Genomic DNA, 65,243 nt, shown 5'->3' with positions numbered 1-65,243 from the left:
TTTTGGCATAGGAAACAACCAGGGTAAAATTCAAAGTTCAGGATCCGTTCAGTGATATTGCATGATTATTGATTAGACATGCAGAAGAGCTTGGAAACCTTATTACATCATCCTGGGAATTTTTTCCCCTCACTCTTCAGTTGATCATGTGATTTTTTTTTTTTGGCCTGAATTGATGATGTGATTAGGTGTCATTTTCAGCACAGCTTCTAGTACATGTTTAATCATTATGTATACTACTAGAGTTTTGACATTTAAAAGATTGAAAGACTTGCATGTCAATCCAATTGAAAAATAGTATGTTAGAGAGGCTACCTCTTAAAGCACGAGAAATAAGCCTATCTACACTTTCTTTGGACTCTTTATGCACAAGATCATGAGCCAATGACTTTCCCACAGCTTCCTCAACTAAGAGTCCAGTCAATTCCGCAACCTTAGCATTCCACCCTCTTATTCGTCCATCAACATCTACGGAAAATATGGGAGCAATAGCAGTTTCTATCAATCTATCGATTTCCTTTGCTGTCCAAATTAGAACATCCACACCTGTCAACTCATGATGCCGAGGCTGGGAATCTACAACAGACTTAGAGTTGCTATGCTCAACAACATTCATTGATTCTTGTAGGATAAGCTGCACAGAGCGAATTTCATTCAATTCCAAATCCTTTGAACCATCCGGTTTGATCTCTCTTGCCACACGGGATCTGAACCAGAATAGAAAATCTTCTGCTGTGATATAAGCAACAGTCATTCCACAAACTGAATCACCAAGAGGCAGCTCCAGGATAACCTGCATCAGCCAGACTATCAGCACTTAAGCCTGTTGAATCTCCATGGAAGGTCAGCAACCACCCTATAATGTCCTTTACCTGAGACTCATTTGGGGTGACACCTAAGGGGTAGTAGTTTCCATGGTAGTACAGAGCTGCTCCATCACACTTCATAAGGTCCATAATACTTGGGGATTGAGTAACAATACCAGCCGCAGAGTCCCTAAGCAGCATGCCATACAACACAGCCTGGGTCCTTAGAACTTGTTTCTCCAGTAATACTGATTCCAATTGAAGCTCTACATTCAGTTGGTGCTCAAAGGCCTGTATTAGGAATTCACATGTGCAGCGCAAAGGGAAAGGAATGAATAGAGCAGAATGATGGAAACAACTAGGCCCCATGGCCTCATTATTGAGGTAAAATTAGTAACAATTTCTTCATCATGCCCATTTATTACAATTGCAATAGCCAATGAAGCGGTTGATCTCATATTGGCCATGTACTTGGCATGACAGTTATGTGGGGCAAGAAGGGTTGATCCAATCAAGCACAAAGGCTGCATAAGACCCTCATCCTGAATCACATGAACAGGAGTTTCATGGCGATCCACAATCATGCTAATTCGATTCTGCTTGAACATCAACTTTAAATCCTGAGGAATATCAAAAGCAGATGATGCAAACCAATACAAGGCTCCAAGTCTGGCCTCTTACTCTCAGCAACAACCTCACTATGCTCCTGCTCATGAAATTTATAAACCATTACGCTATCATAACCGGTAAGTTCTCTGACACTTTCAGCTAGAATATCACAACAATGCTTAATACCGCCACCAGGAAATGATTTGAACCGCGAAATTGCACGCCCCGCTAGCTTCTGAGATTGCATCCACCTCGAAATGGACAGCTCAGGATCCTCTGTTCTGGCAGGCTCGAAATCAATCACAACCCCGACATCAATCCTATGCAGAATCGCATAGAAAGGCTTCTCCGAATTCCCAGAACGAACCCAAATGGGGTTCAACTGTGACAGTTCTACAGCCTCAAATGCCTTTCCAAGCTGAAGCACGCTAAATGGGGTGAAGAAATTCCGAAGGTCGGACCCAATCTCGAGGGCTTCACACTCTTCCAGACTCGGAACTGATTGTGGGGTCAAGGCTCAGAAAATCCCGCGCGTTTTCACTGTACCCTATAACCCGAAAAGATGGCTCGTCGACAATAATCACGAAACCAAAGGGTTGAATATAGCCATTCCTTTGGATTTTTGATGGATAGATTGTAATCTCTTGGTCGAGAAGAGAATTGGCGGAGGCTTTTGTGGAATGCGAGTAACAAACAAAAGGTTTACTGATTGAGGTGTACCATGATGGGTTCTGCGATTGCTTGCGCCTGAAGTATGAAGTTCGGGAATGGTTTTGATGCTCTGCTCTCTGAAGCCATTAAAGAGTCTTCTCCAAGCCACTGCTTCTTCTATATATAAGGAGCTTCATAGCAGAGTAAGAACTGAAGTGTGACGCTGGTTGCTGGCATATCCATGACGACGCCTTCAGTGATATATATATAGACACCACACAGATATATATATATATGTACGTATCTCATCCCGAGTCTCATGAAATGGATTGTCTTGGTTGGTTGGTTAGTTAGTTCCCCCCCCCCCCTCCTCTTTTTCCGGTAAAAGATAATCTCGGGAAGTGTTTGGTAAGCGTAATCTTATTAAAAATTTCATCATTTAAAAAAATTATAAATAAAAATTTGAATCTATATTATCCGAATCAAATTTGTTCTCCCAAATCCTATGACGCTCGTGGTTATCACGAAAATGAACTCAAAGTCAAGAAATGAGCAATTATAAATAAAATGATATGCTAGAAATTTTATGTCAAAATTTTTTTTTTCCAATCAAAAAAAATATATGATGCCTCGTCCAATCAAACCTAACATGATTCTCTCTTCTTTTCTGTCCCTCTTTTTTTTTCTTTTTTTACTCTGAATTCTATCTTTTTATATTAAAGGAACAACACTAACAACACGATATTGCACATAGAATCAAAACCCACGAACTCACAAGCGTATGTTCCTAAGATCATAGGCTTTATTTTGAGGTCCTGTTTGGTAGAGCGGTGGAAATCTTCTATAAGCACGTTTCACGTAAGTCAATACAAAACTCTTCTCACATACTCATCCCGTATCCCGTAAATCACTATTAAAAGCAGTTTATAAGCTATTTATAAACTGTTCTAAATAGGCCTTGAATTGTATAATTCTGGACGTGAAGTTAGTTCCTTTTGTCGTTTTTGCGAACAAAGTGGAAGGAATCAAATGGTTCTCAAATGAGACTCATACTCACAAACAAGCGAACTAGCTTCTATTTATGGGAAAAGGTTTGTATTCTCCACTGCTTCAATCCTTCACATGCGACCTAGTTAGAGTTCAGCGTCACATGATTTGTGAAAAGACAAGTAAGTATTTGTATTTTACGATGTTGCCAAAGAGGAATATGATAAAGTGCAAATGAACGAACAACTTTCACAAGGGACAATGGCCTTTTAGCTACATGGGACCAGGCCATCTATTAAAGAAGCTGGCTTTTCTTGTTGCACGGTTCAATCAGTTTCAATTGTTTCCACATATGACTAGGCTCCCTCATGAGCTAATGTAAAGAGTGTTTTGTTTTTTTGCATTGAAAAGTGAATACTACTTAACATCATGTTTGGCTGCAGCAACTTAACGCTTCTTCCACCAAAACGTGGTGGTTTTAACCAATTTTGATGTTAGGGTCTACCTTGCTTTGTCTATTTATGATCGCCCTCTATGCAATCCTTTTCTTAGAAAGTTGATCCCTCTCTGGGACAGCAAAGGAATGAATTTGAAAACTTGGTTTTATTGAAAAAAATAGGATGCACTTTTCCAACGTTGGGGAGATTATATGGGGATTCATGAACGTTTTTGTTTAAGTAGGAACCATGTTTACCACAAAATTTAATATCTTTGGAAACTTTACATCTCAAACAACAATCTGATACCGAATTATCCCTCAACAACTCTTCTAATGCACTATTAGATTATTATATTCAGCCTCATGTTAAGAGAAGCTAACTGCTGTGCTGATTTTTTGACCCACCAGGGTCATGGACCCAATTTAGATGACCATCCAAAATTTAAAATTTGTAATTAAAAAACGATAATTAAAAGATTATCTTCATCTTAGATTTTATATCCATTACAATAATTATTTAAAAAATAAAAATAAAAACGAGATTTGAATAGTCTAGAATTGATAAGCTTAAGATGCTCATCGCTGTGATAAGCACCCATGCTCATTCTATCATCAAATAGCTGTTGAAAATGTCATCATTGATATTCCTCCTGCAAAATATAGAGATTTCTTCGATTCTAGACTTATAATACTACCTCCGGTCCTTAATATAAGACATTGTTTGACTTTTATTTTGATCCTAAATATAAGACCTCAATCCACTTTATCTCTAACATTTATGTATTTTTTTCTAAGATAGTCCTTCTAACAACCGTAGTTCTAGTCAATACACTAGATTAACAAGGATATTTTAGGAAAGATAACATCTATTTATGACAAAAAACTAACTTAACTTCTTTCCTTAATCTTCCCAAATTAGTCAATTAGCTCTTATAATTAAAACCGGAGGTAGTAGCTAACTAGTTTCTGCGCATTTTATGTTGCTTTTTATTCCCAAAAACAAAAGTTGATCCTTGAATTTTCAACTCTCAACTAATGTTCGGTGATGACTCCCATAGTGGGCAGAATATCGCACAACATATTAGGAATTGAGTTGTATAAAATACAACTTGTTATAAGTTTTGATATCCTATATTAATTATAATTATAAAATACAATATTAGGGAAAATTATAACTTCTCAGATCTCTATCTATCCAAACTCCCAATTCTTTTAATTTTTCAACCAAGAATAGCTTGCACACTTAACCCCACAACTGCCACTGCCACCAAACGAGCATGGATTTCTTCAATAGTGATGGTGGAACGAACACGAGTACTAATGTACTATGATTTGTTTCTTCATTTTTCAAAGGACTACCTAACAAACACAAGTATGCCAGCTCAAATCATTTGTTTGATTATTTCCAACTTCGGGAATAAATAAATGATGCTTTCACCTGCATAAATTTAAAGTGTGGAGAACCCAGAATCATTCAAAAATTGTAATGTTCACTTAAGCGCACATATTATACAAGCTTTATGAAGAGCCGAACCTGGCACAATTTAACTGAGAGATACCCCAACTCATCATTCCCTTTGAACCCACCAGACACAGTTCAGAATCTTCACCCCGAAAGGAGGGAAAAAAGAATATCTTTAAAAATGACTAGGAGTTATTTCTTTTTCCAGTATTTTATAAAACTCACAAAAGATGGTTTCATGGAGAGATCATACAACACTATTCTTCTAACAGTTACAAAAATTATTTGATCATTACTGGATATTGCATATGCAGGAATTCCCAGCAGATTGCTATTTTGTTGTAGCATGAACAAATAAATTTCTCATGGCCACAGAAGCCTCTCACTTTGTGTAGAGAACATCCTCCCATGGGTGGCGGTAGAGTGGTTGTTTCAGTCTCTTTTGGTCAAAGGTATGCCTGAAATTTCAATCAAGAACAATGAATGAGGGACAAAGCCTTAATCACTGTGTGATAGTAAACTCTCAGTTTCACGTAAATAGGCAGGAGATAAATTGAAATTCAGTATTCAGTTGATTCAAACAAGCCGTGCATTAGCGTTCACGTGAACATAACTAACAAAGTTTTCAGCCTAACAGCGTCTAGCCATCTCTTGTATTGCTGGTTGTCACCAAAAAGCACAAATAGCGTAACTTACCCAACAAAAGGAAGTGGGGTTGTTTAACAGATTTGAGTACATAAAGGACATAAAAGTCCAAATCTTGAAATGACGGGTTACTAGTCTCCATACCTTTAGAGCGTGGTCAAATATAACGTCATATACATCTTTGATTTTTACATCAATGATTTCACATTCATATTGGCCATTAATTTATAATCAAACTGTAATTACTTATTCCACTCCCACGCCCAAACAGCTTATTATTATTATTATTCCCAAAACCAACATGCACACACATGAAAAAATGGTCAGATTAAAACAATGAAGATTGAAGTTTAACTTACCCAATAAGACCAATGGAGCGAGCCAGCACAAAGAGTCCATTCAGATAGCCAATTTCCACAATTTCGTCAATCTCCTGCTTGGTGAACATCCCACTACCAGCAAGGAGATCCAAAAAGAGAGATCCGATTGCACCATCCACGTTAAGAACTAGGTTATTTGCCTTAGAGAGGGTGTAGGTTTCAACTTGAACAGCATATTCCATGTATTTCACAGAGGGAAAATGTGTGCGAGCAAATCGCTGCAGAAGCTCTACTCTCTTATCTTTGTTGTCCCTATTCTTGATCCTTTTTCACAAAGCAGAACCAAGTTTCAGCCATTTAAGCTTTTTCCAATAATAATGACAGAAACTGAATGCAAGTTAGGCAAGGAACAAAAAATGATGCATTACCTATGCCCAATTCCTGGCACACGAATGCCCTTCTTCTTCATGCCTTCCACAAACTCATAAGGTGTAAGACCCTGACATCACATAGTACAGAACATCATGTTAGAGTTTTAGGAGATCATGTTGGATAATCAAACTCGAAATGTGCCAGCTTCACTGGCCAAGACTATGAATTGTACCCTGTCATAAGCATCCTTGAAGTAACGGGCAGCATCATCAATGGCACCACCAAATCGGGGACCAATAGTAAGCAAACCTGTTTGAGAAGTTCATTACCCGTTGTGTGGAAATATTACAAAACAAATCCTGCTTGATGCATCGGATTTGTCCAAAAAAAAAAGAAGAAATATCAGATACATGTACTATACCTGATACAAGACTGGAAACAAGGTCTTTTCCAGCTCTTGCTGTCACTATTGTATTGTGAGCACCAGAGACGCATGGACCATGGTCAGCACACAACATGATGCAGATCTGACCAAAGTAATACATCAGCAGAGAAGCAAGAAGATGAAGTCCTTAATTTACTTTGAAAAGCAGTAACTAATTGCAAAACTCACAAGGAAGTATCATTACAATTTGTGCACATATCAGTATCTATACAGAAAGGAGAATGGAGATTGACTTTAAAAAGTTCCAAGGAAAACGTAGTTTTGTTTAACCTACCTCAATAAATTTTGTACAGTAACGAGGAAGGCTGCGTTTGAACCACAAAAGAGAGATAACATCACCAACACCATAACCCTTTTCGACAATGGAAGACATGGGCACACCAGCATAGCATGGCTCCTCACCTTTGGAAAATATTGGATACGAAATTTAGTTAAACCTTTGAGTCTGAGTAACAAACAACTCATTTCAAAGTTAAAGCATTAAGGAATCCCAACACACCCCGGTCATCAGAGATGGTGGAAATAATGTGAGTTGGGGCACGGACTTTTCCACTCTTAATTGCAGAGTTAAGGTCCTCAGGGATCTGTGGAGGAGTAAACTCCTTCACTGGCGTAATCTTTCCTTCTCCAACCTAGCATTTGTTAAGCCCACTGTAAGATCAAAGCCAGGCAAGGAAACTACAGATTTTTTTGAAGCATAACTCCCTACTCCCATGCGGATAAATAATTGCCCAAGAAAACATGTAACTAACCAATTTCTCAAATGTTTCCTTTATTACGCCTTCAAAAGCTTCATAAGAAGTGGGAACAACAGCTCCTGCGTCCTTTAGTGCTTGATTCTTTGCTTGAGCAGACTCCATCTCACCACCACTTTTAGCTCCCTGATTTGTACACGTTCCATTTAGTATTAGAAATGCTCTTTGATGGACACACAGTCAAAAGTAATGGAATAGTGACATACAGCGTGACCAAATTGTACTTCCGATTTGAAGAGTCGTGCACAGGTTCCACTGACCCAGGCACAAACTGGTTTAGTCACTTTCCCCTGTTTCAGGGCTTCAACTAGGGAATATTCATCACGCCCCCCAAGTTCTCCAAGTACAACAATCATTTTAACCTGAGGTTCCAAACAAATCCACTCCGGTCATTGATGACAAATAGTAATTCTCTTTTACTCTAATCATAGGTTGTGGTTACAATATGTCCTAAGAAATCCCCAAGACAAAAGAAGCAGTTTACCTGTCGAATGCTATTAAATCTTAACACATGATCAGAAAGTGTGGAACCAGGGAAAACATCCCCTCCAATGGCAATTCCTAAAACAAAACAGATACACTCACCATCAGCATAAAAAAAATGCAAAAGGATAAAACCCAAAAAAAAAAAAGAAAAAGATCCTAATCAGTACCTTCATAAATTCCATCAGTGACACGGCCAATTGTGCTGTATAATTCATTGGACATCCCACCCTACAGTTCAGAAAGTTTGTCTTCTCTAAGAATCTTTGTATAGATTACACAATGCAAATATATGAAGCTGAGCTCCAAATAACCAAATCAAGAAACTTCAGAAAATTTTCTATGGCATAACAGACCATTTAGCATTCTGATATTTAATGAAAAGAATTGAGTGTGTGAAATGCAAATCATATCAATAGGTACAGTAGCTATGATCACTATTATTAATTTTTTGCTTTTTTTTAAAAGGAAAAAAAGGAGAAAAACAGTTAGGAATGGTACAGAGTTCTATTATCCAAGTAAACTACTACTTTGTGTTATTATTATGATGCACTGCACTCCTCTGGTGATAAATAGATAATCTACTCTTCCATTTAATTATCATGTTACTATCATTTCCATTCTGAAATCCTCAATGAGATTGAGATCAATATTCATCATATATATCTGCAGGAATTTTATCTCCACTCTGCAAATATAACTAAGTAGGATGGAAAAGTAAATAAAACTTTAGGATACAAGCTTAACAAGTAACAGAGTAACTGACAAAAATATCTTCTATCCTTTTAATGTCCTGTTGTATGTTCATCTAGGTGATTTTAATGTCTAAAATACAGTAAGCATCCAAGAAGCAAGGTAAACAATGAATAAATCGAGTGAATGTCAAGAAACATAAAGAGATTTTTAATATTAATATTGCAGTAGCGGAATCTTTTAACCTCCAGGTTCAGCACAGATATGGATAAACTAAGTATCACATCTAAAAGTAAAAGGTGCACATTTGTTGAGATATCCAAGAAATCTTACATTTCCTAAATGCAAAGCAGGTGAGACTTATGGGAATTCCACAGGAATATTATCTTTGATAAAGAAAAAACCACAAACAAAAATAAGAACATACAGATTTAGAAACAAAGCCAACAGATCCAGGCCTGTACAGCTTGCATTGAATGATATTGTCAATTGTTCCAGCTGTATCACCTATCTTAAAAGCACCAGCTTGAATGCCTCCACAGTGGCAGGGCCAATAACAACCTACAATATCATTAGGACTAACATTAATTTTGCCGGCAATAAAAACAAAACACTTTTCGAGATTAGTATCTTTAACAATTTATTTGAATTGATCTTTTTTCTCCTCTCACCTTATTGTTTGACCGCGCAAAAGCAATCAATTGCTTAGTGTCCGCCTCAGGAACACCTTCGGCAATAATGGCACAACTCTAATAGTTGGCTGTTTCAAAGCAGCCATGGATGATGCAGCAGCGCTGCAAGCAGATCATGCTTTTTCAGTGTACTTTGTAATTAAATTAGACCAACAAAAATAAATTAATTAATGAATTAATGATCGCAGACCTTCTAAATGATGCAAAATTGATGAAGACATCAGCAGTAGGATGTGCAGAACAAGCTGCTTCAATGCTGCAAAACAAGCAAGGATAATATTAGTAATGACCAATGGTTGGTATCTACTGTCAAGTTGCAAAGACTTAGGGGATCACTAAAATGAAGAAAAATGAAGGGGAAAAATGCTTCAAAACAATATAATCACCAAATCCGAACTCAAGCAGAGGAAGGAAGAATGTGGACGGAATTGAACATAAACACCAACCTTGCATGCACTGGGATGGCAATTTCCTCCTGACCGAAAAAGAGCTTCTGGAATCCTTCTGAACCAGGATTAATTATTCCAGCAACTGATGGTGTTTCCCTTCCTATAAAAACAAACCGAAGCTTTTATTTCATTTCTATTGAAAGCAAACAACAGGTGGTTCTCCTATTTTCTATTATTCATTCAGAAGAATATTTCATATAGAAACAGAACGAACAGAAAGGATTTGATACAAACCGCAAAGAAAATCAAAATCAAGCATCCGCTGGATCGGAAGCTGCTTGTAGTTGTAAAACAAAGCTTGAGTTGTACGAGAGAACAGTTGCCCTTGCCATGGTGACAAAACCGATGGATCTGATAGCAAATTGGCATGTTAATTTCTAGATTGCAGCAGAAACGATGAAAGAGAATAATGGGCCACCAAAGACATAAAAACACATAACACAGTTCATGCCGCATGTTAGATCAACATGCACATGAAACTAAAAAACATAAAATCTTAAATTGGAAATGCTTCTTCTGTTGGTAGTCACCAACAGAGTTTAGCATCTTTGTCCAATCAAACATCAATAAGCTATTTCAAGCAACATATTACTTCAAGGGAATGAATTCCCCGAAGAAAATAAATGTATTACAAGGATAAGAGGGCTAGTGATGTGATGAAATCAAATAGACCAATTAGATTCAAATGTAGGCAAACCCATCTAGTAATGCTACTCAAATTCATGGCAGAAGAAACGAGAAGAGCAAATTTATCAACAAGGGAAGACGACAGCACTCATAAAGGAGATTCGACTTCACAATGACATTAACGAAGGAAAACATGACTCATTAGCGGGACCTTTCTCACTTTCGCAATTAACTCACAAAGGAACACCAAAAGTGCACTATACGAACAGACCACAAATATCAACCAGCAAACAAACAGATCGACCACCCTGACAAGTCCAAAGCTGGCAAACAATGCTAAACTATAATGACATTTGCCAAACTTAATTGCAAGAAAGCGCAGCCTGCTGGATCTCTATCACTACTGAAACGGCAGAACCAAATCGATCCAATGCACAGGATGGAAGCCATATGAGATTAGCATAAACCTCAAAACTTCAAATTGTCAAATGAAAACTGAAATTCCGACTGATCTCACACCCACCAATAGCATACCCTTAAAATCCCAGATATCATTAATTCAACCAACAAAGCTACAAAAATAAGCCATCCCCATTTCACTGCGAATCGAAAACGCCAAAATTGCAAGTAGGAAAACGATAATTCACATTAAAGAAACGACCGAGTAAATCACAAAACCGAGATCTACTATAAGAAACTGACGAATTGCAGCAGTTCAGAAGTCAGTCAACAATAACAGATAAATGGGTATATCAGAAACATACCCGAATCAATCGGTTGGTGAAATCGGCCAGAAAAAAGAGGGGGAAACGAGAATATGAGAACAACAAGAGAGGGGTATATATAGAAAGAGGCGGGCGATGGGGAAAGAGAGAGAGGAGATGGTGAGAAGATCACGTGGCTAAGGGTAGTTAGATCAGCAGCATTGCTGGCGTTGTAGTTAGTTGCCTTCTTGGTAAACCATCGTCCACATTGTGGCTAGCTGTACAATATTTACTTGCTTGGAATTTGTTAGATCAGATGGAAAGGAGATGGTGGGCTGGGTGGGGGTTAGGTGGGTGGATGTGGGTTGGGTGCCACAAATACGTTTGAAAATCTCCATTATTACTAGATTTCCCGGAGTTAATGAAGAAGATGACAAAATAATATTAACAAAATAAATAAATCACTGTTCTTGAGCTCATAAAATATAATAAAATTTTTGTGTTATATTATAGATTTATTGGAATAAAAAAAATTAGTAATAGCATTACATCAAGCATATAATTCAACTTTTACATGTTTATTATTTTTGATTATTGATGTTTATATATTGATGAAGTAGTCCATTTCTTCTTTAAGAAAATTTGACTTGAAAGGTCGATAGATAGTTACAGTTCTCTCTGAGAGTTTGAGGAGACCAACAACAGTTATATTTATTTAATTTAATATAAAAATATGTAAGAAAGCTTTTTTTTTTTTCATAAAAAGCATTTAAACTTCACCTTTAACCAAAGTTGTAACAGCTGTATTGATCAATCAAAAGGATGTTGAATGAAAATCAAATCATAATTTTAAAAGTCTTTTTAAAATATACGACATAAATATATTGGGGAGTTTACTCATTTTACAAAAAATGCTTTTCAAAGGTACTTAACTAAATGAATTGAAAAACTGACCTAGTGAGTTGGTGTTTTAATCTAATATAGAGATAAATTTGGGGAAATTTGTTTTGAAGCAGTTCAAAAATTGTGAGAAAACTGCTAAATTTTAAAAAATTTTAAATCACAATTTTAATAGACATAATAGCAGTGGATCGGAAAGGTATAATCAAATTCATCCTCTTCATATCTTTGATAGGTCTCTGGATTTCTTATCCTCCTCCTCGTAGTTACATTTTTATGCTTCTTACTGCTGCTGCTCATCCTCGTCCTTTGCCAGTAAGATTCAGTGAGCAACCCATGGCTTCGAAACATGATTGATTCAAGGAATGTTTGAGTAGAAATAAAATGATGATTTTAAAAATACTTTTATAATATACAAATAAAACATATAGAGAAATTTGTCTTGATTTTAAAAATATTTTTTTAAAAACACTTTTTGTATAATCCAAACACCCATAATATGATGAGTTTGGATGAGAGCTTCCTGAATTCCCTGTTGTTTTTTCACCGTCGTTAATTCCGGATCGTACATCTCGTAGCTCAATGACAGTCATCTCATAGTTCTTGTTCAATAAAATGAATTAAATATTGACCGGATATAAAAATTTATTTGATTTTTATTTTGATCCTAAATATAAGATTTTAATCTATTTGTGTCTTATATTTATCTATTTTTTTTAAATAATCCTTATAATAATAGTAATTCTAGACAATATATTTGATTAGCAAAGATATTTTAAAAAAGCAATATTTATTTATTACAAATAATTAACTTAGCTAGTTTTCTTAATTTACTTAAATCAGTCAACTAGCACTTATATTAAGGACCGGAAGTGGTATTATTTTTAGAGTAAAAATAAACTTATTTACTAAATCTTATATTTAGGATTGTATTTTTCATATTCATTAGCAAAATTACACAACAAGATAGATCACATCATTCATGATTTATTAAACAGTATTCAAAAATTAAGTACTTCAATTTGGATTAAAAAAATAAAAAAAAATAAATGTATAATATTTGTGTGTGGGTTTAACTGCCTAAATTTTATTTTAGTGCGACTTGTTGTAAATAACAACATATTTTTATTTAAAAATCATTATTTTCATACATCTCATGGGAAATGGTAAGTACATATAATTTGATTCATGCCAACTAAAAGGGAATAATTTGTTCACATTTTCCTCTGCATAAATTTAATGGAAAATTAGACTCTACCAAACCCTTCACATTTCACAAGTCAAAATAATTAAGTGGAATGTTTCTACTCCAATAAAATAATACGCAACCATACTATCGTGCTTAAAAAAATTAGAGACGTACAACGTACAATAATTAATGGGGGCGTAGGTGAAGCTGCCCGAAATACGTCTTAGTGACAATTAATAATTAATTAATATTGCTAATTTAATACTCTTTCTGTTCTTAATATAAGGCCTATTTAACTAATTTGATTAGATTAAGAAAGTTAGGTAAGTTAGTTAATTATAAGAAACATGAGATGTTTTTCCTAAAATACCATAATTATCTTTCTTAATATCCTTCCTCCCTTACTTACTTAATTATAGTTAAGGAAGTATCTATAAGGGTAACTTAAAAAATTGATAAATATGAAAAATAAGTCTTATATTTAGAAATAAGGTTAACTTAACAATTAAGTCTTATATTAAAGATCAGAGCAGTAATAATCAGTTGTATATCTGTAGAGGACGTGTTTGTCTTGTGATGTAACCGCATATTGTTGAGCTATGGAAATTACCCTGATATATCGATGGACCCCAAACGTTGTCTTCTCTCTGTGCCTTAAATTTCAAGTCAAATTATATGGTTTGGTGATTTGGTCATTCCGTAGACAACAATTATAAAATGAATAAATAAATGGTTTGTCCGCAAACCAAAATCCAAATCTCAAAGGCTTTTGATCCACTTTTTCACTATTATACTTTAACTAATTTATTGAGCATGAATAAAAGGTTGAAAAATTGACTTAAATTATGGTATCTGAATTGACTTGTTACCAATTCTGACCTTGGTCATTTTACAAACATTTCATATTTTCTCTAATTATGTAGTTTATAACTGAAAAGAAAAAGACATGGCACTAGATTTTATTTAATAAGTGGGGCTTATTATTATGCACTGTGTATCTCATTTTACACAGAAACTGAAAGATCGGAAAAGATTATGAGACTATCGTAACCAGAACAAAGTATATAAATGTAGAACTCATACAAGAAAAGTCACGGAATTATTTGTCAATTATAAATGTAAATAATACTCTTCCGATCTTTAATATAAAACTCATTTAACTAATTTGATTAAATTAAAAAATTTATGTAAGTTAGTTAATTATAAGAAATGTGACATGTTTTTCTTAAAATACCATGATCATCTTTCTTAATACCCCATCTTCTTCTACTTGATTATGGTTGAGGGAGTATTCATAGGGGTAATTTAGATAAAATTGATAAATATGACAAATAGATCTTATATTTAAGATCAAAACTAACTCAATAATTGGGTCCTATATTAAGGACCGGGGGAGTATTATGAATTATGCTACCTCCGGTGTTTAATATAAACCTTCTTTGACTTTTATTTTGATCCTAAATATAAGACTCTAAATCTCTTTTATCTTTCATATTTATATATTTTTTCCCAAGATAGTTCTTTTAATAATAATAGTTCTAACCAATACACTTGATTAGTAAGGATATTTTAGGAAAGACAACACATATTTAGTACAAATAACTAACTTAACTTCTTTCCTTAATCTCCTCAAATGATTCAACTAGCTCTTATAAATAGGACCGGAGTAGTATAAGACTTTGTTTGATTTTTATTTTGATCCTAAATATAAAAACCATAATCCACTTTGTCTATTTATACATTTTTTTCAAGAGTAATCCTTCTAACAATAATAGTTCCAGCCAATGCATTTGATTAGCAAAGATATTTTAGAAAAGATAATATCTATTTAGGACAAATACTAACTCAACTCACTTCCTTAATCTCCTCAAATTAGTCAACTACTCCTCCGGTCCTAAATATAAGACCTTTATATTAAGACCCTTATACACATTAGTATAAAGGTCTTATATTTAGAATCAGAAGAGTACCTCCTATAATTAGGACCGGAGGTAGTATATTTTATATTAATTAAAATTATAATCTATGTGTCGCATAAGTGTACCTTAAACCGTTGGCTGGTATGCTCCGTAAATGTCTTTTGAAAGAGTTTTTTTTTTTTTTTTGTTACAAATGTCTTTTGAAAGTTGTAATTGATTAGTCCCGCAAGGATCCATGCGCATAATAAATTACAATATTCAATATAATAAGTATTTAAAAAACTCAAGCAAATAAATTAAAACTGCTACCTCCGTTTCTTAATTTAAAAAGTAGGTAAATAATTCATATAGATTAAAAAAATTAGTTAAGTTAATTATTTGTAACAAATATGTATTAATTTTCTTAAAATATATCCTTTGTAATTTTATCTATTGAAGTTTTTAGAACGGAAGTAAACTTCTTATCTTACTTTTATATTTGAAACCGGATGTGGTAGTACCTATTCTAATACAAGTTATTGAAATTAGGCACATAATCTTCTTTTTAGAAATATTTTTCCTTCAGGTAACTTGAGAAGAGACAACCATTCTTTGAAAGTTATATTCATATATTTAGCATTTAATTCTTATTGAAATTATGGAGAAATATTGACTGTAAAAATAAATTTGTTCCAAACCCGATGAACTGTGTGAAAAATATTTAAAATAGTAAAAATAGATTGTATAGAGTTTGACAATAGTATACTGGAATTAAGTCATCCAAACAAGGAAGAAAAGGATAAACAATTAAACGTTTTTATCACATCACGCTTCTTTTTCATCTCATTATCTCCTCTTGAAATCTGTCAACATGATATAATCAAAGTAGTTAGTAGTTAGGATGATGATGATGTTAAATCATATAAAATTCTTCTGAACTTTATATCATAGGTGAATGTAACCTTTTTTATATATTTGAAACTTTACAATAAAACTTTTTAAAATTGACATTTATGGAGACAATTTCCTCACTTTTAATTTTATTTATTTTTATTTGCAAATGAGTTAAAGTACAAGAGATTTATCTATATATAACTCAAAGTCTAGAGGGTTATATGCACATAAAAATATATACTCTTCTGATCCTATTTATAAGTCACTTACAACATATTTTATGCATACCAAAAAAAAAACATTAAACTTTATTAATTATCATTTAAAATTTAATAATTTTTTAAATTTATCCTTATTTAATATACACTATACCTGATCTAAACAAAATCAATACAATAATAAATAAAAAGTGAAATTGTATATCCATATAAAAAATTTTTTTCAGTCCTATAAATAGGACAAGAGGAGTACGTTGCATGTAAAAGTCCAGAAAGTTCATTGTAAGGTTTTAAAAATTGAAGAGATTATTTATATATGATATAAAGTTCAAGTTTTTTGTGTAATTCAGCCTAATAATAATAAATGAAATTGGATATAAGTTAGAAGATCTTATCTAAAGTGTTGACTGTTGCAACGGAATCACAGAATTTCTATCACGTGTATTTATTATTTAATTAATCGTACTCACGCGCCATAAATGCACGAGGACCATTACCAACTCTTTTTTTTTTTTTTTTTGGGGTGACAAGCCAAATTTGTTTTGCTGGAATTTGTTATGAAAAGAATTTCAGTATTTTGATTGAAAATGTTTCTAAAATGAAAAAATAAGATACAATATAGGTAATTTATTTTATTCACAGATTCAATCTCTGTTTTCTTTCGTCTTTTAATTATTTGAAAAATACTTCTGAAAAATGGATATGAATATATCAAATAATGGCATCTTCTTCTTACCCAAAAAAAAAAATAATAATGGCATCTTCTTGGTTGGTGATGGCGACAAATTGATATAAAATAATGTAGCGCATGGAAAACGAGAGGGTCCCTGTGAATCCTCAATTCCCACATTAATGCTTAAAATAAGAGAAAAATATATTTTAAGTGCATTAAAGTTTTACTTGTTCAATTCAATTGTGCAAATAATAACACCACACAACAACTAAGTAGCATCCCCACTCTCCGCTTTAAATTGACAAATTCTTTTTCGAGTTATATATATCTCCCAATCTGGATCAACATATTTTAAGTGATTTTATGTTGTACAAATTAAATATATAAGAAGAGTTGCAAAAATAATTATTTGTAACGGGCACAAATTACGCTACATTATTTTTCCCTTATAGCTAGAAAGAAAAAAGTACATGATCCCATGAATTACTTCTGAATAAATTAAAAAATTATACTATCTCTGGTACTTAATATAAGACTTCGTGTGACTTTTATGTTGGTCCTAATTTTAAAACTCTAATCTACTTTATCTCTCATATTTATATATGTTTTCCCAACATAGTCCCTCTAATAATAGTAGTTTTAGCTAATAAACTTGATTAGTAAGAATATTTTAGGACAAACAACGTATATCCATTACAAATAACTAACTTAACTTATTTCTTTAATCTTTTTAAATTAGTCAACTAGCTCTTATAATTAAGATTAAAGGTAGTATTTAAGACACATAGCATGCATTTCGTAACTCATTGGTAAAGCTAGTTTGATTCTCTAGCAACCAATAATTTGGGACAATTAAACATAGTTAAACTAAGGAGTTTGAGTCTAGAAGCAGCACGGTACCCTTTCAACTACTATACTATCCATTTTTAAAAAAAAAAAATATTTACAGATTAATATTACACATAAAAGTAGTTATCTCAGTTGATTTGTTATATTATGTTAATGACAACTATATTTGGTTTCATCTCGGAAATAACAAAAACAAACACGTATGAACTCTCTGCAAAATAAATGGGCCTTTTCCCCTTTGAACCCACCAGAGAGTTCAGAATCTCCATCCAGAAAAGCATAAAAGAAGAGAATATATATATATATATATATATATCTCTCTCTCTCTCTCTCTCTCTCTCTAAAATGAGTTGGGAGTTGTTTCTTTTTCCAGTCTATACATAAATCAAAATAACAAAAGAAGATATATGACTTGATACTGAGACCACACGCCACTATTCTTCTAGCAGTTTAAGAAAATATTGATCATTCCTGCATATTGCAGCACAAGAATTCAATTCCCCAGTAGATTGCTATTATGTTGCAGCATGAACAATTTAATTTCTTATGGCCACACAGAAGCCTCTTATTATTTTGTGTAGAGAACATGCTCCCATGGGTGGCGGTAGAGTGGTTGTTTCAGTCTCTTTTGGTCAAAGGTATGCCTGAAATTTCAACCAAGAACAATGAATGAGGGCAAAAGCCTTAATTACTGTGTAATTGTACACTTTCAGTTTCGTAGAAATAATCAGAGATCAATTCAATTGACTGAAACAAGACGTGCTTTAAATTTTAATGCTCAGTTAAACGTGTATTGAGTTTCACGTTGAAAACAATCAAAATGAAATTTTGTTGGTAATTCTAAAGTAGCACCAAACATGTTCTTAATCACAACCCAAATGTTATAAGGTTAAACGTTTTCAACCCAAGAGCATCTCATCATCTTTTGGATTGCCGGCAACCACTAATATAATTTACAATTCTTTGGGTAGGAATTTGTTCTTTTTATAAGTTACTCTCTCTGTTTTCTGTTGTAAGTCTGAAAATTTAATTCATTTTTTTTTTCAATTTTTACTCTAATTGATTACATTTCTTTATGTTAACTATCATGGCTAAAATTTATATTTTATTTTCTCTCTTTTGGTAGGTATTTCTTTTGTATTTTTTTCCGCATATTTTTTCTCATCTCTTTTTTCAGTTTATTCTTCTCTTAGTTACTCTATTTAGAAATAATTACATATTTAGAAAAATAAATACATTTTCTTACACATTTCTTATTTTAATCAATTTCAACTAATTTTCTATCCATATAATTCAGTTATTTATGTCATATAATAAGACCAGAGGGAGTATGACTTACCAAAAGAGCACTCCCAACTAAAGGAAATGGGACTCTTTGAACCCTAATAGATTTAAGGACATAAAGGACAAAAAAGTCCAAGATTTCAAATGATGTGTTACTAGTTTCCTTAACTTAGAGCATGGTCAAATTTAATCTAACTTTAATATAATGTCATAAACTTCTATGTGCACATCGGACAGATCATCCAAACCCCCTCTTTCTATATAATGTGTGGGGGAAGTAATTAATTAAAATACCAAATCAGATTTACCACCCTCAATCACTACTTGGCAAGAAATACTTTCTCTTGTATTTCGGTTTTCATTTTTCAATGTTATTGTTATTTTTAAAGACTCGTTTTTTAGGTTTAATTTTTGTAATGTTGGTTGTCTTACTTACATTAACTTGTGACTCTCCTCATTTTAATATACTCCTCCGGTCCTTAATATAGGACCTAATTATTGAGTTAGTTTTGGTCCTAAATATAAGACCCACTTCTTATATTTATCAATTTTCTCTAAACTATCCCTTGGAATACTCCTTCAACCATAATCAAGTAGAGAAGAGAGATGAGGTATTAAGAAAAATTATTATGGTGTTTTAGGAAAAACATGTCACATTTCTTATAACTAACTAATTTACCTAATTTCCTTAATTTAATCAAATTAGTTAAATGGGTCTTATATTAAGGACCGGAGGAGTATGTCATTTTGTCGCGTTTCAAAAAAAAAATCTTCTTTTTTTGCATTATCGCTGGCCAATATTTTATAATCTAAATTAACTATTTTTCTTATCAACCAAATTAGTTTCTCCTTTTGATTAATCCCAAAACACATGCATGAACACAAATTAAAAAAATTGTGAAACTAAAACAATGGAAGAACAAAATTTAACTTACCCAATCAGGCCAATAGAGCGAGCCAGCACAAAGATTCCATTGAGATAGCCAATTTCCACAATTTCATCAACCTCTTGCTTGGTGAACATATCACAACCAGCAAGCAGATCCAAAAAGAGAGATCCAATCGCACCATCTATGTTCAGGATCAGGTTATTTGCCTTTGAGAGTGTGTGGGTTTCAACTTGAACTGCATATTCCATGTATTTCACAGAAGGAAAATGCATGCGTGCATATTGCTGCAGAAGCTCTACTCTCTTATCTTTGTTGTCCCTATTCTTGACCCTTTTTCCACGAAGTAGAACCAAACTTTAGTATGCAAGTTAGAGAAGGAACAAAAAATATTGTATTATGATGGAGATTTGATAGTATGGGATGCCAAAACCCACATCAAATGGTATGAGAATCCACCCGCTTAAATAACCCATTAAGCATCTCATATTACTTGACGTGGGACTTACTATCTCATGCTATGAGTCTCCATCACATTACCTATGCCCAATTCCTGCCACACGAATGCCCTTCTTCTTCATGTCTTCAACAAACTCACAAGGTGCAAGACCCTGACATCACATTGTACAGAACCTCATGTTAGAGTTTTGGGAGATCATGTTGGATAGTCAAAGTTGATACATGCCAGCTTCACAGGCAAAGACTTTGAATTATACCCTGTCATAAGCATCCTTGAAGTATCGAGCAGCATCATCAATGGCACCCCCAAATCGTGGACCAATAGTAAGCAAACCTGTTTGAGAAGGTCATTACTCATCGTATGGCAATATTACAAAAGAAAACCCTGCTTGATCCATCAGTTTCAGCCAAAAAATCAGAAGAAATATCAAATGCATGTAATTTGCTCTTATGAGTTTCACTTTAGGAGCTCTACAACTGTGGTGTGGTTTATTGGTCAGTGAACGTTTCTTCTTAATAAGCTAGTCTTTTGAGATTGAGCTCTCTTTTTGGACTTGTGTTCATAATATTTACCTGATACAAGACTGGAAATAAGGTCCTTCCCAGCTCTTGCTGTTACTATTGTGTTGTGAGCACCAGAGGTGCAAGGACCATGGTCAGCACACATCAGGATGCAGATCTGACCATTAGTGAAATGCATCAGCAAGAAAGAAGCTAGAAGATGAAATCAGTAATTTACTTTGAAAATGCAAGTAACTGAATGCAAGACTCACAAGAAAACAACGTTTTGTTTCACTTACCTCAATAAATTTTGTACAGTAAAGAGGAAGGCTGCGTTTGAACCACAAAAGAGAGATAACATCAGCCACTCCATAGCCCTTTTCAACAATGAAAGACATGGGCACACCAGCATAGCATTGCTCCTTACCTGCAGAAAATATTGGATCCGAAATTTAGCCGAACCATTGAGTCTGAGCACCAAACAACTCAGTTCCAAGTTAAAGCATTGAGGGATCCTAACATATATACCCCTTTCATCAGAGATTGTGGAAATAATGTGTGTTGGGGCACGGACTTTTCCACTCTTAATTGCAGAGTTGAGGTCCTCAGGGATCTGTGGAGGAGTAAACTCCTTCACTGGTATGATCTTGCCTTCTCCAAGCTAGCAAATGTTGAGACCACTATAAGATTACAGGTAGTCAAGGAAGCTAGAGACTTCTTTGGAGCTTCATATAGAAAAATAAAACCTCAAGAAATATGCAAACTAACCAATTTCTCAAATGTTTCCTTTATTGCATCTTTGAAAGCTTCATAGGAAGTGGGAACAACAGCCCCTGCTTCCCTTAGTGCTTGAGCAGACTCCATCTCTCCACCAATTTTGTCTCCCTGATTTGCACGAGTTCTATCGACTATTAGAAATGCTCATTAATATATTAACTTTTTTTCAAAGTGATCTTGTGCTGTAAGAAATATATATGTGAGAAGAATTTTGTTCCATAAAATAAAAAAGTGCTTCTTCTTTTTTCCCCTTCTTCTTGTTCTTTTTTTCAGAGCTTCCGAACACCCACGTGCCAAAGATGATGGATCAGGGACATACAACATAACCAAATTGTACTTCTTGTGCACATGTTCCATTGACCCAGGTCACAACTGGCTTGGTCACTTTCCATTGTTTTAGGGCTTCCACTAAGGAATATTCATCACATCCTCCAAGTTCTCCAAGTACAACAATCATTTTAACCTGTTATTGCATTGACAATAAACATAAGTTCCCTTTTATTCTAATTAGCTATTCAGCTTGTGGTCACAATATGTGTGCCTTAGAATTCTGCAACACAAAAAACAGTTTACCTGTGGAATGTAGTTAAATCTTAATACATGATCAGAAAGTGTGGAACTGGGGAAAGCATTCCCTCCAATGGAAATGGCTATACCAGAAATACACTCTCAACATGAGCATAAAAAATTGCAAAAGGATTAAAAAAAATCAAACCAAAACAAAAGAAGAATCCTCATCAGTACCTTCATAAATTCCATCAGTTACACTTGCAATTGTGTTATATAATTCATTGGACGTCCCACCCTGTAGTTCATGAAGGATATCTTCTCTGAGAACCATCATTGTATAGATCACAAAATGGAAATAAATATTGAAGCTCAGGCTCAGCGATTAATAACCAAATCAAGTAACTTAATAAAATTCCTTATGGGTTAATAATAAACCATTAAGCACTCTGATATTGGATGAAGAAAATTTGATCTTTGGAATGTAAGCATATCATACGTGCAGTAGCTATGATCATCATTATTAAATCTTTTTTGTTAAATAAAAGCAGAAAAAGCAGTTATGAAAGCTGCAGACTTCAATTAACCAAGTAAACTACCATTGTGCTATTATGATGCACTGTTTTTCTCTCTAGTGGAAAGTAGATACTTTGCTTCTTCATTTAACTATCATGTTACTTTTATATTTCCATTCTGAAATCAACAATGGGATTGATGAAGGAATAAAATGAATGTCAAGAAGCTAAAACTGACTTTTGATATTAAAATCATAGAAGCAGACCTCTGTGTTAAGCTTCAGCACAAGTGGGGAAAAACCAAGTATCACATTGATGACCATCTAAGTGGGATGAAAAAACTTGTCCCAAAAACTAGCTGTTGAGGTGAGAGAATCAACCTACTCAAATACCCCATTAAGGATCTCATACTATTCAATTTGAGACTCAATATCCCACACTACCAATTTTCCATCACATGTCAAAGAGTAAGGGGTGCACATTATTCAAAAATCCATCAAATCTCATATTTCCTTAACATAAAGCAGGTGAGAATCATGGGAAGCTTCAAAGAAATAGTAGATAAGAACTTGACCAAGACCTATCTGTCTAACAAAAGAAGAATCCACAAAGTAAAAAATAAGAAAAATGAATAAGTAAGTACAGATTTAGAAACAAAACCAACAGATCCGGGCCTGTACAGCTTGCATTGAATAATATTGTCAATTGTACCAGCTCTGTCACCAATCTTAAAAGCACCAGCTTGAATGACTCCAACAATGGCAGGGCCAATAACAACCTACCAAATTCATCAGAACTAAAATTAATTTTGCAAGCAATTAAAAAGAGAGGGGGGGAAAACGAAGCTTTTTGAGATTATTTAGTAACTTTAGCTATTTAGTTGAATTGATGTATTCCTTCCGGTTCAGAATACAAGTTGTTTCTAAAAGAATGGCTTGGTCTAAAATATAAGTCATTTGGAGAATATCTAATATTTATTTATCAATTTTGTCCATGCAATTAATGCTTAAATATAACTCTTTATATTTTTCTCTCTCCAACACAACTTTATTTAACATGGGTGAATTTGGAAAAAAATTCAATTTGAAACAGATTTAATGAGTTAACTACCATTTTTTAATATTGACGAATTAATTAAATTAAACTTGTATTGTAGATAGGAGGGAGTAAGTTTTTTTCCCCCTCATTTCTCCTCTCACCTTACTGTTTGCTTGCGCATAACTAATCAATTGCTTAGTGTCCACCTCAGGAACACCTTGAGCAACAATGGCAACAACTCTAATAGTTGGCTGCTTCAAAGCAGCCATGGATGATGCAGCAGCACTGCAAGCAAATCATTGTTTTTCATTGTCCCATGTGACTAAATTAAACCAACAAAAACCAAAAAAAGTAATGAATTAATGAATGCCAACCTTCTAAATGATGCAAAATCGATGAAGACATCGGCAGTGGGATGTGCAGCACAAGCTGCTTCAATGCTGCAAAACAAGCAAACATAATGTTAAGAAACAATTATGACGGTGTTTGGTTTAGCTTAAAAAAAGTAAGTAATTTTGCATTTTACCAGACAAAACTTATCTAACATTTTCATCTCACAAAAGCACAAAATCAATTCTCCACAGCTAATCTATACAGGCAACATGGGGACCAAAAATAAAGCGAGTGATTAATAGATTGATGCTTACTTGCATAATTGGTATTTGTTAATAGAAATATCAACATATTTAAATACATTTGTTGTTCATTCTATTTGAATTTTTTACTATTTCATTTTTCAATATATTAATAGAAATATCAATATATTTAGATATTGCATATAGATTTTATTTAAACGAAATAAGCCAATTGGAGGATTTCTAACAAGAAAATGATACTCTTCTTATCCTTAATATAAGATCCATTTAATTAATTTGATTAGATTAAAAAAGTTAAGTAAGTTAGTTAATTATAAGAAATATGACATATTTTTTTCCTTAAAACACCATAATCATCTTTCTTAATATCCTCTCTTCCCTTTTACTTCATTATGGTTGAAGAAGTATCTATAAGAGTAATTTAGAAAAAATTAATAAATACGAGAAATAGGTATTATACTGAGAACTAAAATTTACTTAACAATTAGGTCATATATTAAGGATTGGAGGAGTACTTATTAAAATTGGATACCATGTCTCATGTCAATTGCCAAAGACCTTTTTTTTTTTGGTCTTTTTTTCTTTTTTCAAATGCCCAAGGAATTAAACGCAAACACCTACCTTGCATGCACAGGGACGACAATTTCCTGCTGACCAAAAAAGAGCTTCTGAAATCCCTCTGAACCTGCAGGACTAATAATCCCAGCAACTGATGGCGTTTCCCTTCCTATAAATATGAAATCGGAACTTTTAATTCCATTCCTATTGAAAGCAAACAATCAATTCAATGATTCTCTTGTTTGATACAAACCACAAAGGAAATCAAAATCAAGCATCCGCTGGATTGGGAGTTGCTTGTAGTTGTAAAACAAAGCTTGAGTTGAGCGAGAGAACAGTTGCCCAGTGACCATGATGATGATGAAGAAACCCAGAAATCTGATGCCATATTTTGGTAAGTTAATTTCCAGATTACAGCACAAACAATCCACAAAACATAGTTCACTCTGCATGGGAGATCATGTACTTTTCCATGAAATTAAAACAAGTAGTACTTGGATTGGCCGCACGGATCCCATGATGTTATCGAGCTTTATCAACACTTTCAATAATTTCATTGAGTCTTTTTTTCGGTCTTTCTCTATAGTTTTTTCATACCGTATGATCTACCCTCCTCACAAGTACCTATCTTTTATATATGTGAGTTACCTCAAATTATAGTATGAAATAAAATCTTAAATTAGAAATATTTTTAAGGTTAACTTTTCATGTCATATGATCTACTTCCTCTCAAGTACCCATCTTCTTTATAACTGATTTTCAGCCCTTGTATGTGGTAAGTTTTTTTTTTTCTGGGTCAGCTCTTTGTATATGGTAAGTTTAGTAAGTATGCTTCTTCTTCTTTTTCTTTTTTTTTTTTCCCCTTCCTGCCCGCCAACTAGGTAGTCTGCCCTTTATTTTTACAACCAAGAAATTAATATAAGCTGAGACAGATCAATATCTATTAATTAAATTTTTTTTTTTGGTGTCTCACCTTAAAATATTAATTAATTGTTTCAAGCAACATATCACTTCGCGAGAATAAATTCTCTAGAGGGAATGGGCTTATTTCCAGTTCTCTTTCTCTCCACTTCTTTTTCACTTCCCATCCCAATATTTAAATTGAAATTTGAATAAAATATTAAATCTGAAATGCTCAAATTTTAGTCTAACAGTTCATATAGAGGTGGAGGGGCAGGAAAGTGGAGAAAAACCTTATGATTGAAATATTTGGGCAAAAAAAGAATCCAAAACAATCTTTGACATATTGAATAATTATTCAATTAGATTCCAAGACTTACTAATAACCTCTCCATTCCTTAATATAATTCTCTTCCAGTCTTTAACATAAGACCTATTTAACTAATTTGATTATATTAAACAAGTTAGGTAAGTTAGTTAATTATAAGAAATATGATATGCTTTTCCTAAAACAGTATAATCATCTTCTTTAATATCCCTTCTTCCTCTTCTACTTGGTTATGATTGAGAGAGTATCTATAGGAGTAATTTAGAAAAAAATTAATAAATATGATAAATATGTTTTATATTTAAGACTAAAATCAGCTCAAAAATTAGGTCCTACATTAAGGACCAGAAGAGTAGTTATTTAATTGAATTGGATAAATTAAGAAAGTCAAATAAATTAGTGAAGTATAATAAGGTGACATAATCTCTTAAGATATCTAGGTATTATATTAGACTATATAATAAAAGTATAAATTAGGTAAATTAATTTGAAAAAAATGATAAATATGAGAAACAAAGTTGATTGAGATTTTATATTTAAGATCAAATAATAATTCATTGCCAACTAAGTTTTATATAAAAGAGTAGAGGGAGTATGTCTTTATAATGCCTCGAATAGAACTGACAATAGAAAAAAAAAATTTCAATATAGCATCGATTTACCTTGCTCGTCTTCGTACGGCTATTCAACTGAATTCATTGCCCGTAGAGAAAGTTCATCGATCCAGATTACTTACAAAACAGCATCATCCATGCTTCAACTTTTTCCTAGTTTTAGGTTTTGTGTCTCTAATAATGATATTATAAGCATAGATTGTCTCCTTGGATTGCTAATTTAAATGTTGTATTTTAATAATTTTATCGTTAGTATAATCTTTGTGCCCTTAAAGCATGACTAAATGGGCAACAAATAAAAGAATGCAAAATCTTATGCTGATATTTAATCAATTTCATTGTTGGCAAAGCATATAACATAAAATTTTACAAAAAAAAGAAAAGAAAAGAAATTACTCTTCCGGTTCTTAATATAGGACACAATTGTTAAGTTGGTTCTAATCTTAAATATAAGACCCATTTCTCATATTATCAATTTTCTCTAAATTATCTTTATAAATACTTCCTTAACCATAATCAAGTAAGGGTGTGTTTGGTTGGAGGGGAGGGGAAGGGAGGGAAAATGAGCCCCTCCCCTCATTTGGTTAAAAATTTTGGAGGGGAGGGGAGCTAAAATGTCCCTCCCTCCCCCCATTTTGGCTCCCCTCCAAATTGGGGGTTTTTGGAGGGGAGCCAAAATTTTGGACCATTATGCCCTTATGGCTTTTTTAATATTCCACTTCTACCCATAAAATATATTATTATAATATTTATTTCAAATAAAAAATATATTATCCTAAGTAAAAAAAAAAAAATATATACATTATTATAATTAAAAATATATTATAAAAATTATTTAAAAATAAAAAATATTTAATAAAAAATTATAATATTATAAAATTAATTGTTTTTTATAAATATATTATTTATTAAATATATTTTAAAGCTGGAAAAAAAAGATAGCCTAAAGAAAATAAAATTTCATTTTTCTTATAGCATATAAAATTTGTTAATTTGATTATTTTAAATATATTATTATATAATTAGAATAAAAATTACTATACCAATTTTTTAATACACATATTAACATGATAAGACTGAATTTTTATTAAATTATATAATTTAAATTAAGATGTAAATTAATTTATATAATATATCAATAAAAAACATAAACTAATATGTAAGGGTAAAATGGTAAATTGATTATTACTATCCCTCCCTCCCCTCCTTGAACCAAACAAGGGATCATTAAATGCCCTCCCCTTTAATCAAACCAAACAAGGGGAGGATGAAACCTCCCTCCCCCCCTACCCCTCCCTCCCCTCCCCTCAAACCAAACAGGCCCTAAAAGAAGGAGAAGAGGTATTAAGAAAGATAATTATGGTGTTTTGGGAAAAATGTGTCACATTTCTTATAATTAACTAACTTACCTAGCTTCCTTAATCTAATCATATTAGTTAAATGGATCTTATATTAAGAATCGGAGGAGTATTGTTTATTAGTCATGGATCGGAAAGTGTAGTTTGTCCCAATCTCTGTATCAAGTATTTTTATAATTTTAATTGAGGGGTTTTTGACCCTTCACATTTAAAGTAATAAAATCAAGTCTTTATCTTCCAATTTCTTCTCCTTTAATAATGAAATGGAATATTCATTAAAAAAATAATGAAATAGAATGAGTTATGTGCCCTTAAGGAGTGACTAAATAAGCAAGAAATGAGCCATTTTTGTGTGAATAAGATTTTTTAAAAAAATCTGCATGTACTGTTGGCAAAATATATTATGATATTTTTAATTAATGTACAATTAATATGTGAAGGAGTGTGTGTGTGTGTGTTTTTTTTTTTTTCTTTTCTTTTGCAATGAAGTGAATCATTTTTAATGAAATTGTAGACTTATTATATTTTAGTTAGACCGCTTGATTAAAAAAAAAAAATCATCCAAGTCTAATCCTAACATAAGTTAATACGGAAAGAAAATAAGTTACTGACTTGAGCCCTTAAAGCATCAGTATTTGAGCAATAAATAAGCCATATTTTAATGAAAAAATCATAAAAAAAGACCTTAAAATAGAAAAATTACAAATAAGAGCCAATCACAATATTGATATAGGTTTTGACAATAATTAATAAGCAAATGATAATAATTTTTGTGAACCAATCCCTGTATGCAATTTTTCAATTTTCAAGACCTTTTTTTATGATATTTCCTATTTCAATACTTGTTTTTTATAATTACAATTTGTTTTAGGAGAATCGTTTCACAGTAAATTTGTATGAAACAAAATCTAATTTTCACAAAATTATTGACATTAAACATAACAGAAGTTACGTTATTAAAATGTTCATTTGCATTTATTATTGTTTCAACTCCCGGCAATAACAGCTTCAGTTTTTTGACTGAAATGAAAATTCAGTTTTAAGCATGAATATTTCGATATCAACTCCTTTTTTCCAAAAAAGAAAAAAAAAAACCACTTATAGCAGTATAACACTTTGGCATTAAGTTTTATAAAAGCTGCTCAATCCATTGAAAAGAAAAGCAAAGAACAAAAAACCGGACATTGAATTGACAAAGGTAGTGGTGTAAAGAATAATTGGTCGGATCAAGATCAATTCGGAATCAAACAGATCATATTAAAATAATATAATTTATTTAAAAATAACAAGATACAACAACATTAATAATCATTAATAACAAAATACAAGAAAATATAATAATAGTTTAATTGTAACAATAACAAAATACAATAATATTGTGAATTTTACTTTTTTTTCTTTACAATTTATCAATAACTAAAATTAATAATCATTGATACAAAACCCACCATTAAAATTCATTCATGTCTATTGACTATTAGGAGCTCAATGAAAGAAGGGGGAAAAAAAAACAAATAGCAATATAATCATTCAAAACGATTCATCATCTATTCACACCGGTTTTCACCTATTCACACTAGTTTGACTAGTTCAACTCTTGATCAATTCAATGCACAAACCAAATTAGACCACTGACCAGTTTACCGGTTTTTGGTTGAACCAGCTAGTTTGATCTGGATTTTTTTTTTTTTTGCCTTGAAGAAAAGTTATCTCCATTTGAATTAGCTTAAAAAACACTTTTGTATTATATGAGATGAATATGTAAGATGAGTTTTATCTTGTAAAACAAAAAAACATTATTTTAAGAGGTTCTAAAAACCGCGTTAAGTGAAGTCAAAACCATGTTTTGACAAAATTAACCCAAAATTGCTCCTATCTAAACCACATTTTGATAGTTATGCTAGCATGATTCCAAATTAAACATGCACTTGAATTACGTGATATGCACCTTTTATGTGTATTTATATAGGTTAGAACAAAAAACCCTGAAGAAATTTGAGATTATATGTAAAGTGTTGAGAGACCTACTTATAAGCAGGTCCTCATTCTTTCTATCTCTTTCTTCAATAAAACCATTTCAGTTGTTGTCAAGGATTGGGACTTTATTTTTGAGATAGTTCTGAAAGAGAATTGGAAAGAAATGAAAACACAACATCTCAATTAGTTAAAGATCTAATTGCTTCATTTTGTATAAGCATCATCGCCAATGCGTTTGAGCTAACTTCTCACAGAAATCATTATTTAAGAGTTGATCGCCACTTAAATAACATATGAAATTCCTATTTCTATCCTTCAATATCTAATCAACTGTTGCCTGCAACTACAATTTCCAACTGCATATTTGACACTTGGATGTTCCCTTTTATGAATTGTACTAACGAGATACAACATAACAAATTCTGGGCCAGGTTTTGGGCCATATTTTCAATCCTATCATAAATATACGTAGTAGCCCCATGAAACGACCTGTAGCCAACTGTATGCAGAACACAGAATTTGGGTGCGAGTGCTCTTTGTATTTTTGTGATATGCTCATTGATTATTGACATTTAAAAGGTCCAACCAAAGCAAGGGTTTCCTTAAGAGCCAGCAAGAGATGGTGTGGATGATCCTCAATACGAGCAACTACACCATGTTGGGATTGCATGGCTCTCATTGCTCTTCCTACGATCTGAGCAAAGTTTTTTGCACAATCAGTAGCTATATTTTATGTCAGCTGAACAGGGTTGATGAGAAACATAGTAGTATTGGGCCCATGTGACCGGAGGCCCATTTAGGATATGTAGTCCTCTGCTTAATGTTTTTCGGTCTATAAGTATCTGGGCCTCATGTGGATGTATAGCTTGCTTGTACATTTCAGATATTGATTGTGAATAGAATTATTATTTTTCCAGGCATTCTGGGCCTGTTCTGCGTGTCATCATGGTATCAGGAGCCAGCACCTGAAAGTTCAAGAATCTCAAAGAAGAAAGAACGACGTCGTTCTTGTCCTCTCCCACTTTCGGAAAGAAACCGTAGGGAGACATAGTCATGAATCGAGAGACCTAGACGCAGGCAGAAGATTCAGGGGGGCGGATCTTGAGAAAAGAGAGTCATTGACCCTCATCGGCAACGAACACCGAAAAGATTGGGTCGCCGGTGATGGGGGAATCAAAGGAGATCAGTGACTCGGCTGCCGCGGCTCTCAGTTTCAGCCATCCCCTGTATTTGCATCCCTCCGATACACAGGGAGCAACAATCGTGTCGCAGGTCCTCACTGGTGCTGAGAACTACAATATGTGGAGCCGAGCAATGCGTATTGCTCTCCTTGGAAAACACAAGCTGGGGTTTGTAGATGGTTCATGTCTGAAAGAGAATCAGATCGACGGCATGAAAGACCAATGGGAACGTTGTAATGCCGTGGTACTCACGTGGATCCTCAATTCAATTTCGAAGGAGCTGGCGAGTGGAGCTGTGTTCTTTCAAGAGGCACGATTGGTTTGGCTCGACCTGAAAGAACGGTTCGATAAAGCCTCTGGATCTCGTATCTTTGCAATCCATCGAGAAATTTCTTCGCTTAGGCAAGCCACGCTCTCGGTCTCCAGCTATTATACAAGACTGAAAGAGCTGTGGGAAGAACAATCCTCCCTGGTACCGATTCCTTCATGTAAGTGTGATACTTCGAAGGTTTATGCGGAGGTAATGCAACAACAGAAATTGTTGCAATTCCTGATGGGGCTCAACGACACCTACAACCAAGGACGGAGCCAGATTCTTATGATGAGTCCTCTGCCCACCGTGAACCAGGCTTATGCTATGATCTCGGAAGACGAAGCTCAAAAGTTGATAACCGGTTCAACCATGAGTGCTCCGACTGAAGGAATTGCAATGGCTGCACAAGGTAGAGGACGTGGCAGAGGCAGGGGAAGGGGAGGACCGATACCGGAATGTTCACATTGCCATAAGAAGGGGCATGTGAAGGAAAATTGTTTCCAGATAATTGGCTATCCACCAGATTTCAGAGGAAGCAAGTCGAAACCAAACAAGGCAGAAATGGCAAATCAGATTGGGGTGAACACTGGAGGCAACGGTGACCCAACTGCACAATCTGCTAACTCAGTCACCACTTCCCTGACTCCAGAGCAATATGAGCGCCTACTGGAACTCCTAAAGAAGGATTCTGAAACAACGGTTCATGCGCTTACTGGTACAGGTCTGGCTGAATCTTCCTTTTTTTATCATCTGCCTGTTAGATGGGTAATTGACTCAGGTGCTACGACTCACCTAGTAAGTGACTTAAGATTGTTAGATAGTTTCACTGAATACAAAGGACCACCTAAAACGATTAAGATCCCAAATGGAGATAGAGTTGTAGCAACACATATAGGGAATGTTAAATTTTCAGATACTTTCTACCTAGAGGATATATTATATGCTCCCCAGTTACAATTCAATTTAATTTCAGTCCCTAGAATTACCAGGGAACTAAATTGTATGGTCTGTTTTCTTCCTAACCATTGTTTTATGCAGGACCTTCAGGATGGGAGGAAGAAGGGGACTGGTAGATTGATAAATGGGTTATACATGTTGAATTGTAATGCAAAATATGATGTTGTGAATGCTGTTTGTAAAGGAAACAAATCCTGTAATGAACTTGATGTTTGGTTGCTTCATAGGAGACTAGGACATGCACCTTTATCAGTACTGAAACATTTGCATTTTGTACAAGGCAGAATTATCTCTATGAATAAAGATTGTGAAGTTTGTGCTCAGTCCAAACAAACTAGATTGCCCTTTTCTCCCAGTTGTATTAAATCGAAATTCTGTTTTGAATTACTACATATGGATGTGTGGGGACCATATAGGACACCCACACATCAAGGTCATTGTTATTTTCTTACCATTGTTGATGATCTTTCAAGAGCTACTTGGATTTTTCTTATGAAACACAAAAATGAAACAGTAGTTCACATCAAAAACTTTCTGGCTTATGTGTTTAATCAATTTGGTGTCAATGTTAAGAAAATAAGGAGTGATAATGGAACAGAGTTCACAAATCTAGAACTAAAGAATTATTTTGGGGAAAAGGGGATAATACATGAAACTAGTTGTGCTTACACTCCAGAACAAAATGGAATTGTAGAGAGAAAGCATAGGACCTTAATGCAGATTTCAAGAGGTCTAATGATCCAGTCGAATATTCCTGTAAAATTTTGGGGAGAATGTGTTAAGATGGCTACTTATTTGGTTAATAGGATACCATCCAGAGTTTTGGGATACAAGACACCCTATGAAATAATACATGGAAGGGCAGCCGACTATACCAATTTGAAAATATTTGGTTCATTAGCCTTTGCTTCAGATCTGACTATTAAGGATAAACTAAAACCTAGGTCTATTCCCTGCGTTTTTCTCGGATACCCTCATAATCAAAAGGGATACTTGCTATATGACATAGAAAGAAAAAGACTCTTCACATCTAGACATGTAACCTTCATGGAACACAAGTTTCCCTACAGAGATAGCATGAATACCGATCAAGGGGGGGTGAATCACAAACCAAAGGATATTTTCTATTTTGATGACTCACCTTTTCTTGACTCTGTTGAAAGCACAGATATGCAGGATTTAACTTACAAAGAGGGTGCTGTTTCTGTTGGGGATAGTAGTCGCACAGATGTGCAGCAAGAACTCAGATCCGATGAGGGACACACGGACAGACCTGCACGACAAAGAAGAGCACCAGTTTGGACAAAGGACTATGTATGTAACCTAGTGGCAAAGGATATGAATGATACAGATACCAGGAAGTTGAAATGCAAGTACCCTATCGAAAATTACATCAGTTATGGTAATATCTCCCCTAACTATATGTGTTATCTTTGCACTATTGATTATGTTTCAGAGCCTTATTCTTATAATGAAGCTATTAGAAATCCCAATTGGGTAAAAGCTATGAAGTGTGAGATAGAGGCTCTTGAGAATAATAAAACTTGGGATATTGTTCAGTTGCCTAAAGGAAAGAAAGCAATTGGATGTAAATGGGTATTCAAAATAAAATACAAACCAGATGGGAACATAGAAAAATACAAAGCTAGGTTAGTAGCTAAAGGATATACCCAAAGGGAAGGCATAGACTATCATGAGACTTTTTCCCCTGTAGTTAAAATGGTGACTGTGAGACTTGTTTTCAAAATTGCTGCTGTAAAGAATTGGAATATATATCATATGGATGTCAATAATGCTTTCTTGCAAGGAGATTTAAATGAGGAAGTTTATATGTCCTTGCCTCAAGGGTTTGATAGCAAGGGGGAGAACATTGTATGCAAGTTGAGAAAATCATTGTATGGTTTAAAACAAGCGTCTAGACAATGGAATAGCAAATTAACATCTGCTTTGGTTGCTGCTGGTTATGTTCAAAGTAGACATGATTACTCTATGTTTACTAAGAAATTTGTTGATGGTCTTGTATTGATATTGGTGTATGTTGATGACTTGTTAATCACTGGTAATTCCGAACAGGGAATAAAGGATTTGAAAGATCATTTGCACAGTAATTTTAGGATTAAAGATTTAGGGGTCATGAAGTACTTCTTAGGATTAGAGATTGCTAGGTCCAAGAAAGGAATAGTCTTATCTCAAAGGAAGTATTTGTTAGATCTACTTGTTGATGCAGGATTGAGTGGATGTAAGCCACTCACCATTCCAATGGCTCAAAGTTTGAGGTTACGAGCATATGAGGAAGGGAAGGATAGCAGAAATGATTTACTCCAGGATCCAGGACGTTACAGGCGGTTGGTAGGTCGGTTGATATATTTGACCACTACAAGACCTGATATTTCTTTTTGTGTGCAGGCCTTAAGCCAGTATATGCATCTTCCAACGAAGTCACACATGGCTGCAGCACTTGGAGTAATTAGATATTTGAAAGGTACTCCTGGCCGTGGGATACTCCTAAGTGCTGAAGGGAATTTCAGACTCCAATGCTTCTGTGATGCGGATTGGGGAGCTTGTCCTACAGCAAGAAGATCAGTTACAGGTTATCTCTTGAAGTTGGGAGGATCTCTAATCATGTGGAAGACTAAGAAACAAGCTACAGTTTCTAGGTCCTCTGCAGAAGCAGAATACAGAGCGTTAGGGTCTGCTGTTTCAGAGATTGTGTGGATGGTTGGCCTACTCAGTGATGTGGAGATCAATCAAATAGAACCAGTTGATGTCCACTGTGATAGTAGAGCAGCAATGCACATTGCAGCCAATCCGGTGTTTCATGAGCGCACGAAACACATAGAGATTGACTGCCATTTCGTAAGGGAAAAGCTACATCAAGGGTTGATCCAATTGCATCATGTTCGCTCTGCTGAACAAGAAGCTGACCTTCTCACTAAGTCTGTGAATGCTGAAACATTAAACAAAGTGTTGACCAAGTTGGGTGCTGTGGATATCTTCCGCCCTCCAACTTGAGGGGGAGTGATGAGAAACATAGTAGTATTGGGCCCATGTGACCGGAGGCCCATTTAGGATATGTAGTCCTCTGCTTAATGTTTTTCGGTCTATAAGTATCTGGGCCTCATGTGGATGTATAGCTTGCTTGTACATTTCAGATATTGATTGTGAATAGAATTATTATTTTTCCAGGCATTCTGGGCCTGTTCTGCGTGTCATCAAGGGTGAACATTGGTTTGGCCACAAAGAGAGTTTGAATTTTATAATTACAGTCTATAGGTCAGACTTGAACAAACGTTTGTATCAAACACCAATCTCAGGCATATGTCTCACCAACCAAGTTGGCTTGATTCAATTTCCCCACTCTAATGCTGAAGAAGGGTTTGAAGATGAGTAAATGAACTGTTCTGGTCCTTGAATTGTCATAATATCAATATCAACTTAATATAAAATACTAGTGTAATGAGCAGCATTGTTCATAAGTCATAATGTGGAAAAATCTGGGATTTAGTCTGGTTAAAACATGGAACATCAATGGATGTGCGAGTAAGTCCTCGAGAACAACAGTCTCATCATTTTAGTCAATTTTACACTCTCGATCACTTGGTAAAATAATTACTGTTTAACGAGTTTGTTATTTTTAAAAATTAGCTTGTGCACTTACCACTTTCAAAGACAAAAGCCAAATGGACCCAGAAAGTGAACAAATTGTAAGTCTAACCAATTGAAAATATAAAATGGATGATAAAGTATTAGGTACACTGCAAATGACAAACCTTACGTGCATAGCCCCCATGAGCTACACCACCGATTAAAGCATGGGATGAATCAGCTGACCCTGCTCTTGAGGTTGCATAATCTGAATTCTCTACGAAAAATTTATGAGGGAAAAGGAATTGTTATGCGATGGTCAAAAAGAAGCAGCAGAAAATGTGAGGCCGCATATGTGACTTACTGGTAACAATGGTTGTTTGGAAAAGGCCTTCTTTCTTCAACCCATCTACCGTGTGAGCATTAGTTCCACCAGCCAGTTGAAGGAAGCCTGGCATTGAGTCCTCTATCATGACATGGGGAATAAAACTTTTGAAAGACTACTCATGTCGTGCAGAGTTATAAAAATATCCATTTGCCATGTTTTATTGGTGATCACCAAAGAAAATATAAAACTATCGCCATGTTTTGTGCATAAAGAAGCTCAGCATGCTCTCCTGGACCAAATCGAATTTTCATACAAACCAGTAGGTCTGTCTCTTGTTGTGAAATAATGCAATATGTGTGTCAAATAAAGTCCCACATGGGAAAGATGAGAAGAAGTCTAAGTGTATAAATGAGATCAAGCATCCTTGGGGGGGTAAATGGGCCAAGAGGGAAGTGGGCCTCGCGCACACAACAACAGGCCACCAGGAGGGAAACGCAGTTGTAAACCGGCGATTTCCCCCCCTGCGCGTGAATTAAACGCGGTAAAGCCTCATTTTACGAAAATTATTTTAAACTTTGTTGAATATTTTTAATAAAATTATGCTTACCAGAAAAGCCTTATTTTGGACCTGTTAAAAGTCAAGAGGCTTACTGTTTCGTTTTGTGGCCGACCGGACGCGTCTCGCGGGGTGTAGGCGACCGTTGTGTGCACCAACGTTCGCGCTGTTCCGTCTCCAACGGAACCTTACGTTGCTTCGGTCGTACCCGCTCGGCGAAACAGAGGGATGCGTCCTCCGGTGATGTGGCCATTCGCGCCTATATAAGGGACTGTCCAGGCAGCGTGATGGTACACTGTTCCATCCTCTTCCTCTTCTCTCCCGCTGTGTTTCCTGTTACAATCGCTTTCGCTGTTCTGCTACCTTGCTTCGCAGGAAGGGTTCGTTTGATCCTGGGGAGTGCCGCTGCCTGTTACACCGAGGGGCTGCGGAATATCTCTCAAGGACAGTGTCCTTGTGACGCGACTCGAACCGGATTTGCTGTTCCTCATTTGCTGCCGCCAACAATCTTGAGAGATATCCTGAACAATGGCTGCAAACAACGACGCTGCTGGCTCCAGTGCTGTTCCTGTCAGCGTTCCCCTGAACGTCCCGGCAGCCATACCGCTTCCTAGGCCATTCCCTGACACATCCAAGATAGAAATGTTCGATGGAAGCAACTTTAGGCGGTGGCAAGAACGTGTCTACACAATTCTGGACATGCATGGAGTCGTCAATGCGCTAACTCAATCAGAACCTGCTGCAGATGCTGATCAAGGACAGAAGGATATGTGGCACCAGGCCAACAAAGTATGCAGGCACACTTTGATCAGTACACTATCTAATGATTTGTTTGACATCTACAGCGTCTACAAAGAGGCCAAGCAAATATGGGAATCATTGGTTCTCAAATATACTGCTGAGGACGCTGGGAAGCAGAAATTTGTGGTCGGAAACTTCTATAGGTGGGAGATGACCGATGACAAAGACATCAAGCTTCAGATCAATGAATATCACAAATTACTGGAGGAACTTCGGGCTGAAAAGATCAATCTTCCTGACGAGTTCATCGCTGGGGTCCTGATTGAAAAGCTACCAACCTCATGGAACAACTACAAACAACAACTCAAGCATAAACAGAAACAATTGTCGCTTACCGGCTTGATCACTCACATCATCATTGAAGATACCAACAGAAGGACAATACAAGCAGCGAAAGAGAAAGAGACGGCTGCCAAAGCAAATCTAGTGGAAACAAAACCACGCAACAAGAGGTACGACCCTAACTCAAAGAAACAGAAAAATAAGAAACCTGATTACAAACCCAAAGGCACTAACTCCAAATTCAAGAAGAAGGGCAATTGTTTTGTTTGTGGCAAACCTGGACATTATGCAGCACAGTGCAGGAAGAGGGCTAAGGGAAGTTTTCAAAAGGATGAAAATCCTCCCAAGCCAAATGTGAATTTGGTTGAAGGAGATGACAGCGACAATGACGAAGTAATTGCTGCAATGCTTTCTCAGGCCCTCCTCATCTCTGATGTGAGAAAATGGGTGGTAGACTCTGGGGCTACCAAGCACATATGTGCAAACAGGGAAATGTATACCTCCTTCGAAGAAGGGGAAGATCACATTTATCTCGCTGACTCCCGAACTGCAAAGGTTCAGGGAAAGGGAAAAGTGGTGCTGAAACTCACATCTGGGAAGTCTCTAGTGCTAAATGATGTTCTGTATGTGCCCGATATGAGAGCAAATTTAATTTCTGTGGCTCTCTTGGGAAAGGCTGGGGTGAAAGTGTCATTTGAGTCTGACAAAATTGTGATGACAAAGAACAATGTTCTTGTGGGGAAGGGTTACTGTAATCAAGGTCTCTTTGTACTGAGTGTCGATATGAATGATAATGCATCTTCTTCTGTTTACTTGGTTGATTCTTATGATCTATGGCATGCTAGATTAGGGCATATTAATAGGAAATATATCAAAAGGTTGCAACACCTTAAATTAATTTCTGAAACTAAAAGTAATAATATTGGTAAATGCGAGATTTGTGCAGAAACCAAAATGACTAAAAAATCACATTTTCCTACACAAAGAGAGACTGAGTTATTGTCATTAATACATACTGATTTAGGTGATTTGAAACAAACAGAGACTAGAGGTGGTAAAAGATACTATATTACCTTCATTGATGATTTTTCTAGATACACTAAGGTGTACCTGTTAAGAAATAAAGATGAAGCTTTTGAAAAATTTATCTTATATAAGGCAGAGGTAGAAAATCAACTAAGTAGGAAAATTAAAAGAGTTAGATCTGATAGAGGAGGAGAATATTTATTACTAAATGACTTTTGTGAAAAAGAGGGAATAATACATGAAGTAACACCTCCTTACTCACCTGAATCTAATGGAGTTGCAGAACGGAAAAATAGAACTTTAAAAGAAATGATGAATGCTTTGCTTGTTAGTTCTGGTGCACCTGATAACTTATGGGGTGAAGCTCTGTTATCTGCTTGCTTTTTACAAAATAGAATACCTCATAGGAAAACTAACAAAACACCTTATGAGTTGTGGAAAGGTTTTGTACCTAATCTTAAATATCTGAAAGTGTGGGGGTGCCTTGCAAAAGTTTTATTGCCTGATTTTAAGAAAAGGAAAATTGGTTCTAAAACTCTTGACTGTATGTTCATTGGTTATGCTCAACAAAGTGCTGCTTATCGTTTTTTAGTTTTGAATCAAAACACAATTACTGAAACAAAAGATGCTGAATTTTTCGAAAACATTTTTCCATTAAAAGTTGAGCATATTCCCAAAGGTGTTGAAAATCCTTCTGCCTCTTTCCAAGAAAAAACAAATCAAGTTTTGACTGAAGAATTACGGAGAAGTAAGAGACAGAGAAAGGAAACATCCTTTGGAGATGATTTTTACACATTTTTAGTACAAAATGAACCTAGAAACTTTTATGAAGCAATCTCTTCTCCGGATGCAGAGCTTTGGAAAGAAGCAATTAAAGATGAAATAGACTCCTTAAATAAAAATAAAACTTGGGTTTTGGTAGACTTGCCTTCAGGAGCAAAACCTATAGGTTGCAAATGGGTCTTTAGGAAAAAATATTTTCCTGATGGAACCATAGATAAATACAAAGCACGGCTTGTAGCTAAGGGTTTTACCCAAAAGGAAAATATTGATTATTTTGATACATTCTCTCCTGTTACAAGGATATCATCTGTTAGAATCCTTATTGCTTAGCATCAATTCATAAGCTATTTATACATCAAATGGATGTCAAAACAGCATTTCTAAATGGTGATTTAGAAGAGGAAATTTATATGGTACAACCTGAAGGGTGTGCTGTTCCTGGGCAAGAAAACAAAGTATGTAAGTTAGTAAAATCTCTATATGGCTTAAAACAAGCACCCAAACAATGGCATGAGAAGTTAGATCAAGTTTTAATGAGTGGTGGTTTCTCTACTGTCGAAGTAGAAAGATGTGTTTATACCAAAGTTATGAATAATGATTGTGTGATTATTTGTTTATATGTGGATGATATGCTTATTTTTGGAACCAGTATGAATGTGGTGCTTGAAACAAAAATGTTTCTTAATTCAAATTTTGATATGAAAGATCTGGGTGAAGCAAAAATAATCCTAGGTGTTAAAATCACAAGAAATGAAAATGGCATCTTACTTTCTCAGGAACATTATGTTGAGAAAATACTGAGAAAGTTTGAACATTATGATGAAACTCCTTTGAGTACCCCTTATGATGCTAGTGTGCATCTAAAGAAGCATAAAGGAGATCCGATTGCTCAATCTATGTATGCACAGATTATTGGGAGTCTGTTGCACTTGATGAATTATACCAGGCCAGACATAGCATATGCTGTGTGCAGATTGAGCAGATATACTCACTGTCCAGGCAGTGAACATTGGGAAGCTCTGAAGAGATTATTACGATATCTGAAGGGTACCATGAATTATGGTATACTATATAGTGGATTTCCCGCTGTATTAGAAGGATACAGTGATGCTAATTGGATCTCAGATTCAGACGAGACAAAGTCCACTAGCGGTTATGTTTTTACATTTGGTGGTGGAGCTGTCACTTGGAAGTCAGCCAAACAAAGCATCATAACTCGATCCTCAAGGGATTCTGAGTTAGTTGCTATGGAATTGGCTGGTACAGAGGCTGAGTGGTTGAAAAACTTCTTAGCAAATATCCCATTGGGAGACAAGCCAACGCCATCAATATCATTACACTGTGATAACCAGGCATCAATAGCCACGGCCAAAAATAAAACATTTAATGGCAAAAAGCAGACACATTCGATTGAGACACAATATTTTAAGGCAGCTGCTAAAGGACGAGGTGATCTCAATCGATTTTGTGAGGTCAGAAATGAACCTAGCAGATCCATTAACAAAACCCCTAGGGAGGAAACAAATTATCGAAACATCGAGGGGAATGGGACTAAAGCCAGTATGATTACGACAGCGATGGCAACCCAACCTTTGTGATTGGTGATCCCATGAAGAAGGTTCAATGGGTAAGAACAAGTCGCTCGTTAGTACTGCTAGCACTAAACCAAAATTACTAGTCCCTTCCTATGATGTGTGAGAAAGTGCTAGATTGCATATTGGAGGGTTGAGCAAAGCTCTTAATGATTTCAAATCCTACGGGATGGTGTATTCAGTGCAGGTACACTTAAATGAAATCACCTCTACGAATGTGGAGTGGGGCCGCTCCTATGAGATCATGGCAAAATCTCTAGAGCATTCGTTATGCGCCAGGCACGCGCACGGCCGTTATAACGCGCAAAACCGTCGTTAACAGCGGAAATGTGGGGGTATAATCTGACCTTTAATGCCTCTAGTACACGCCGAAGAGATGACAGTTCATAGAAGCAGGCTTCACTGGCATCTCTGTGTACTAAGTGTTATCAGTCTAGGTCTAGTTCATAGTCGCAAGAACCACTAGATACAATGATTATACCCATGTGTGTAACTCTGGCTCTTTATTTGACACATGTGGGGGATTGTTGTGAAATAATGCAATATGTGTGTCAAATAAAGTCCCACATGGGAAAGATGAGAAGAAGTCTAAGTGTATAAATGAGATCAAGCATCCTTGGGGGGGTAAATGGGCCAAGAGGGAAGTGGGCCTCACGCACACAACAACAGGCCACCAGGAGGGAAACGCAGTTGTAAACCGGCGATTTCCCCCCTGCGCGTGAATTAAACGCGGTAAAGCCTCATTTTACGAAAATTATTTTAAACTTTGTTGAATATTTTTAATAAAATTATGCTTACCAGAAAAGCCTTATTTTGGACCTGTTAAAAGTCAAGAGGCTTACTGTTTCGTTTTGTGGCCGACCGGACGCGTCTCGCGGGGTGTAGGCGAACGTTGTGTGCACCAACGTTCGCGCTGTTCCGTCTCCAACGGAACCTTACGTTGCTTCGGTCGTACCCGCTCGGCGAAACAGAGGGATGCGTCCTCCGGTGATGTGGCCATTCGCGCCTATATAAGGGACTGTCCAGGCAGCGTGATGATACACTGTTCCATCCTCTTCCTCTTCTCTCCCGCTGTGTTTCCTGTTACAATCGCTTTCGCTGTTCTGCTACCTTGCTTCGCAGGAAGGGTTCGTTTGATCCTGGGGAGTGCCGCTGCCTGTTACACCGAGGGGCTGCGGAATATCTCTCAAGGACAGTGTCCTTGTGACGCGACTCGAACCGAATTTGCTGTTCCTCATTTGCTGCCGCCAACATCTCTTGCATCAGCCATTTGAACAGCAAAGGCAACAGTCTCCTTAGTTGCTTCTCTCCCAATATCGCCACTCATGGGACGGCCATCCAACTTGGGTTTAAAAGGAAAAGAGAAATTGAAGTAAACTTTGGCTTATGACAGTTTGAAGTTGTTCATATTGTTTGTGTTTTGGCCACAATTAAGTACGGAAATACCTGACATAAGTTGAAGCATTGAAGATTAGGTTTCATGGTAGAAAACATTTCATTCATGGAGGATATTGTTGAGTTCCCCCCATTTGGTAAGCTAACCCAGAAACCCGGAGGCTAAGAGATTATAATAAAGCATTGCTTACAGCCTTTAAATAGTAGAAGAGGTTGGAGATTATACTTACTGCTATTAGTTTCATATATTTTACTGAATCTCCCAGAGCAGTCCATAGTTCCCTGAAGGGTGTAGTCTGCCTGTAGAAAGGTCATAAATTTAGCTTGCATTCTAAAACGTCATCACAATGAAATCTTGAAATTTGCAGTTTCTTCTATGGAGATATTATACTGTATTGTTCTCATGAAGAACCATTTTAACTCAAACGTTTTTGTTTTTAAGTGGAGACCTTAATGATTTGATTGTGATACCTAAGAGATTACAATAGAGCGCAGTGGACTTTTATGTTTGGATAAAGCACTGGCCTACCATTCTATCCTACCTTATGCCAAGTCTTAACATTAATCAAGGGGATGGGGCCAAAAATGACTGAACCACTATTCCAAAAACCATATCAACTCAAAAGTTTAAACTATTGAGTAAAGGCATATAATATTTTTACTATTATCTCTAACTAAGCCATCCCTCCAACTTAACAAAAATAAAGAGAGTAAGAAAGGATGGTATTAAGCAAATGATCACATTCTATGTATAAGCAAATTGAGATGGTGCTCGTATTAACGAGGAAGCAAAAGTTTCAACAAAGCCATCATGAAAAATTATTACCCTCCTCCTGATTGAAAACAGTTTCCTTAAAAGTTTAATGTTATCGACTTACCTCCCACTTGTATGTATTTCTATAGCATCCACATCATCTCTTTTCATGAGATCAGCAGTTGTAATAGCATCTCTTACATATGTTACCTCTCCTGCATCAATATGACAAATGGAAAATGAACATATGAGCAAAAATGATGGCAATTATCGGTCAACACACCAGAAATAAATAATTAATGTATGAGGTCAAAATCGTAAATTGACAGAGAAATCCCACTTATTTTATCATAGGGGCAAACTGGGAAACAGCGACCACAGCCATAGCAGCGTTCAGTTATAACTCCATCCTGCATGTTTTTTACAATAGAGCATTTTAGAACTTTTGGACCAAAAAAAAAGAACTCGTGTGATTTTTTTTTTTTGGGAAAAAAAAAAACAGATAGATATAGAAAGAGAAATGCACACTTGCCAGTAATTGAATTAAATCATGTATATTAAAAAAAAACAATAAAAAAAAGAATTCATACTCTTGGTATTTGGATTTCATAAGGACTTCCTAGTCCTGTATTCTCCTGCAATGATATTGCATTAGCAGGGCACACATTTTCACAGGGCCTTGAACAGTCTGTTGGACAGTCTTCTTGATCAAATTCTGTAGAGAAGACATTGCAGAGATCCTTTATACATTGCTAGCAAATGATACATAGCTGTGCATTAATAGTTTTACTTAAGTTTTGTGGCTCATTCTTCATTTGAGGAAATATTTTAAATATAGAGGTCATCAAAGATGATCGTGCTCTATTAAACAATTGCATAACTTGATATAATCTGTGCTGTCAGTTCTAATGTCATGGTTATGCATGGAAATGAGAAATCCGAGTTTACATTTCAGAAATCAATCTGCCAGAAGATCGATGTTGGAATGAAGAATAACCTTCCTCCTCATACTTTGCAAGTAGACAAATTCAGCTCAGGAATTTTCCAACTTTTATCACAGATCTGAAATTTGCACACTACAGATCTTATTCAAAGTTTTATTTGAATCAAATTATATTTCAAATAAAGTACAAGATTCTATTTGAGAAGTTTCACATATTTGTTGTTCAATATTTATCATCGATTTCCTGATTCAGACGCTAAATTTCATTAAATCCATAGTAATATGAGAATAGAGAAGAATGATGTGTTATGTGCATGTAGATTGTTTTTATAAGATTGAGGTTGAACTTATGACCCGGAATTAGAGGTGAAACTATAATGTAATGATCATATGGGGGATTACATGCTTCATTTAAGACATTCATTAGGACTCATCATGGAAAAAGTTGGAACATTTGAATGTCGCATTAATGTTTCAAAGATGTCTGACTTGCTCTGAAGCACTTAAATACTGTTCTTGCTAATGAATTTCCTTACCAGGCTTACGAAAGTGAAGATCTTTATCATCATTGACACTAATCATCAGCCATGGCCTTCGAAGGTTTACAATGTCTCTTGCAGTCTCAAGTCCTTCATTCACTGCATTGACCACCGTTGCATCAGCAGCACAGGGTCCGTTTGGATTAGCGATTGGAAAAGTAGCTTATTGAAAAAGTAGCTTATGGAGAAGTGAAGTTGGGTAAAAGCTAAATTGGATAAGCTGAATTGTGTTTGGATTGGAGTTCAGAAAAGCTAGTTTGCAAAAGTGAGATTAGTAAAAGATTGTTTGGATTATGGTTGAGTAAAAGTAAATTTGGTTGTAAAATGACCAAAATGGGTATGAGTTTTAATAATTAATGAAATATGATTAAAAAATAATTTCACATAATACAATAAAATTAAAATAATTTAATATGAAGAAGTTAAATTTAATGAGTGAATTAAATTTTAAAACTTTAGAGAAATTATATAAAATATTCCTCTGGTCCTAAATATAAAACTTTTTTATAGTGTAATTACACTACAAAAAAGGTCTTATATTTAAGATAGGATTTACATTATAAAAAAAGTTTTATATTTAGGATCCGAGGAGTAATCTAAATATAAAGTGAAACATTTAAAAATATAAAAGTGAAAAAAATGACGAAGGATGTGGGAGAGGTGTGAGAGTCAAATGTGAAAAAAAAAAAAACTCAGGAAATGTGTTAATATAGCTGAAGTCAGAGGGGAAAAAAGGCTTTGACACGTGCAACAGTGAAAAAGCATAATAAGCTCCAAAATAAGCTACAAAATGCAGCTTCTCCCCCAACGTTGGCTTAACAACTTAAAACATATAAGCTCCTTTTGAAGCTAAGCCCAACCAAACGGGTGACTACCTTGCAATCGGACTTGTAGCAAAAATAAGCTACTTTTCACTCCAAATAAACCCAACCAAACAGGCTCTAAAGTCAATGCAGTCAACTGCAACCATATAATTCAAACAATTTTTTTTTTTGCCACCCTCAAATAAATTAAATTAATATTACTTACCGAGGTCCACAAATGAGTAATGGTGAAAAGTAAAACATACTAGTTATTTAATAGATATACTAATACTTTTAATATTTAAAATCCTATCATAAATAACATATAGTATGAAATATGAAATTAAAAAAATCCAAAATGCCAAAATTTAGTTATGAGGGGGGCGAAAAATGTACCATATGATAGAGTACCATATGCCCTCTACATGTTTTACAAATGAAGATTAACAACTACCAGTCGCTACTTCCACAAAGAAGCGGATGAAAAATCAATATGTTCTATTTCTTCACTCAAAAGAAGCTACACATTTCTTACCTCCAGCAAGAGTGTAAACCAGGCTGAGATTCCTGATATCAACAAAATCCTGAAAGGCAAGTTAGGTTTTAACAAATAGAGACTAAAGAGTAAGAGCTTCACCCAAAGCTCGCTCCACAAATAAGCTTCACCCAGTTGCCTCTCTTGAGAGCTTCAAGCGGAGAAGATGATATAGAAGGAAGCCCAACATTTTTCACAATGCTCTGAACATTTTGAATACATTTCTTGCTTCTCAAATCCACTTTTGTTGCTATAAAATAATAAACAATGATATTAAGGAGAGAAAGAGAGTGAAAGAAGAAGGTAGACGAAGAATTACCTTGAGGCGAAGTCGAAATTTCGTATTGCAGGAGATTCTCAGAGCCATCACGGCGTCAAAGAAGCTGAAGTTGCTGGTGTCTGAAAGCTTCGCATTGAGTTAACGGATAAACAGAATTTAGCGGTTAATAAAACACCATCTTGCGAGGGGATTATTTTATTTTTTTTGAGTTGCCTAGAGAATCCCTCACCCGATAAGAGACTAATTTCTTAAACGCTGTAGCGGGAATCCTTTCTAACAGTATTTTTTATATACACATTGTCCTAAAAATCAAATCCAAGATATAATGTTTAAGAGACCCAGGTCTCTTCTATTTGGACCACCACTTGTTGGTTGCGACGCGATTGATTCGATGCAACATGGGCAGCCATTTTGAAATGGACCTTTGAGCCCAGCCCAACTTCTCTGCTCAAGTGAAGAGAATGTGGTAATTACACAAAAGGCCCCTGAACTTTGAGATATATGCAAATAAATTCTCTCACATTTAAATCTCTTTTTTAAAAATTTTTTGGCAAAAAACTCTTTGAAAAAAAAAAAAACTCCAAAGTCTAGGCTTCTAAATTCATATACAGGTAACTTCCATGCCAACAATTTACTGACTATCTTAGCTGATAAAATGTGATGTATTATTGGCCATATACCCTTCAAACTTTATTGTATATATATAATACATTTAAATTTTGAATTATACGCAAATAATTTCTTAAATTTAGTTTATGTGTAGAAGACCAATTTGTATAAAACACAATTGACAAAAATGAACTATGAGGAAATTATTGGGATAAATGTAGAAATTTATGGGGATTTCTAATCACTCAAGTTGGGAGAAGATATCCACGCATAATGCCCAAAGAATTACGCATAATTAAAAATGCAGACTATCATATTCAATGTTACGAATTTTCCTTTTTGAGTAATTTTTCTGAAACTATCCTCATTTACTTTATTTGAAAAATGATATGATTAGTAGACTATATTTCATCACCTATTAACACATTAATTGAATAGGATTATATTGTATAATGACTAATAAATATTGCGTCATACTTCATAAATTTTTTGCCTTTGACTTGTAAAGAGTCTTATAAATATTATAACCAAATGAAAGGGTTGAAAAACATTCCTATATTTAAGATTGAAATGACTAGTTTTTCGGTAGTATTTTATAAAAAGAATTTTTTAAAAAATTTCAGGTGAATTGGGTTCCAAAGATTTATCAGAATTAGAAACTCAGGACATATTTTCATATTCAAAAAACACTTATAAAAATATTTACAAACTATCTATCAATAAGATTCTGATATCAATAGTAGAATTTGAGTGACTTTGTGGATTACTAGTTTTTGACCCATTTTTATTGGTTCCAAAATGGATTCCATTTCCTCCACGGAGGTTTTTACTCTTTTTTTTTTTTTTTAGCACCAGCCATGAATATATAGTTATGTACAGGATCCGCTTGCGATAAAGTTACTTGTTACCATATCATGAATCTGAAGCTAATTTCCAATGATCAGTGTCCACGTGTCAGAAAAATCTGCTTTATGGATGAAGCCTCAGCCACATAAGTCATGTGACCACGTGGTTCATTTTTGACCAGTGACTCATCTTATGCGTAATTACTCAACTACCCTTCCCGCATTAGTGATCACTGATATGTCTAGACTGCCTGTCATAATTAGCATTAAGTTTTCCCCTTATGTTAATTACATAATAATCAAATTAAAATATATCAAAAAAATTGCATAATAATCAAACAAGTGTCAAATATTCTATTATCACTTTACTCATATTTTCTTTTTGGATTAAGCCTATTATTAAAATTAGAATGAAATTATAATGGACCTAAAATAATTGAATAAAAATAATGAGCAGCGGGAAAACAGAGGGCTATACAAGTAATTGTACAAGGTCTCTTCTTCCTCCGCATTCCGCCTCACATTTTCTGTGTATGTAAAATCAAAAACAGTTTAATCAGTTAAATCAGAAATGAACTCCTTCCTTCTCTCTTCTTCTTCATCTTCTTCTTCTTCCACTTCTTGTTCTTCCAACTTCACGATCTTTACTCAGTCTCAGAACCCTAACCATCTCTTTAAGCTCAGATTCAAATTACTCATTTTACCCCTCCACTCCTCACCTTCCCACCATATCGCTGTGAATCCACAATGTTCCCTCAGGGACTCATCATCCGCCACAGTGCTCGCGAAGAAGTCCATTTCTACTCAACCGTTGGACGGCGTTGTATCCAGCCAAGCGAATTCACCCAATACTGTCACAACGGAGGATAGTGTGCTGGTAGTTCGCCGGCCGGTGAAGGAGTTTTCCGACGATGAAGAGGGGCGGCAGGTGGAGGAATCCGAAGGAAAGGCTTCGGCGATCGATGCGGGGCTTAAGGAATTTGCGAAGAAGATGCCGATGTTTGAGCCGGTGAGGGTCGAATCGGACTCTAAAGAGAAGCTACTTGTTGTGAATTTGGATTTAGCATTATACCGTGCGAAGGTTTTAGCGAGGAATTTTCGATATGAAGAAGCAGAAGCAGTGCTTCAGAAGGTACGGCCCCTTTTTTTGGTGAATCTGTCCGTAAAAGGGATTAAAACAAAGTTTTTGCTTAGATTGTGTGAGTTGAATGGTGTTAAGTTGTATCTAAGTTTTGCCCTCGGCTCCTCGCTAGTGATTTGCCAATTTGGTGGATTATTTCTCATTTTTGGTTTCGTTTGAATCTTTAAAAAGTGCATAGAATATTGGCCAGAAGATGGTCGACCGTATGTGGCGCTGGGGAAAATTTTGAGCAAGCAATCGAAAACAACTCAGGCCAGAGAAATATACGAGAAGGGTTGCCAGGCTACTCAAGGGGAAAATGCCTACATTTGGCAGGTAGCCTTAAATTTTGTTTTTGCAATGTGATCATGGGTATACTTGTTTGTGGGTTTGGACCAAATAGTTTTAGGAGTGATTCAGCTTCGACCTAAGCTCAAATTTACATTCATCTAAACTTATCAAGTTACATTTATCATGAAAGGGCAAGTAGTGCTTTCAATTCGTAATGGTAGTGCATGGCCCTTGTTTATTTGCATATAAATATGAGTCTACTGAAAATTTTTTTTCCCCCTAGGGAAAAATTTCCTCGAGTAAATTTGACAATGATCTGTAAAATAATGTTTGAACAGTAACTTCAGTTACCTTTTTCCTTGAAAAAAATTCATTTCGAAAGTAAGTGCACTTTGCCAGAATGGCCACATTTTTCATTTTCTTTTTAGTTATTAACCTTATCCAGTTTATAAACTGAAGAATAAAATGTGAGACGTAATGGAATAAAATATAAAGAAAAATGTATAATATGAAATTTAGAGAGCGAAGAAATTAGTGAATTATTTTGTTGGGCCTGGCTAGGCCCAGCCTACTAGCTGGAGCCATAAGGTAAATTTTTCTTTTCCAGATGTTAGGCATGGGCCTACGCCCATGACGTTGGACCAAGTACATACCCCCAACCTCCAGGGATCGTAACTCACGAACACCTCTAATATTGGGTCACATTTTCTTCTGTAAATTTGGGACTTCTTGAAGCTTATGCCCTGAGAAATGCCTATGTATCTTTTTGGAATTTGACTTGATACTGCCCTTATTATGCCCGTGTAAAGAGTTTTGAACGTGAAAAATAAATAGAAGAAAAAGAAAAAAGAAAGGTGGGATTTCAGAATTATGTGCATACGTTGCAGTTTTTGCTGTTCCTACGCAGTAGTTCACGACGTCTAAACGGACGTGGAAATTAAGATACATTTCTTTCTCAGTGATTTTTCTCTCCATCAAGGCTGATAATGAAAGTTCATATGCCCTCATCTTCAAGAATATCAATGAGTTACTAGCCAAAGATTCATGGTTATGGCCATGGCTGAGTCTAGATTATCCTCGTGCAATAATTACTTGCATCCAGCAGCCATACATTTTACCTAGAATCTTGCTTTTTCTAAGGCATATATATATGCCTATGATTAATTACTGGCATACCAATATCTTTCACGATGAAACTTAATTGAACCTCACAGTTGGAGTAGTTCATCAGTTGGCATAAGGAGTGACTGCTCCTGGTACTATGATATATTGAATTTATTTTACTTATACTGAAGTTAACACTGGAAAAATTCTTAAAACAGTGCTGGGCTGTTCTTGAAAAGAAAATGGGTAATACCAGGAGAGCTAGGGAGTTATTTGATGCTGCCACAGTTGCTGATAAGAGGCATGTTGCGGCTTGGCATGGATGGGCTGTTCTAGAGCTGAAACAGGGAAACATAAAGAAGGCAAGGAATCTACTAGCCAAAGGTCTTAAACATTGTGGACCAAATGAGTACATATACCAAACGCTTGCATTGCTAGAAGCTAGGGCCAACCGGTATCAGCAGGCTCGGTATTTATTTAAGCAGGCCACTAAGTGCAACCCTAAAAGCTGTGCTAGTTGGCTTGTAAGTCTTGATTGTCCTGTAAGTTCGTAATGGATTCTAAATGTGCGGTTCTTGCAAACCTATCTAAATGTTTTAATTCTTTCTGATTTAGGCTTGGGCACAATTGGAGATGCAACAGGAAAACAATCGTGCTGCTAGGCAATTGTTTGAGGTGATATATGATATTGCCAATTTTGGCCGGCTTGTTGAAATTGGAAGACTTATACATGTTATGGCATTTGTCTTCGTTAGTTGCATTGATTAATTTCTATCCTTATTTCCTTTCTTTCTTGTCCAATTAACAGAATGCAGTAAATGCAAGTCCCAAAAATAGGTTCGCTTGGCATGTATGGGGCATTTTTGAAGCTAGTATAGGCAACGTTGAGAAGGGAAGAAAACTTCTAAAGATAGGCCATGCTCTAAATCCCAGGGACGCTGTTCTCCTTCAGTCTCTTGCATTACTGGAATACAAAAACTCAACTGCAAATCTTGCTCGGGTATTGTTCAGGAGGGCCTCTGAATTGAACCCAAAGCATCAGCCAGTCTGGATTGTAAGAAATATCTCCATGAGGATCTTTCCAACTTTGAACATTTTGTTGCTGTAATTTGTCTTCTCTATATGATCTGTTGGTTAGTGAGCTTGCAATAGTGAATTCTGTCTTTGTCCTTTTGCTCCCGATTAATAACGTACTAGGAGATCCAATAAGGTTTCCAATAGTTAATAAGTTCATTTATGACGAATTTCGGCATGACACTATTTATTGTCTTCCTCTAGGTTCATATTGAAGTTTTAAGCATTATATTAATTGTCTGGGAATATGCAGGCTTGGGGTTGGATGGAGTGGAAGGAAGGAAACTTGAATACAGCTAGAGAATTATACCAAAAAGCCTTATCAATTGATTCAACCAGTGAAAGTGCTGCCCGGTGTCTACAGGTAATAAATGACTTTTGATTCATCCGAATTATCAGTATGTTGGGACTACTTATTGTTGTCTAATTGGGAGAGGTCTACTATTTGCCCTCACTGTCTAAGGAAGTTTAGTCTTTGTTGCCAGCGGAGAGTACTCCTGCTGTCTCACCCTTTATAAAAAAGTAGACTTATATTGCTGCTTCCTTCCAATGCAGGCTTGGGGTGTTCTGGAGCAGAGGGCTGGTAATCTGTCAGCCGCTCGCAGATTATTTAGATCCTCATTAAGTATAAATTCTCAGAGTTTTGTGACATGGATGACTTGGGCATCATTGGAGGAACAGCAAGGAAATTCTGTGCGTGCTGAAGAGATTCGTGATCTCTATTTTCAGCAGGTAACTTTCTGGATAAATTTTTAAGCATACATGGCCCACAATAATATGAAATAGACCTGATGACCTGCCACTTTGATTTTGATTTATTAACTATGAGAGAAAATATAATACAAATTTGAAAATTTTTCTATTTAAATATGGGTAAAATGAAAAGTTTATTCTATTGTCTAACAAAATTAATTACTTAACCAGAGGTAGTTAGAAGTGCCTTACAATAAGTATCAGAATGAATATATCCAAATCCAACTGGATTAAATCTTCACATAATATTCAATATATTAGATGCAACGCATCCATTATCAATAGTATTAACCTTCAAATTGAGTTTGGCTGCTTGACCTTTTACAAAAATGATACTTAAGACATGACCCTTCGCAAAATTTATGAAGCGGTTATCATATGCTAAGAAAGAATGAATGCTAAGAAAGAATGAATTAACTTAATGTGCTAAGGAAAAGAGCTGCATACACTGTCCAAATGAAAGGTAATTTTCAGATGTTATGACAATAAAAATCAAATTACATCAAATAATTTTAACTTCCTTTCTTAATCTATGTAATTCATTTAAGAGTCCTATAAGTAGAACCGGATAGAGTATACTACAACAGGTAAACTGTATCTCATTTTCCGGGGTTTAGTGTTGAACTTTCTATGCATTTATCACACCATACTATTACCGAACCTTAGGACTTACATTTTGCCATACTATTATTCAATCATTATATTTGCTTCGTACTGTATGTTTTTTTTTTTTTTTGAAAAAAAAAGTGAAACGAGATGCAAAAGCTTAAAATAGCATAGTAGTCTTGAGGCGTGGGTTTTCTCTGCTCAACTCAATGAGAAAGGCTAACTTTTTTTTTCATGCAACAGCGAACCGAAGTTGTTGATGATGCTTCGTGGGTTATGGGATTCTTAGACATTATAGACCCTGCCATCGACAGTTTGAAGAGGCTCCTAAAATTGGACCAGAATTTGTACAGAACAAATGATAACAATGCTGATTCAGAGTCAACTACCCCATCTCCTAGCTCCATTGACAACAATGATGTGGATAGTGAAAGTGGTTTCAATGTAGATGCTTTTGTTATGGAGAGGTTATCCCTAGATACTTCCAAACTCGACGATCTGCTGGAAACGCCTAGAAATTCTTTCTCCAGAAGAAGTACGTCTCCAAGAAGAATATGGAGATCATCAAACAACAGGCCGTCAAAGGCTAACATCACAGCGTAGTGTATTATATTTTAGGATTGGCTTTGAGCACTACAGATTTGTGTGATGCGAAACAGGCCATAGAATTGTACATGTCTACCTTCTGGTGAAAACAGAGCATCATAAGAAACCACCTGTAAAGATACCAAAGAATTATTGTCATCAAAATGATTGTATTTAAATATTCCTACATGAAATATAGTTAGAATAAAGCAGTTCCAAAGTTATTGATTTGGTTTACATAGCTATTTGAACTGGAGAGGCATAATTTAGCAATGGGAGGAAAAAGGCTTATGATATATTGCTTGACTGTTGTATTTTGAATGTACTCTTGATGCTTAAACCGTAAAATCTTCCAAGACGTAAACTTTTGTCATAACTAGATTCTAATACCACTTGTTTAGACGGTAGGAAATGGGAGAATCTTTCACCTTGGGATTCTGGGCTCCCCACCTTGCGGACAAGTCCATTTTTGTCGACTATTTTGTTTGCACAATAGTTCAACTCTTTCATCAATTCTATCATAAACATAGGGTTTGTTGTCTATTTACCTATATACTTGTATAATTCAACTTTATCTATTATGAAAATTTTCACATTAACTCACGACTAACATGGAACACTTTTTAAAGTCTGAATTAATTCTAATTTGTGTGGCATGTTAACAGTTGGTTTACTATATATCGTTATGTTGATAAGAACACTGGTTTTCGGCCTATCCGACAATGTGATGAAATTTTATAAGATATAATGAAACCCTCCTTGGAAATTTATCGTAACATTACTATAAAATTTAATGAAGTATACCCTTGGTATTTTCACATGTTTTCCTTGGGAATATTATAAGATTGTTTCATATCTGAAGTTTATGAGAAGGGAGCATAAAGTAAGACAAATAATTGTTAACATTATAATGTTCATGAGGATAATAGTAGTATTGGACCTTCCAAAAAAGGAGGTTTATTATAACCCCAAAACTCTCTGGGATCCACAAACACGTTCCCCATTTGTCCCTTGATGAGCAGTTCTTCATTCTGACCCCTATGGTCTGAATTTCTTTTGACGTACCAAAGATCCACAATACATGACATAGAAGCAGTATGAGGAACAATGTTTACAAGAGGATCAGCCAAACCTAGCTCCGTCACAATCACTTCGCATCCCTTCATTTTCTCTGCCAACCTTGAAGTGAACCTGCAAATGGATTCCATGAGCTCTCCAAGATTCTCGCCTTCTCCATGTAGTCCATAAATGAAGTGAAAACCAAAAGGTCTACACAGTGAAGAACCACTCAATAACATTCTTAGACAAGGCAAGATTTTCTCTCTTGCATGATTCAGAGTATCATGCAGAAAGCCAGGTGAATGATTATGATGATGAAGCTCATAATTCGCTTCACAATCATTGGCATTGTTCCATATGCTGAAAAATGATCCAGTTAGAGCTTGGGCTTCCATTGAGCCAGCCTTCATCTTGGTAGTAACAAACCCAAGTTCCTAGGTTTAGCTTCTCCTTCAAAATAGGTTCAGTGTCTGTGGGGAACATGTCTTTGGTCTTGAAGTTTTTTCTGTAAAGAGAAACTGCATGATCTATCTTCAACTTGTCTATTTTTATATCTGTCACTGAGATATATTTTTTTGGTGGTGATGGTGAAGAACTTGTGGGTTGGACAAAGATGACTAATGAGCTTAGGTTGAAGTAGTTGCATTTCTTTGTGAACAGGTTTCTAGAAGCTTCATTTTTCTTCTCAGTGGCTAGTAATGTGCACTCAGCTCCATTTCTCACCATCCATTCTTCAACTGATCCGATAAGTTTCAGTCCAACGCCTTTTCTCCTAAATAAGAGACATTTTATTCAGCTTTCTCTAAAGCAAAACTAAATTTAATAAATCTCAACAAATATAGTTTCTCAGACATAACTCTTTGTAGAATAGGCCATGATAATGAAGAGGGGAGGAAATCATGTGTTGTGCACTACATATATTAGTTCTTACATCAAACGCCTTTCTTAGTCATTGAATCATGCGAGGATAGATTTTGAATAAAGAGAGGACAACTAGGTTTCTCGCAAATAATATTAAAAAATAAAGTATAAGTAAAATTGATTACGCATACAATTTTCAAAAAAGACTCAACCTTTTAAGATATAGTTATTTGTAGAATTAGTCCTGATATAGTTTAAAGCAGGAATCAAATCTTCTGAGGTAAAAAATCATGATTATGTTGTGCATTATATGTGTTAGTCATTGGGTCAAATCCATTTCCAAATCATTCAATTAAGCCAATAGACTAGATTTTGAATAAGAAAGTGCAACATAATTTTTTATTAAAAAAAATTTAAAAATCAAATAAAGTACGATGAATAAAAGTGAATATTACCTATAAAGTGGAGAAAATAGTCCTAGCATAGAACCCATCTTCAAGATTGAAGTGGAATGAGTAGCCACACTCTTAATGCCTCCCCTTACTACTCCCACAAGCTCTCCATTTTCAAGCACTTCAGCCACCTGCATGTCATTTTCCAATAAATAGAACGAAATCACCAATGCATAAACATTGACAAATTATGTATTGTTGAATTAAGCCCAAGTCAGTAACGCATACCAACATAACGTGAAGGGGATAGAACGTAATCCTAGATAAAGGATGAGCCATCATGTTCATGTTGGTGACATCATTTGGAATTTCAATATTCGTCTCAAGCTTCCCCACTTGTGTAATATCTCTTTCTTTGTCTAATTCTCTAATGAGAACCTTTCTCTCTATGCTCTCCTTCACCATTTCTTTCTTATTTTGGTCCCTTGCCTTCCTACTATTGCACCCTTTTACAGACACACACACACACACACTTACACACTTACACACTTACACACTCGTCGGGTTGAGCATTCTCACAATGTATACTTTGAATATAAACATTATATGGCGAAGGATTGAGAGGATTTGTGATCTTTTTTCTCAAGCCTTTCTTGTCCAGTGTTCACATTGTTGTGTGTGGTTGTGTCCTCTAACAGTAATATTTCAGTGTTTTTCTTTTTCTTATTATTTTTCCCATGTTGTTCGGTGTTCACATTGATGAGTACGTTGAAAGAATATAGCTTTCATGTCCGGTCTCAATTTGTGTGTGTGTGTGTGTGTGGTATACAAACATATAAACAGGAAAGTTTAAGTTTTAAATATGTAAGTTTAACCTATTTACTCAAATAGGCTCGGTTAAAAACTTGATTCTAAATTTTTTTTCAGTCACATAGGTTAAGCTCCAACCTGGCTAGACCATAATTGCAAAATATCATTCAATTATTTGAGCTGAGTCGCAATGAAATGCGCATAGAAGAGAACCTGATTAAAAAGAATACACTTCAATCTCAATGGAGATTCCCATGTTTAAGGATAACTATTTACGTAATTTTAACTCTTTTTTTTTTTTATCTGTCATTCACTACAAATTAAGTCTTATATTTAGTACTGAATATAGTATTAAGTTTAAGGTACCATAGAAAAAATAATCCCTCTTGTCTTTGTTATGTGACATCAAGATCAACTAGAAGGTGTTCTTAGTTATTTTGATCAAGCAGTAGCCAATAAGCATTAAATATTTTTTTTTCATATATGCCTATATTTAACAACGATAGTTGAGGAGAGTAAATATTAATATGATGTTGAAGTTTAGTATCGTTAATACAGATAATATTAGAAATCAATTGAAATGGGTTAATACCATTGTTAATTCTCATATTTCGATTGAATTTTGGCTTTGATCCTTATAGTTTCAAATTGGTAGCTTTGATACATATAGTTTCATAAAGATTTGGTTTGAGTTTACTAAATGTTCCCTTCACTTTGGACGAGCTTCGGTTTTAGTGAGTGTTTGGCAACTATGCAAAAAGTATTTTTGAGCTCAAATCATAATTCGTCCTAAAAAGTACCCAAACAGCCCACATATTTTTGAAACTATAGTTTAGCCTATTAAAACCATGGTTTCACCTTAAGTGAAAAAATTTTACTTTGTGAAAGGTTGAATATGGGTGTTGCATAACCATTACAATGTCAGAGTAAAGCTAACGGTGAGAAGTACCCTTTAGCAAAAATCAAAAACTTCACCTTTTCTCCTTCCTCGTTCTACTTTTCTTTCTCATTTTCTTCTACTTTCTTGTTGTCTTCTTATTTCATTTTTTTTCTATATTGTTATTAAAAAAACTAGTTGCTCAAATGCTGTCCATAGTTGCAACCTCACAATGATTATGACACTTGATTATTTAATCTCATACTTTATATACACTTGCAATTATTAATTAGTTATATAATTAATAAATTGTTTTTATGTATATTCATTCAATTTTGTTAGAAAAAATATTATGGGATATGATGTTTAAAATATTTAAGATAAAATAAGATTTTTTGTTGGGAAAAAATCAATTTTTAGAAACATATTTAATCTTATATTTTATAAATATATATACACATATTACTCATTAATTAATTATATTTTTTTATATATTATTTATTAGTCGGTAAAAAAATATTATTAACAAATTTATTACTTCAAATTAAAATCTACTTTTTATATAATGATCATATTAATTTATATCATTTTTAGTAATTTGTATATAAAAAAATATTTCTGATAATAACTATTCAAACACTCTTATTTTTATCAAAATTATTTTTTTCACAAAATCTATTCTTTCAAAATTTATTCTTAAAAAATAAATTTTCTCCAATAAGTTATTCTTCAAAGTCATGGTTTAATTTTATCCAACTCCTTATGAAACTATAGTGACCAAGTTCAACAATTTGAAAATACAATGACCAAAATCAAAATCCAATCAAACTGTAAGAACCAATAATTATATTAACTCATTTGAATTTTATGATAAATTTAATGCTTTTAACTATTTTACTAATATGTGTAAATTAATTAGAAGTGACTTGTAACTGGATCAGAGGAATAATTATATGTATATAATTTTTTAAAAAAAATTCCAAGGGAAAAGGCAAAAGCTAAGCAAGAAACCGGGGCACATAAGATATTTAAAATATATATATACTTTTATTATAAATAATTAATTTAACTAATTTTTTTAATGCATATAAGTTAATTATCCACCCATTATATTCACATAATGACGGGTTCAACTGGGGGAATATAGAGGTTCTCAGAGATGTCCCCGCTTCCTTTGCTTTCCTATCACATCACAAGATCACAAAAAGCTGCTCAACAAAATGTGCAACATGCCCCAGCCAGAATTCCCAATCATTTCATCATCCCATATATGTGTCATTGACAAGTAAAGCATATTTACTCATTTTATTCACAATAAAATATTTCAATAATTCATTAACTAAATTATTTTTATCGTGTTTTAATCTTCTTTTTTTAACTGAGAGAAATTACATGAAAAAAGAGTGTCAAAATTGGATGGAAAATAACAAGTTTTCTTATTTATTTCAAAAAGGAAAAATGAAAAAGTTCTCCCAAAGATCCATTATAAGTAGCTAAAAAATAAGGAACTATTTGTAAATAGTTAGATCCCTGATAAAATATGCTAAAAAATAAGTTGTAAATATTACTTTAGATAATTGCAACTGGGGTTTCTATCTGCAACTCTTTTTTCAGAATTTTTTTTTTAACTGTCGTTATTCTGATTTTTGGCACCTAAATATCATTCCCCACCCCCAATATGACCATTTCAGTATCTTCATCGCGAAGGAAGTATTTGAAAGATGCAACTTCGGTTTTCCATGTTAGTTAGCCCAGCCCACCATCCATTTTCCATCCTAGTGATGTTACTTTTAATTTTAGATATTAAATTAAATTGTTGTGTTAAAGTTACAGAGGCCGAAAACAACTTGCTGAATTGTCCCTGTAAATCTGAAAGTTTACTTTTCGACAATAACATTAGTGATTAAACCGTATTTAATATGTACCCAAAAATAATTATGCCAGAATTTTTTTTTTTGGCTAAGTAAAATTATCCTATTCAAAACACTATCAAATACTAAATATAGAAACCTCTGAAAATTTGAATTTCAATTTGCTACTTTATAAGGAACTTGTCCTCTCCATGGGTAATTATGCCGGATCTAATTTCTGGACATTTTTGGGGAATGTGGGCCCATCTTCCAAACAAACGCAGCTCTACCGTGTCCAGTTGAGAATCTTGCAGCCCAGACCCACTCAAAATCTCAAAAAAGAAAAACAAGAAGAAAATCACGCAGCTTCGGTTGACACAGATAGTGGAACAAAGAAGTATACATTAATGAACTTGTTTTCCCTTGTTACGAGATTTTTATCTTGTATGGAGACATTGAACTGTTCAATGTCCTCCAAGTCTCCCAACACAAATCCATATCCTCTCAATTTATTCCACAAAACATTCAGGCAGTCACAGTCAATTTAAAAAAGATAGGTCATATGCATTCTCTATAACTAAGGATCCAGTTAAGCCTCCCAAATCGTTGCCACTTGCGAGAATCAGCATTTCCATAAGCAAGTTTTCTTGATTTTCATTAACATGCCTAGTGACAAGAAGGACCCCCCTAACATCCATCAGCAAGCTGTAAAATATTGGCAAATGCGTGCAGTGAAAATGGCAGAGCCAAGGATATTTACAGGGACTAAATTTGAAGTAGCAGATAAAAACTCGTGGTCAAAAGCCCCTGGTTATTTGAAAATGAAAATAGTATTTCATTAGAGCATGTTGCCCCACCTGACCTTGTCAATCCTTCAATTTCTTACTGTTGCTGGGAGAGTTTTGCTCGGTAAGCATTTTTAAAACGTTCACCAATGCCCGCAAACGGTCCCACATGCTAAGACCATAAAGTGCTTCAACAAGTGACTCCTGAAATTCAAATCCATTCCCTGCAACGGGATACTGTGGCAAAGAGAGACCATCCCAGTTGGTATTCAAGGTCAGAAACAGAATTGTTCTAATAAAAATGTCATCCAAACTACCTGGATAGGCTTGGGTATCTTAGTCTTGATAAGGGGCCACCATCGATCCTCTACAACTGATTTTACGAGGCAGCAAGCTCGCAGTCCCTCCACACCACCAAATCTTCCAAATCCGCTATGTTTCACACCTCCAAATGGCAGGGACTGAAAATCATAATGCATCATTAACTCAATTGTAACATCATAAAAAGTAAACACTTCGTTCACTAGTAACTGGGTATTAAATTCAGCGAAAAGAAAAACAAAAATCATACTGTTGGTACTAATCCCTCTCCCACTAAGAGGCAGATAAATGGAAATTAAACGTTATATTAAATTTACCTGGCACATATATGTTGCTGCGAAATCATTAACTGCAGCCACTCCACAATGTATCTGTGAAGCTATCTCTCTAGCCCGGCTTTGATTGCCTGAGAAAACAGCACAGCCAAGCCCATACTTTGAATCATTTGCAAGCTTGATAGCCTCCTCATCAGAGCTAAATTTCATTATTGGCATGATTGGTCCAAATGCCTGTATGTCATTCAAATGCACAGATGATTCGAGCAAACCATTTACCAGAACTTAAGAAACAGAAAGCAAATTCTCAAATCCAAGCATATAGTTTTCATACATGTATGACATGATATCAATAAAGATAGCACTTAACAGAAATAGAAATAATAAAAATGGAAAACGAAAAGCAAAAGAAGAGATAATAATGAGCTTTGCTAGTTTATACCTCTTCTTGCATCAATCTCATTGAATGATTCACATTTACAATCACAGTCGGAGGGAAAAACTGATCAACTGCATCCTCACCAATATGGCCAAAACTTCCTCGGGCAACAATTTCAGCTCCCTTGTCTAAAGCATCATTAACAAGGGTTTCGAGCTTTTCAGAATGTTCGTGCACGCAGAGAGCTCCCATATCATACTTTCCAGCAAGTGGCGGGCCCTGCAAGATATTGACTGGAAATTTGAATTATCCGATATTTGGAGAACAAACACAGTTTGCTCCAGACTCAAGGTAGGGCATATGAACTTGACGTTAATTAATTGGTGCCAATCACTTAAATCAGAAACCATCCAAAGCTCTGTAAAGGATAGAAAATATAGAGAAAAAAATAAGAAAAAAGAACAAACGATTAAGTCGTGCGGAAGTAAAACATAGAGGATGATATGATATATCCCAAATCACATGTAAGTTTTACTGAATTCGATAATAAACAAAAGGTGTAAAAACAACCTGAAAAGTAATAACTCAGTGAGAATCAAGTGCGCACACAAGTGATTGATGTATTAGTAGCTCCATAACATATTTTACAACTAAAGTGGCTTAAGAAACACTTACAGATGTAACGGACTTTATGATTTTGGTCACTTTACTGATGAAAGATGCATAGACATCCCTGTGGACATAAAATCGCTCAGCCCCAGCGCAATTTTGTCCACTTGACTGCAGAACAGCTCTGACAGCAATTTGTGCAACCTATATTCAGCCGATTTATTACATGTTAAAATCATGGTGCTGAAAAGTAAGGCTTGGGTAAGCAATTAAAAGTAATTCGCCAAATGAAGGGTCAATAGTGATGTCCAAAGCTTCAGGGAATCAGGTGTTAGAGAATTCATACATGGTCCACATCTACGTCTTCACACACAATAAATGCATCTTTTCCGCCAAGCTCAAGAGTTACTGGTATAAGCGTGTCAGCAGCATTTTTCATTATCTGCACAAATATATTTAGCATGTAAATAGAGTCAAAAGATTACTAAGAAACTAGGAGAGCAGACACCACCTTAAAATAAATGAAGAATATTTTAAGAATAGGAGAATTCAGATGTATCCCCATGAGCTGATTTAGCTCATGACGAACAGCATCCACGGTCAGAGGTATAATACAGCTTAAGGTCTAGAAGAATTTGCCTTATCAGAATCTATGTCCAATATACACTATGCTTAATAACAAAAGCTATTTTCCAGGATTGAAAATGAAATTATGGAAAATAAGATTTGATTCGGGAAAGAAATAGGGTGAATCCATCCATTGGCCAGAGTAATCATACCATCTTACCAACACCAGGTGATCCAACAAATATAACTTTATCCACAGAGGAGACCAACGCTTCTCCTGTCTCTGCAAACCTGGCAAGGAATGTATGTATGGTTCATGCCAAAGAAACAAAAATACCACAAAATAAAGGAATCAGGGACGATAAGAAGGCTTTACCCTGTTATCACCTCAACAAGATCCTCTGGAGCACCTATGGCAGCAAGGGCTGATTGGATGATCCGGAAATAAAAGCATCCAGACCAACTTGCATGTTCTGATATCTACAAATCAGTAGAACATGGTTTCCTGTCAATGGAAGAAACCTAAACATAGAAGTCAAAGTACACATGTCGGAATTCCAACTTTCTAAGAATTCCAATTATTTATTTTCAGTTTTCACCTTGTCATGGAATAAAATAACCACTATATACCAACAAGATTGTATGTAGAATATCGGTTTGCAATGGGATATAGCCTAATTCCTGTAATACTACCAAAATCAATAATAAAATCTAAGAAGACAGAACACAAGCATGAAGAAATTTTTGGATAAGCAGGTAGTTCAAAATTGGATACCTTAATCACAATGCCATTTCCAGAGAAGAGTGCTGCCAGCATAGGATTGAAAATGTTGTGAAACGGATAGTTCCAGGAAACAATGGCACCAATAACACCAAGGGGGTGAAATTCTACTCTAGCTCTTTTATGAAGCATTGAACGTCCAGAAGATCTGCAAAATCAGGAGTCATATAAAGCAATACATGGAACTGAACTCAGTCTGCAATTTTCCATTGGAAATATTAATATTAAATAGGCACACGCATTCAAAAAAGAAACAACTTTTTTATGCATGTGTAAAAGGAGCAAAATAAGCAAAACCAAATATTAAGGTAGATCATCCACCATGACAAAAGCCAATTTATGCGAAGGAAAATGACAACTACAGTATTTCATAGTCTCAACAAGACAAGAAAATATAATATGAAATAGAAAATAAAACAATTAAAGCACATACCGGTATTCAGGTTTTAGCCACTTCTCACCCTCTGACAGCAGCCAATTGATCTTCTCGCATGTTGTCATTATTTCTCCTAAAGAAGCGTCTACCATTGTCTTTCCAGTATCACGTGAAGATATCTAACAAAAACTAGAGTTAAAATATGTCCAATTTGTTATCAAAAGAAACCAAAAATTTACAAAGCTTAGGCCACATGATTTTTTTTTTTAAAAAGAAAAGGGCATTTATTAATGTGTGCATGTTACCCCGAATACGACAACCAACATTTTAGTTCTGTAAGTGCTTTTAGATTCTGATATTTTTACATTAAGACCAACTTCATTTCTGGAATATTTCTTCATGGTTTTCCACCAAATCCTCACCAGTCACTGAAAAGTTAAAATCCTCTTTTTACAACCAAGAATAAAAATGCTCTTACTCGCATATAAGTGCCTGATGTCTGATTATATACTGCAAGAGTATGCGCAAAAACTGACGTCTTTGCTTGAAGCTGGTTTTTGCCCACATTTTCTGTGCCTTCCTCACCTTGGCCACCTGCTCCTTGACCTTTCCATACATGCAAAATGATCCGAGTAAATTTCTTTGAATGTTTGAATAAATTTATTAAAAATAGCAAATTATCTTATGATGGTTCACAACATTTGGGCCTAGTGAATTAATATTTCTTCTCATCAATTTGTGTAATGTCATTTGCCATCAATATTTCCATGTGGAAGGATATAAGAGGATCGATTGGCTACTGTGACTGTGAGATACTCCTCCGCTCCTAAATACAAGACCCATTTTGTAGTGTAATTTACGCTACAAAGTGGGCCTTCTATTTAGGACCGGAGGAGTATATAACTTGGTCTATACAATCAGATAATTGGCATAACAAAAGCATATGGAACATTTTGTCAACAACAAAAGTCAATGGGGAACCAGAATAGGGTCAACTTAAGGAAAATGGGACCAAATTCTAGTTGTGCGAGCAATTAACATATAATATAAACGAAGTTTATTGAATTTGAACTTCAACATAAACAAGAATGCAAAAATATCTTAATGAAAACTTTAGGGCACATGTTTAGCTAGAAACTATGACAAGTCAAATTTCCTTCAGCATGGCTTCTTATGTGACTAGTTTATCAACAATGATGAACTTGTACATTCCAAGTCACCTAAACCAATGTCCAAGTCATTTCTTAATATCAAACTCAAACAAAAACTACTAAATATAAAAATTGCATCGTAAATAATTGGCTCTGCTTAGACTAAAAGACACCTCATGTTATAACTCGCAAGCATTTGTCCGTTGCTAAAATGCATTGGTTCACCAACCTCAGTAGGTGTCAGCGCGGGAACATATCCCAAGTATTTCATTGTCGCAGGTTCATAGCATTGAACTTTCTTGCCCGATTGCTGCGCTTGTCCCCTCGGAGGTACCTGAGGTAGACGTGATAGGCCAGAGTCTCCGTATTAGAGCATCTTCAACAAATCTCAAGTCATAATATTCAGTGTTATATTGAAAAGAAGTCAGTTCATAAAATGCACTGATTAGCT

The 65,243-nt window shown here is 35.0% G+C and overlaps 4 protein-coding genes and 3 pseudogenes across 4 annotated transcripts in view; 1 reads left to right on the top strand and 6 right to left on the bottom strand.

Moving 5' to 3' along the window:
• Positions 1-271: 271 nt before the first annotated feature.
• Positions 272-2,309, bottom strand: LOC114713104 (phytochrome B-like; annotated as a pseudogene).
• Positions 2,310-5,091: 2,782 nt separating this feature from the next.
• On the bottom strand, positions 5,092-25,235 carry LOC114713096 (ATP-citrate synthase beta chain protein 1-like). The gene is made up of 17 exons (XM_028897682.1): positions 25,136-25,235; positions 24,946-25,051; positions 24,103-24,168; positions 23,890-24,013; positions 23,334-23,468; positions 22,413-22,473; positions 22,242-22,318; positions 21,988-22,131; positions 21,660-21,776; positions 21,420-21,552; positions 21,191-21,318; positions 20,964-21,069; positions 20,648-20,724; positions 20,472-20,542; positions 19,980-20,264; positions 18,280-18,404; positions 5,092-5,292 (listed from the first exon to the last, which is right to left on the bottom strand). Exons 1-16 carry the CDS (start codon positions 25,233-25,235, stop codon positions 18,329-18,331), a joined length of 1,806 nt encoding a protein of 601 aa, XP_028753515.1. The 3' UTR covers positions 5,092-5,292; positions 18,280-18,328.
• Positions 5,113-10,509, bottom strand: LOC114713103 (ATP-citrate synthase beta chain protein 1-like; annotated as a pseudogene).
• A 5,007-nt stretch (positions 25,236-30,242) lies between the features above and the next one.
• On the bottom strand, positions 30,243-46,522 carry LOC114713099 (uncharacterized). Its single transcript, XM_028897684.1, has 11 exons — positions 46,294-46,522; positions 45,101-45,193; positions 44,203-44,352; positions 43,953-44,022; positions 43,737-43,827; positions 43,089-43,158; positions 42,910-43,020; positions 42,716-42,805; positions 36,460-36,559; positions 36,281-36,372; positions 30,243-30,753 (listed from the first exon to the last, which is right to left on the bottom strand). Exons 2-11 carry the CDS (start codon positions 45,122-45,124, stop codon positions 30,622-30,624), a joined length of 930 nt encoding a protein of 309 aa, XP_028753517.1. The 5' UTR covers positions 45,125-45,193; positions 46,294-46,522; the 3' UTR covers positions 30,243-30,621.
• Positions 46,523-48,721: 2,199 nt separating this feature from the next.
• On the top strand, positions 48,722-53,936 carry LOC114713095 (protein high chlorophyll fluorescent 107). Its single transcript, XM_028897681.1, has 8 exons — positions 48,722-49,298; positions 49,479-49,622; positions 50,900-51,205; positions 51,297-51,356; positions 51,490-51,735; positions 52,009-52,119; positions 52,311-52,487; positions 53,358-53,936. Exons 1-8 carry the CDS (start codon positions 48,738-48,740, stop codon positions 53,715-53,717), a joined length of 1,965 nt encoding a protein of 654 aa, XP_028753514.1. The 5' UTR covers positions 48,722-48,737; the 3' UTR covers positions 53,718-53,936.
• A 677-nt stretch (positions 53,937-54,613) lies between these two features.
• Positions 54,614-56,476, bottom strand: LOC114713102 (probable N-acetyltransferase HLS1; annotated as a pseudogene).
• A 3,454-nt stretch (positions 56,477-59,930) lies between these two features.
• LOC114713098 (aldehyde dehydrogenase 22A1-like) overlaps positions 59,931-65,243 on the bottom strand; it is a 5,948-nt gene continuing 635 nt past the window's right edge. Inside the window, 13 exon segments of the mRNA XM_028897683.1 lie at positions 59,931-60,253; positions 60,406-60,570; positions 60,651-60,794; positions 60,972-61,163; positions 61,372-61,587; positions 61,984-62,121; positions 62,264-62,359; positions 62,697-62,775; positions 62,861-62,964; positions 63,260-63,413; positions 63,699-63,830; positions 64,120-64,247; positions 65,022-65,126. Of these exon segments, the coding sequence (XP_028753516.1) occupies positions 60,415-60,570; positions 60,651-60,794; positions 60,972-61,163; positions 61,372-61,587; positions 61,984-62,121; positions 62,264-62,359; positions 62,697-62,775; positions 62,861-62,964; positions 63,260-63,413; positions 63,699-63,830; positions 64,120-64,247; positions 65,022-65,126 (1,644 nt within the window). The 3' untranslated portion in view covers positions 59,931-60,253; positions 60,406-60,414.

Source organism: Neltuma alba, unplaced genomic scaffold, assembly GCF_004799145.2.
Source record: "Neltuma alba isolate B1F8T4 unplaced genomic scaffold, ASM479914v2 tig00011417_pilon, whole genome shotgun sequence".
Lineage (NCBI taxonomy): Eukaryota > Viridiplantae > Streptophyta > Magnoliopsida > Fabales > Fabaceae > Neltuma > Neltuma alba.
The sequence above is the reverse complement of the archived record's forward strand: the minus strand, read 5'-3'. Positions and strand labels throughout refer to the sequence as shown.

Bases quoted from the DNA above. Each gene is read 5' to 3' on its own strand.
- LOC114713096 (XM_028897682.1), bottom strand. From the start codon at position 25,235: ATGGTCACTGGGCAACTGTTCTCTCGCTCAACTCAAGCTTTGTTTTAC. The intron at 23,469-23,889 runs GTGAGAGGAGAA...TGAATTTGGTAG, and splicing joins ATGCGCAAGCAAACAGTAAG to GTTGTTATTGGCCCTGCCAT. The intron at 21,777-21,987 runs GTATGTCCCTGA...CGTGCAAATCAG, and splicing joins AAGTACAATTTGGTTATGTT to GGAGACAAAATTGGTGGAGA.
- LOC114713099 (XM_028897684.1), bottom strand. From the start codon at position 45,124: ATGATGATAAAGATCTTCACTTTC. The intron at 43,021-43,088 runs GTAAGTATAATC...ATAATCTCTTAG, and splicing joins AATATATGAAACTAATAGCA to CCTCCGGGTTTCTGGGTTAG. The intron at 30,754-36,280 runs GTTTGTCATTTG...AACTTTGCTCAG, and splicing joins ATGGGGGCTATGCACGTAAG to ATCGTAGGAAGAGCAATGAG.
- LOC114713095 (XM_028897681.1), top strand. From the start codon at position 48,738: ATGAACTCCTTCCTTCTCTCTTCTTCTTCATCTTCTTCTTCTTCCACT. The intron at 51,206-51,296 runs GTAAGTCTTGAT...TTTCTGATTTAG, and splicing joins AAAGCTGTGCTAGTTGGCTT to GCTTGGGCACAATTGGAGAT. The intron at 51,736-52,008 runs GTAAGAAATATC...GGGAATATGCAG, and splicing joins AGCATCAGCCAGTCTGGATT to GCTTGGGGTTGGATGGAGTG.